The sequence below is a fragment of the Nelumbo lutea genome, chromosome 5, assembly GCF_056320005.1.
Source record: "Nelumbo lutea isolate HS-2025 chromosome 5, American lotus-T2T, whole genome shotgun sequence".
Classification (NCBI taxonomy): domain Eukaryota; kingdom Viridiplantae; phylum Streptophyta; class Magnoliopsida; order Proteales; family Nelumbonaceae; genus Nelumbo; species Nelumbo lutea.
Genome location: NC_142688.1, coordinates 48,794,079 through 48,866,167, shown reverse-complemented (window position 1 = coordinate 48,866,167; position 72,089 = coordinate 48,794,079). Strand labels below are relative to the sequence as shown.

General features: G+C 36.9%; 1 protein-coding gene and 2 pseudogenes across 1 annotated transcript; 2 read left to right on the top strand and 1 right to left on the bottom strand.

Annotated features, from left to right (window-relative positions):
- Positions 1–19,317: 19,317 nt before the first annotated feature.
- Positions 19,318–31,504, bottom strand: LOC148852255 (cyclic dof factor 2 pseudogene; annotated as a pseudogene).
- Positions 31,505–42,462: 10,958 nt separating this feature from the next.
- On the top strand, positions 42,463–57,743 carry LOC148852254 (uncharacterized). The gene is made up of 3 exons (XM_088947288.1): positions 42,463–42,769; positions 57,221–57,382; positions 57,635–57,743. The coding sequence occupies exons 1-3, from the start codon at positions 42,632–42,634 to the stop codon at positions 57,695–57,697; spliced, it is 363 nt and encodes a 120-aa protein (XP_088803414.1). The 5' UTR covers positions 42,463–42,631; the 3' UTR covers positions 57,698–57,743.
- Positions 57,744–59,304: 1,561 nt separating this feature from the next.
- LOC148852253 (putative wall-associated receptor kinase-like 16 pseudogene) lies at positions 59,305–62,839 on the top strand (annotated as a pseudogene).
- The last annotated feature ends 9,250 nt before the right edge of the window (positions 62,840–72,089 follow it).

The following is a 72,089-nucleotide window of genomic DNA, read 5'->3' as shown; positions in this document are numbered from 1 at the left end:
CCTACAGGCTTCTGAAGCCCTGTCTCCCGGATGATCCGGTGCAAGATTCTTTACCACTTTATCTAACTTTTCTAAAGTCAGGACTAGCATAAGGTTTCTATACCAGTCGGCATAGTTTGGGCCCTTAAGTTTATTGCCGTCAAGCAACTTAGTAAATTGTTCGTTTCCCATTTTCTGGTAAAACAACAAAACGTTAGTCCACAACCTTAGTTTGACTCATGTTACCTACATAGATATGGATTTTAATCTATGTTCCATTTCTATTTGTTCATCTCTGACATTTCCCTCCTATCTCAGTGATGGAGACGGCGAAATGTCTCTAGAAATGTGGGAAATCACATAGGGTGCGTGGAACCAACTGTTTCAACTGCATAACCCCACCACCTCTCTGTGACGGATCATATCCACTCATCATATGAGTTTCCCTTTAGCCTCTGCCATACAAGGTTCATAGCCATTTTAGGATAAACCTTTCTGTCTAGTGAGTGCTCACCCATCATATTTAGGTTACACCAAGGTACCGTGAGAGAGTTCCTATTTTCTGGTGAAGCCCCTCCCACATCGGTCTATGACGCCCCTATCATCTTATGAAACACTTTGACAAACCCAACAACAAATGGATAGCCCAATTTTATGGTGTGTTTCCTCATTACTGAAGGACCCATCATCGTGCTAATGACGGAAGGCCTTTAGAGAGTCCATCATATGGATCTCCCTATTACATGCACTCATATTACCGAAGGGAACAAGTGATTACGCCTTAGTTAATTTAGGTCAAAACAAAGTGCCTCCCATTGACTTTCATAAAGTCAGATTTCTGGTGGCCCAATTTGGATAGGGATTCCGCATGTGTCCCTTTTCAGGGTTATGGGGCCCACCATGAAAGGAAGGGGTCATCCAATGACCGTAAGGAACACCATGGCAATGATGTGCATTCAGCCATAGCATGCGCGAGAGCCACTAACGTATGTAATGGCCCAATTCGGCTAGGGTTTCCGCACGTGTCTCTTTTCAGGCTTATGGCCCATGGTCGTAGCACATCAAACATCCACACATCGCATGTAATAGAAGAATTGATCCAATCAATTACTTTCTGTAAAGCCCATTAATAAGCCCATTTATAATCCATAATATTAACAATTAACATTATCTAGGTATATGGGCTGAATAGCAGTTAGCAGTTCGGCCCATATAGCTTTTACACAAAATTGGCTTTTGCAGTTTTAACTCTTTAAAACTAGGCTTTACAGGTTGGGCCGAATTGGTTCTTCCAATTAAAGATTAGTTTCAGACCTAAAAGTGGGAGAAATCAGGGCTGAGAATAGCCCCGTTCGAACCCTAGATTCAGTCCAAACAGCTTTGGTCCAATCTGGTCTGAAAATGGTCCAAAACCATTTTTTAATTCAAGAAACAATTCAAGAAAGATCTGAAATTAATATTTATGATTTTAGACAATCACAAATCAGATATGGACTATTCGTACCACCTGCAAAACAAAGGTTAGTAATCAAGGGTTGCAATTTCATAAACTGCAAAACGCAGAATGCGATCGGCAAATCTCCAACGCCACCACCATCTTCAATCAAGAAAATAAAAAATTACAGAAACCTAATTTCTATTAATTAATTACATTCTTGATTGAATCCTATACATTCAAACTAGAAAAATAAAAAAAAAATATTTTACAAACCGAATAGAATAGAAACTACAAAAAGATTGCGTAGACTATCTGCGCAAAATCTGCACTTCGGTCTCCATGTACGAACAACCCATTTAAATCAAGAAATAAATTAAGAACAGTTCCAAATAAATTTCAGATTTAACAAAAATTAATTTCAGATCAATCGCCCATATCCAGAAACAATTCCTTGGAATAAAAACAACAATCTGCGCAAATCCAATCCAAGTAGAACAACTTCTACCCATTTGCGCAAGTTCAGATCTGATTTTCTTGGTTCAAGATTCGAACCTATGCTCTGATACCACTGAAAGGAAGGAGAGATCCATCGTATGGATGCCAAGAATGCAGCGGAACAGGGTGGGCGAATTTCAAAAATTTTCTCTCCTCCCTTCCAACTGGGAATGATATTCCCTGATTTTAGAATACAATATTCAAGGATCTAATCGCACCAAAGCCGAACCAGATCTGAACCAAAGAGAAAGGGAAGGGTTATACCTGATACGGAGAGTCGATATCTCCCAACATCGGTGTTCACGCCCAAAGAATACTACCAAGATCTGCTCCCACTGAAGATGGCGCAGTGATACTGGAACAGAACCAGTAGTGTTCGACCTACAAACCAAATTCTTCACAAGAATTCGATGGAAGCGAAGAGCACCATACACAATCAGCCTTTCAGCAAAGACTGATATCAAGAACACCTTCTTGATCTTTCCCTCTCAGAGAGATCGAACCAGGTAGTGAATGGCGACGACTGGAGGAGAACTCTAGAGATGAAGTTGGCAGGAGGATTTTTCTACTAAACCCTTGGTTCGAATTCTTGTAATTCAAGATTAGGGTTTCTATTCTTACTTAGCGATTAAGAAACCTCCTAATCATATTAGGAGTTATCCCAATCCAAATCTGTATTTGGATAGGGAATTATCTTAATCCTATCTGCAGATTAGGTCAGCCCACTCCTGATCTCATCAGAAGGTTACCAGATTCAAATCTTTATTTGAATTTGGCCTCCAAGAATGGATAGGGTCAAGACCCAATCCTTGGGCTTGCCCGAATCTCAAATCCGACCATTTAAGTGGGTAATTAAATCAGCCAGTTCGATATGGGCTTTAGGCCCAATATGTATTAAGTGCTCAACAGGCTTCCAAACTGCTGCCTAGTTGGGCTTCTTTGTATAGCGTGGGACCCAAGCATTGATCTACACATCAGCCACATGGGTTCGGCCCAGCCTTTGTTACAAGGCATAGGCCCAATATGTATTAAGTGCTCAACAGGCTTCCAAACTGCTGCCTAGTTGGGCTTCTTTGTATAGCGTGGGACCCAAGCATTGATCTACACATCAGCCACATGGGTTCGGCCCAGCCTTTGTTACAAGGCATAGCCGAATTCACTGGAGAACCCAGTGAACCCCCTAAGCCCATCACATGGACTCTATGTGCCCAACAATTACACTAAGTGGTCCCTGGGTCAAGACATCTTATAAAAACCCAGGGACTATGAGCAGATGCAAGATTAGCCCATCAGGTATAACCCTAAATGGCCTTACACTTAACCTCTCAGCCCATAATGATCAAACACTGTTCGACAAGAGAGAACCTCTCCCTCGGCTGCAAGGAACAGTGTTGCACTCTCTGGTCATATGGATCCCGGGAATTAAAACCATTTGAAAAAATTTTGAAACCATATATATCTACATATCTTATATATAAATTTTGCAAAACAAAATTCCAACGATTGAAATCAACTGCCGGTAGTTTGGTTTCCATCAGAGAGAGTGCATCCCCGATCATTACCTTTGTCCAACAAAGGGGTTGATCCTGTCACTATGATCACCCACTCAAATGAATTCTCAGACTGTCCCAACATACCCAGGTTTTGACCCCCACTAAGGATCTCATTGATTGCCATATCAAAGACAACCCAATCCGACACCTAATGCAGTATCATAATCGAGTCTAGGGGTCAGGTGTAACTTTCTAGTTTTGTCCATCAATCACTAGTGTCCAGGGCAATTCTGGAAATCTGGTCTGATTCAAAGATTTATGTAATCCTACATTACATGTGCTTTGGGTCTCACCCTGGCAGCTGAGACAGGCCACCCCAACACTTGGCAGCACACCAGTGTCAGCCTTAGCAGGATAAATCTCCCCAGACTTATCCAACGGCTGTGAACATTCTAAACTAACACAAGTCTCATTAAGTGTCCAGTTTAAGGGTCTTACACAGAAACATACCAGACAACATGAATAAAAAATGCACTTTATTAATTTACACTAAATGCCAAAAGTACATCAAAACTGATTGGAGCTAAGGGCATACAAAACTTTCGAACACTAAGTGGACTCATCCTTCTTGGTGGCAATTCTAGAGATAACTCTTCTTGTTTTTCTTCTATTGTGGCTGATGATGGAGTTGATGGTGATGTTGTAGATTGAGGACTTTTTTATCCTTCTTCTCATTCATTAATAAAAGGCCTTAGTTTTTGTACTTTTGGTACCATGATGTTATGTATCTCTACTTTTTCTCCTTTCCAATTCCATGTAGCTTTCTCATCAAACTCTACATCTCAAATCTCGACTAATAATTAGCTTCTTGCTCTTTAGGCTATAAATTCTATAGTCTTTTGATTGCATACTATATCCCAGGAATATTCCCTGTTTTGTCTTATCTTCTAGCTTGCTCCTTTTTCCCACTAGAATGTGAAAATAGCAAATGCATAAAAAAACTCTCAAGTGTTGTGCCGACGGCTTGCTTCTGCTTCAAGCTTATATAGGAGTCTTGTTTTCTATTGCTCTTTTTGGACATGTAGATGAACTGCAATATATATTGCTTCTGCCCAAAAAATCTTAGGCATGCCTTGTTCCAAGAGCATTGATCTTTCCATCTTCATTACTATTCTATTCTTCCTTTCTAAAACTCCACTATGCTTTGGAGCATAGGCGATGGTCAAGTAATGCTCCAAGACTTCATCTTTGCAAAACTTGTCAAATTCATAAGAAGTATATTCTTTTCCTCTATCACTTTTGATCACCTTTATGCTTTGGCCACTTTGTTTTTCAACAAAATTCTTGAACCTTTTAAAAATCTTAAAGACTCTTGACCTTTCATACATAAGATAAACCCACGTCATTCTTGTATAATCATTGTTAGCACCTGATTTTTACTCAGTTCATCATCTGAACCTTTAATTCACCCCAAACACCCTATCAAACCCTTTGGACCTCTCCAAAACACCTAAAACCAAAGAAACCCGAGTTCCACCCAAAAAACCCTTAAATCCTCCATCAAACTTGTTTGATACCTATCCGATGGCCCCGATTGACCCCCACTTATACCTCAACCATCAGATTAGACATAAGCATCAGACCTAAGACCTCCTAAAATACCTACCTATAAAATTTCAACTCAAGATTCCTCCATTTACCCCTTCATCAAGCGAAGATTCCATTTTAGCCAATCTCATTAACCTAAACACTCAGAACCCAAATCCCCTTGATCTTGATACATATGAACTGATCAAATCACACCATTAAACTTTGAACACATTAAAACACCTACCCATAAAGTTTCAAAGCTAGATTCCCCCATTTGTCTGCCCATTAAACAAAGATTTCGTTCTAAAATATCTCATTAACCTAAATTTCTACGATCTTGACCCCCAAGACTAATCAGACATCACCATCAGATTCCAAACACTCCAAAACATCACTTTGCCAATTTTCCCCAAAATACCCCTCATTTACCTTTTGCCATACCAAGATTCTGTTTCAAGGCTCTATTTCAGCCAAATCCCAAGTCCTTTTGATCGGAACGCATTTGACCGATCTGATTTTACCAATCATCTCAGACTACCCAAAAACCCTACCCTGAGAAATTTCATCCAAAGCAAACCTTGTTTTCCCATTGATCATACCTAGATTTTGTTTTGAATCCCTAGATTAGTTGAATCAAGCCTTTTTCCAAATTTGTCCGATCTGGGCCTATATGGCTCAATCCAACCCCACTAAATGGCTCAGGACCTCCAAAAACCTCACCTTACCAATTTTCACCAAAAACACCTCCAATTTACCCATCCATTGGAAAATATTCCATTTCCATCAGGCTTGCTAGTTTACTAGCACAAAAACCTCTTTTTGGTCGAACCAATCTCAATCCTCCACTTTTCTTTAAACCAGAGCCACCCATCATTGCACCAAACCCCGGTTTAACCCATTAATCCCTCTTTGACTCGCATACCCAAAACCACCAATTTCACCCTAGTTTTTCAAAAATTCATGAAGCTGTCCTTGGACACTCTTTAAAAAGAGGTGTTGGATGCTTCATTTTTGGCAGAAAAACAAGAAGGAGAATTGAGGGGAGGGCTCGGAAGGGGGAAGAAGCTGTCCATCCCCTACTTCACTCATCACAATGGCAGTGAATAAAAAACGGCAGTGTCTTCTCATGACTCTCTCTTCTCGGTGATTCAACATCATCTCTCAGGAGGTATCAAGTCTTCCTCATCAGTTTTTCATCGTTAGCACTAATTCCTCAAACATAGTGTGACACTGAAATAAGCTAGTCATTACCAGTAGCACCAGCCGATTTCAGGCCAAAATACTCGTTCATGTCGAAGTAATTTCCTCTGGTAATCCCTTACTCTTCTCTTAGTTTTAACCCACCCTCCCTTCATCAGATGCAATATTCGATCGCAGATCAGAGACGACAATGGACCGTGTTGAGTTGTCTCTGTAAAAAGCAAGATGGGAGTGTTTTTTCTATAGCACCTTTTTCATCATTTGCATTCAGTTTAATCTTGTTGTCGTGATCTGTTCTTGGTTTTATTTTATTTTACTTTTTATTTTTACTTCGAAGGTGTTCGTTTCTTCTTTCTTCTTATTACTATTTTCATTTTTCTGTTACTGAGACTTCCGATGTGAGTTGGTAATGTACTGAATCCTTCGTCTATATTGGTGATGGGTATAACCATCGAACCAACTTCTATATTAGATAAAACGCAACTAAAGCTTATGCCTTTAGGTTCATATTTTCTTCTCCCAATTGTTGATTTTTGATGTTTAGTCATTTCTTCACTCAGCAGATTGATTTACAATTCTCTAGCTGTAATTTCTGATTGTTCCTCAATGAGTTTCTCTTGTTTTATTCTACTTACGCAGAAGTTAATCATGTAAGGTAATTCGTAGAAGTCTGTTTCATATATCATTACCAGTGTTTAACTAATTGATTTTGTTTCACTTACTCCATTCTTATCATTATCGTAATGATATGCCCCTATGTTTCTTTTTTTATATGGCTCTCTTGTTTCCTTGTTTCATTCTACCTATGTTTTATGATGAATGACCAGAGTTTGGGAAGTCATCGGAACTGATGACGGAGCTTTGTTGAATTGATTCATCAGTCTGGAAGTCTACCCAGATCTGTTTTATTTTGTCTAACAATTGTCCCATCGTGTGTGTGTTTAATTTCCTCCCGATGAAAGATTTCAGGCACACTGGTGGTCGTGTTTGAGCTCAATTTCCTCCTGACAAAAGATTTCAGATACACCGACTATAACCACCCAGATCATTCATGTAAAAGAGTAAGAATAAAAAAAAAAGAAGAGGAACCGGGATGACAATGGGAGATAGGAAACAACGTAGAAATGATCTTTCCCTATATAGAATCAGCAGCATGAAAGGGATCGAGAGGATTAGGCAGCCAACTCGGACATACTTAGGTGGTAGGGGAGGATATGTTACTGAAAGAGGAATGAAGTAAAAAAAATGATAATACAAATTAAAAGATTAAAAAATTAGGTAATAGAAAAATAAAAAAATAAAGATAAAAATGGTTTTCATAAAAATATATACAAATGATAAAATTAAATAAAAAGGGGAGATAAATTAAAATAAAATAATTTAGTTAGTTTTTTTTTTCTTGTGGTGGTTTGCTCATGTTTTCGCTCAGCATTATTGATTATTAATTGCTCTTAATTAGTTATTGAATTACTTTCTTTAATTTGGCTTATTTCGAATCCCATGTGAGCCCCACCTATTGGGACCGGGAGAGGGGTGTCTAATCTCTTCCCTCTCCTATCTGAGTCTTACTCGGTTTGGTTAGCCGATGCCTCGGGCTTTGAAGTCACTAATAAATTAAAAGTGCTTTCCAATGTAAATCCTAGAGGTTGCATCACCTTTTTTTCATTTACTTGATTGGTGGTGATTCCGTCTCCAGCCCAAGTCACAAGTGAGTCCATTTTCTGATGCTTACAATCATCAATGAAGAGAATGAAGTACCTGATTTGTTCGAAGGATGTCATTATCATTAGTCCACAGACATTTGTATGTACAAGCTACAGGATTGCCTTGGCTCTCCATGCATTGCTTGATGGAAATAATTTTCAATTTTGCTTACCAAGCAAGCATCATTCACATATGTCGTTCATCAATTGAATGGATAGAAGATTCCCCATCATGTTTTTTTGATGAAGTACTTTTAGCAATCACCAAATTTTTATTTTTGTTGTTGTATATCTTGCATGAATCGCCTTTGAAGAGCAAAGACTATCCTCTTTCCACCATTTTCCTAACACTTAATAGATTTGTCTTCAATTTTGGGACTAACAACACACATTTTGTATGAATTGTATCCCATTCCTTGTCTTAACAATGATAGGTCCTTTACCTTTGACCTCCAATAATTCCCCATTGCTAGGCGTGACTTGTGACTTAACTGACTTTCCTATATCTTTAAAGATCTTCTCATTACCTGTCATGTGATTACTGTAGCCGCTATCCAAATACCAAGTATCATCCTTCACTTTTGAAGCAGCATGACAAGCATAGAATAGATAATTATTTTTATCGTTCTCTTCAGAGTAATTAACTTGTTGTCTTTCCTTAAGACAACAATCCTTTTCTACATACCAAATTTCTTTACAATTTTGACATTATGGTTTTCCCTGAAACCAATAATCTTTCTCAAGATGACTAGTTTTCTTGCAAATATGGCATGGCAAATATTTTCCTTTTTTTTATCTATCCTAATATCTCCTCCATTTTTCTCGTTTCTACAACTTTCATCTTTTTCGGAATTTTCTCTAAATTTTCTTTCACCTCTTTTGGATTTCTGAGACCTTATATTGAGCTTGGATTGATAGGTGTTCTCTATAGAGCTTTCATTACGCCTACTTACTCTTTTTTCATAAGCTTCTAAAGAGCCTACCAATTTTGTCACTAAGAGAGTGGTGATATCTTTTGTCACCTCAATAGTGGTTATTATTGGATTATATTTTTCTACACACTAATTGATTGACAATTTCTCTTAATCTAGAATAATAATTTTTAATGGTCTAAGAATCCTTCATTTTCATATTCTCCAAATCCCTTTTAAGAGTTTGAAATTTAACAATAGGTATCTTGGCATTGCCTTGAAACTCCTCTTAAGGTATCCCATGCACCTTTGGCACTTGTAGCACCACAGATTCTTGAAAAAATTGGTTACATTACAAGAAATTTCCCATAAGCTGGGGCTTGTATTCGGCGGTCAAATTTTAAGAGGCCATATAACGTAACCAAATGATGAGTCCCGGCAGTTATTATTTTGAAAAAAAAAAAAGAAAATAATAACCAATTGACCAGTGAAACAGGGGTCCCGCCAAAACAGCTATGTCGTGCCAAAGGAGGGATTCGTTAAACATAACGACGAATATCTCTCACTTTAAATCATCCTTTCCTTGAATCTCGATGCCATATCTTTGTTCCTCCATTTAACTTATCATTTGAGAACTGTGAGAATCCATGCATAGAATTCGATTTCAAGAGAACTGCAGATGTGAGAGTGGAGATTTCAAGATAACTGTGGATTGGTTGTGAATATATGCTCAGAGAGAAGGATTTGAAGCCACGAATTTGTGAATAAAGATTTGAAGATTTGAAACTAGAGGGTTTGAGTTGAAGCCAGAAGATTTGTTCCTGGTACTCCATTCCTGCTTGTGCGAATGATATTCATCTTCTCTCCTTTCTGATTTTATATTTTTTTCTTATGAGACATCTTTATTTATATATCTTCACCTCTCTTTCCCCTCATATGCAGGGATTCATCCATCGGCCTCTATTTGGTACCCCAATCTTTTGTGAAGCCCTAAATAGAAGAGACATATTGGATTGTTGAAGCATAAACACGGCAGTAGGTCAAGCCAAATTCAAATGTAGGTATGTCAAAGCATAAAGAAATCATTTGAGGAATAAAGAATATATATCTGTCTTCATGTTCAAATTTTTGGAGATGGAGAATTTAGGTTTCTTAAAGAGTTTTTTATTTAACATTTTATTGGGGTTTCTTCTTTACTAGTTATGTACTATTTTCTAGACTCATAGATTTCCCTTACTATCATCATCTTGTAAGAAAAGCCCTATTTGGTGGGGAAACTATAGGTGAAAACACAATAAAAATTGAAAGTGGCAATAATTTATCTCTACTTCACTACAAAAAACTAGATAATTCTCTACTTCACTAGTGGGTACTGTCACTACTATCAACTCATAGGAATTTCTTTTTCTGTAGAAAGTAGCCAAGGATTCATTAGGATTCAATTTATAGTGTTTTTGATCCCCACTCAAGTTGCACCCCTAATTTTATTTTTCTGATTGGTAAAAAATCTCAATTACAACTGATTGACTATATCTATCAACCTTCAGCCTCAATAAGATTTATAAAGTGTTTTTGATCCCCACTCAAGTTGCACCCCTAATTTTATTTTTCTGATTGGTAAAAAATCTCAATTACAACTAATTGACTATATCTATCAACCTTCAGCCTCAATAAGCAGGGCAATAGAGTTTTGTAGAGAGTCAGTCCAGATGAGGCAATCAGAGTAATAAGCACCTCACCCAAAAATAGAGCACACAACCTAACTTTCTCATCCTGACCCAATACAAGGTTTAAAAAATAGAAAAAAAAAACCAATCATAAACCAACAAGACCATTGACCTACACAAATAGACGGAATACCAAAGTATTCTTTAAGCATGTAGCAACATTGCCATGCTTGGAAACTCATTGATGGTATTTTAATCATAGAAGTTTTCTTCATTGATACCCTTATTAGCAATGAAGTTGGTACACTTGTTGCCTTGTTTTAATGTTTAAGAAAAGGAAAGGCTCATGCTAACATTTGTTTTCTTTATTTTTTGAAAGATACATTGCTAGATGCCTACTTGCCAAGGGTGTGGGTATTTTATCAATGAATATATCAAACAAACATTGGTTATCATTCTAAACCACTATTTCCAAAATGTTGTGAGATAAGAAAATCTGAAGGCCATCAAAGCATTAAATTTAGTACAAATAGAGGTTCCCTCACTATAAAAATTATGGAAAGTAAGCTTCTTATAAAGTAAAATAGTCACATGATTTTTGCACATTAATGCTTTGGTTGCACCCTAACCACAAGAATTGTTATTCTTTCAAATGATATGTATGCTGAATGGTATATAAAACTAGTGATATATCAAAAACTTAGATCTTTATTTTATAAAATTCTTATCATCTTGGCATTGCCTAGGAGCCCACCTGGGCAACTAGGTACCCCACTGTCACCTAGAATCACCTGATGTGTTGACAAGTATGATTAGCAGTTTACTTTAAAACAATTGAGCACATCAAGAGGGGGTTCATCTCTACAACCCTAGTTGTAGTGATCAAATCAAAAAGACCAGATGATTTGGTCTTTTGAATTTAAAACTATAGGAATTGTGTGTATATTTTATGGTCAGTCACAATAAAATGCTTCAACCAAGGCTGCAGAAAATGCATTTGGACCTGCTGGTTATTTATTAGTAGCAGACCATACTTACATGCTTGCTTGATGGATGTGCATTCAATTGCAGATCCAGCACTTGATCCCACTTATAGATAATCAGTAAATTAGGAGTAGTGGGCTAGGTGAGGTTTGTAAATGGATTGCATTTAACAATATCTGAGTCCAATCTGAATATTGAAAAATGACATCTGAATCCAATCCCAATTCTGATCAGATTTGAAGATCTTGGGTTCGAATTTGAATCCTAATGGACTTGGATCAGATTCAAATTTAATCTGACACTGCTTTAATTTTTAAAATATAGAAAAAATTTAAAAAGTTGATGACTTTTTAATAAATTCATATAAATAAGACATACTAAATATATTATATATATTTTCATATATAATATAATATACAATTATATATTTTATAATTTCAAATATGACTATCTAAATTTATATATTAAAATCAATGAATATTATAATATAATCGAATTTGGATTTTAACTAGATTGGATGGAGTTAAATCCACATCCAGTAATGCAGATTGCAAAATCCAAATCCTATCCGATTATGTAAACACATAATCCTAATCCAAGATAATTGGATTGGATGTCAGAACAGACATCAGACATCAGAGGCCATTGACAACCCTAGGCTAGGTGAGGTATATTTTATTTTTCTGTACCACCATGCCTAGCAGATCCAAATTTTGCCAATTGATCAGCTATAGAATTTAGTTCCCTAGGAACCCAATTAAGGTTGACATGCAAGGAACCCAATATGTCTCTGGCCTCTGTCAGATAGTGGACTAACCTCCAAGGACCTCCATCCTTTTCTCCAAACCATTTTATTGTGTTTGCAGAGTTTTGTCTTTTGCAATTCAGAGACTTGTGAGGATAGCTAGAATTTCAGCCTTTGTTGAGTGAGATGTCCTTATCAAACTAGGGGTGTAAACGGATCGAATTCGAATCGGATCAGGCAATATCCGAATTTGAATCCGATTAGAAAATCTGATATCCGAATTCGATTTGATATCTGATGGACATTGAAAATTAATATCCGAATTTGAATCTGATTAAATATTTGAATATTCGATTCGATTCAAATTTGATTAATTATTTATTTTAGATAATTAATAAATATATAAATTATTTATATAACTTAATTATTATATATATTATATAAAATATTTTATATAAGAATTAAATAATCGATCGAATTCGGATATTTATTGAATCGAATCAGGTCATATCCGAATTCGAATCCGATTAACTATTCTGTAAGAATAGGATATCCAAATTCCACCGATTAAATATTCGAATTATCCGAATTCGATTCGATTATGTCAAATATCGAATTCGAAATCGGATTTTTGAATACTGTTGACACCCCTATATCGGACCACTAAAACCCCACCAAATTTTGACATCCCTCTTCTTGAACAGACCACCAACCCCTGCTGAAACGGGGTTACCAATGCCACTACCATCAAAATTTACATTCAACTCCAACACTTCTGGTATAGGACAGCTTCTGGTAATAATACTTAATGGTCTAGGAGATGAACGCAGGATCTCTAACAAGTTCATTTGAAGATCACCCCTCAAGATGCCTTTGAACTCAGAGGTTGCTTAACTGAGACTTTATTATCCCTCACTCCCTCCTTAAAGTCTTACTCACTGGTTGTTTTGAACTGAAAGACTTTATTGTTCCTATTTATTATCCGTCACTCCCTCCTTAAAAACTTTATTATTCATATTCTGCCTTTGAACTCAGAGGTTGTTGAACTAAGTCTAGCAATTCCTATTTGTTTTGATTTAAGTCAAACTGATTTTAATTTTATTCCAGATTAAAGTCTTTCTAAATTTGAATAATTTTATTCCAGATTATCATGCCAAGCTGTGGCAAATTTGAATGAGTACCCTCCATGTTTTAATTTTCTAAATCCTTAACTAGATTTCTGGTCCTTGAGGTAATTTGTGGTCAGTGGTTTGAGTAGATTTTTAAGAAGGCACCAATCTGGTCCTTATCAAAATAAGAAAATGGCACCAATCCGGTGCTTATCAAAATGGGTAATCTGGTCCTTCAGGTAATGGGTAACTTCCAGGAAGGCAAGCTTGGCCGCCCTAGCTTCCACTTCAGCCCCTGCCCCATCTAACACCCATACAGTGTTGAATTATTCTTAGGACTGCATTCTGGAAACTCGGGGCCCCACAGGGCATGCCCCACAGCACATTCCAACCGTGTATTGAAAACATCAATCTTTCAACGACAAGTAGAAGAGATGTTCCCAATGCACACTGAGATGAGCCTGTGGGGCGCTGATGTGATTTCTGTGGTGTATTTGAGTATATCTTACTTTTTAACGAGAATTTGCAAGAGAAATCTTCTTCAGTGTTCCTTAAACATTTTTTTTCTTCCCTTCAAGATGGGTGAAGATCCCATTATGAAAATAAGAACTTGGGTCAGTTTATCATCTTTGAGTTTGCTTGTATCTACATAATCCCAGGGCAACATCAGTCTATCCCCCTTTGTGAGTTTGGTAAAATAGAGAGTATTTCTGGTTAGCATTAATTTAGTATTTTAGTTGAGTAGAACAGATGATTTCATGTTAGCATTAATCCCATGGCACCAATCTTGATTTGTTGCATGCTAGTTGAGTAGAACAGAGGTTTCACTATCACTTGACTTGAACTACTTTGATGAATTGGTCTACTACTGTCATCAATTTGAGACTGTAGCATGATAGGTTTTGGTTTGTTGCTTTACCCAGGTAGCTTTGCATTGTTAGCATTTAGAACTCGTTGGCAACAAGAATGAGGTTTTAACTCAAGTCGGACAGGTTGTAATAGGATATCTGATATGAACTGCCTTATTGTCTTCTACAACCAAATAATAAAACAGAATGTCAAAAAAACCAGGTTGTGACCTTTTGAAGTTATGTTGCAATGAGCTAAGTACTTGATTGGGGGTTGTAAAGGAGAGTCTAGAATGGGGATTACCTATGCTATGAGTAAATTTGTAATTTCCTCGATTTTGTCTTGCATCTTGTGTATTATCTAGCATGTCACTCATGAATTGGGCCATTGGGAGATTTTAAATTTTTTAATACAATCACTTCTGTTGCTTTTCAACAACAACAACAATTCATATGCAGACTTCAAATTGAGTACCATGTCTGTGTTGTAAACTGCTTACAGCACCAGTGAGTGATTTTTACAAGTTGGAGTGTCTAGAAAAAGCTGAAGAGCAGACCAAAAAGGACATGGGTTGAAGTAGAGAAATGATTTAATGGACCACAACTTAACAGTAAATATAGCACTGAACATAGTAGAATGACAGAACAGATCCAATGTAGTTGACCCCATATAATTGGGACAAAACTTAGTTGATTTGAGTACATGTCAGAGGTATAAAGGCATCCTCTCTAGGAGGAGGGGATGAGACAAAGGTCAAAAGTTTTGGGAAGGATTCAATCATCAAGGTGGTTGGAGATCAGGGTTACCTACAGAACTACCACCAAAATTTAGCTTTATTCTGTTGAGGAGGAGATCAGCTTACATGAATAGTGGGAATGAGGAAGAGGAGCCTGCTACTGTACTCCAATCTCAGTCATCTACTATAAAAGCCTTGAACAGATCCAATGTTTTCAGCCAATTTAAGAAATCGGTGGTTATGTTTTTCTACGAATTCATCCTTTGATTTTCCTTTTCCTTGGAAGATCCTAGTGTTCCTCTCTTCCCAGACTGCTGAAACAATAGCTGATCTCGTTGCTCTCCACCCTGCCCCTTTTATTTGGTTATCAGAAGCTCGAGTTGAGTAGCTATTGTTTGATAGTGTTTGTTTATGTTTCTCTACTTCGTTTTATCAAGTTCTATTCCCCTGGATTTTGGTTTTTGGTAAGTTTAGATTTGTGGGTAGTGAGGTTCAGATTTGCATACTGTACTGGTGTTAGATCAGGGTTAGAAATAATTACATATTTAGATTTTTTTTTGTTGAAGATCGTTTGGTGCCGTTCATTATTAGAAAGAAAAAATAGCATCAGATCAAATTAGTTTCTCCATACAAAATTACCAAAAGATTTTAATCTGATCGGCCCACTTCTTTTCTTTCTTTCTTTCTTTCTTTTCTTTTGAATCACCACATTATTAAGAATTAAATAAAGAATTCGGTTCTTATGCTGATATATTTCTTGAGGCAAAAATAATTATTGAGATGCTTTTCATACTTCATCAACAATGCTGTTAAGATATCATCAGCATTTCAAAATTAAATTAGGATGAATCAAGGGTTTGACGGGGGTAGATCAAGAAGGCTGAACAAAAAAATGATAATTGTATTTGGGTTAGAATCTCAAATTTGATGGGGTTTTAAATCACAGGTGATTCTTTTAAATCAAATAAAGATGCTGTTGTATTAATCATGCCACATTTTTTCTTTACTTTGTGATACTCTTATTCTTAGCTTCAAAAGAATGGAGGATTGTTAAAATGAAATGCTCTTAATTTCTTAGCTTCTCTGCTGAGTCAAGATATATGGAAGATGGCTACTTATTGAAAAGCTCTATACATATTGATGTATAAAATATAAACTGTCAGAAACTCTTGTAGTTACCGGGATTTCATTCAACTTTATTTCATGTACTGGAAGAAGAGGGGAAGAAGAATTCATCTCCCATTCCTTCTCGCCAATTCAATTGTATATATTAAGTCTTACTACTTTAGATGGAAAATGATGGTCTACATTTTTTGTTTTTTTGTTTTTTTTTTTTTTGAAATTTGAAGGCACCAGAATGCTACTTTGATTTAAGGTCTACATCTACATCCATGCCTAGGAGATTTCAGAATAGGTTGATCTTCTACCTATGAAGGTATAATTGGTAGGGCTCACTGGCTGACTTTGGGTCCCCAAGACCTTCCTTTCCAGCTTTCTATCCAGAAATTGTGGGTGCCATCAGTAGCTAATCAGTGTAACCAATACTCAAAGCTGGCTACACAATACAGGCTCACTAAAACACTTTATTTTCTTGCGGATGACGATTTGCCCACAATGAAAGTGATCTGGTTTTGATCCACAAGCTTACAGGGATATTCCCAGCTTCTCCACTGTCTTCTCCTGTTCAGCAGATACTTTGAATGATTGGTGACCCTATTGACCAATTTTTAACCCTAGTGACAGAAGAAAGACTAGTAGATTTCTACTATGATCTTCACATTCAATTAATGTGTTGGTAGGGTACAGTGCCATTTGTCTTTTTTAATGTGTTGTCCAAAATGCCAATCTTGTTCCAAGTAAATTGAGGTATGGGTTTGGGAACTTAGGCCTCATGGCTGAGAATGTGGCACAAAGGGCCCAAAATATTGAATCTCCATGATCTTCTAGGCGAGCCCACATCACGTTGCGGCTCACCATAATGGAACAGAGATGGGCTGATTGTCAGAGGCCATAACCTAAACAAGTAACCATTTAAGATGGTTTATTTTGATGTTTTCTTTACAATGTACCTACAACAGTCATTCTTCTACTACTTGTGGAAATTTACCAAAGAAGATATTGGTGGAAATGGCATGCTGTGGTTGTGTGTGATTGATGAATAATTTTACCATTTCTATAAGTGGGCACATGAGAAGTCTAAGTTTTCGATTCGGATGCCTTTCATTGCTTGGTTGAGATATATTGTAGCTTCACAGGCTTAAGCAGTGGCTTTCTGAAAGCATCACCATGATGGGTGTAGAAGTGTCAATTTTCTATAAAAGATAGGCACAGGCTTAAGCAGTGGCTTTCTGTGCATATGTGGCCTGCTTGTATGCCATTGTTCAACATTTTAGGATCTAGAAAGAAATAAAAGGAAATATCTATCTACAGATTTTAAATATTAATTTAAATTTGTTGGAGTTTACAATTGCATTTATTCACATCAGCTTATTTTTCTTATAGTCCTGAATCCATTTTCATATATATTCAATCATAATTGCACTATCATCAAACTCAACCCAGATATAAATTAACTTGGGTTCGATTTCCTACACTTTTTTCTCTTTTTTTTTTTTTTTCAATTCAACTACCTATTCTTAGGAGAATGTAAAAGGCACTTATTTATTGTGTTCTATGCATGTTATATTATCATATACCATTCAAACTTGTGTTATGACTTGTGTGTTTGTAATCTATGTACAGGTAGGGGAGTTTTAGGATTACCAATTCCTGGTTGCCCTGAAGCGTTCCAATTATTCTGGCAAGATGAACAATCCGAGGAAGAAGGTTGTAGAAGCCAAAGATCAGGGGAAGAAGGCAGTAGCAGTCAAAGATCGAAGGAACAATAAATTGTCATAGATCAATAAACTGTATTTGAACAATTTGTTTTCGATGCTATAATGATTAATCTTCATATTAATAGATTGAGTTTTACATTTTAATTTTTATTTAAGTTGTTTAAGTTTCCATATATCAATTTGCAAGAGTGTATTAAGTATGTATTATAGTGGTGGACCAATAAAGTGCAGATATAAAAAGATGTTGAAAATAACATATAAAAAAAAAATTAATAGTGACCAAAGCCGGCGGTCACCTAATGGCCTGGCGTAGCTATACATAAGGCCTAAATGGCGACTTAAGTATGATCTAAGCCAGCGGTTCAGGTCATCACTAAAACGAGCAGGACACTTTTTGCAAAATTTAGGTCGGCAGTCCAGACTGCCGCCTAAAGGAGCAGCCAGTTTTTGACAAAACTAAAGCCGGCGATTCAGACCGCCACCTAAGAGAGTAGGGCTTTTTTACCAAAACCTACGCTGGCAGTCCATGGCGTCTACGTCGGTGGTCTAAACCATCGGCACATATGTAAATTGAAAATCATGCCAGTGGTTTGCTTTTACTTGTACCGACGGTTTGTAATATCGGTATTTATATTATATTTTAAAAATTATTTATTTATTTACTTTACCTGCGGTTTAGAACTACCGGTATAATAAAGGATAAGCCAACTGTTTTGACAAAATGCCGGCAATACTTAATTTTATAGTCCAAATTGATGCCACCTAGGCCGGCGGGTTTGTACAAATTTGTTGGCGATCATGAGTTTCCCCGGTGGTGGCTATACCGGCAAAGAAAGACTGCCGGTAGATCGCCGGCATTGGTCATTTCCGATGGTCATGTAGTTTTTGTCGGCGGTCCCAAACCGTCGGCAAAAACCTATATTTTTGTAGTGTTCTACCATTGTCAATTGTATGTGATAGAGAGAAAAATTATCCTTCTCTGTATTCTTTTGTAATTGTCTTACTTTGTATGACTACAATGGCAAAGAATTCTACGTGGGTTGCACCTCAAAATGCTTGAACGATACCAAAGTGATAATGAGCTTACCATGCAGTGGATTTGGATGCTGCCAGACCACGATACCCAAGGGTATCGCTGATTTTCAAATACAGATTCATAGCGTTTACAACTTCACATACACATGGAATGTTAGTAGATGCGGGATTGTTGTTCTGTCCGATCAAGATGACTTAGAGTGGCAAGTGTCACAACTTTGGAATATCAGAAACAACGTGAACGACCTTGTAACTTCTGGCATTCGACGTCCAATAGTACTGGATTGGGCAATTCGAAACAACAATAAGTCTTGCGAGGAAGCACGAGGAATGAACAATTCTGCCTGCGGGAGAAACACATATTGCTCCAATTCCACTAATGGCCCTGGATATCTTTGTCATTGTTTGCAAGGTTACGATCAATTTCTAATTATTATCATGCTTTTCACTTAAGGCTCAGTTTGGAAGGAGTATAAATACAAATATGTTGAGTGCAAAACCTTGTATTTTCTTCATATTTGCATTTCTACTCCTTCCAAACTGAGCTTAATTGCGTTTCAATATTGTCATAGGAGAATTCCGCATCACTGGCTCTTGTAAACTCACTCTATTTCCTTCTTCTGTATGATTCGATGCAGTGATGGAATATCCACTTGAGCGATCATCCCCATTTTCTGCTCCAGAGGAAACTGGAATCCTCTGCTCTTCTGGTCTATGAAACCCGTTCCTAGTGGTGCAATTCCGCATTGTCTTCTCTGCGAGGTTCAGAACCGAAGCCATGGATTCACATAGAGGCGCATCAGAGCCAAAGGTGAGAGCGGTGCCATTGGGTTTCAACGTTGGGTGGTGAACTCCATCTAGGGCATCAGCTCGACTGGTTTGCAGGGCTTCGGAGGTAGTAATATGCCGGTAGTGTGAGGCAGAGTTCTTGTTCTTGCGACGGCCAGCTCCTACAGGCACATTTCTCATGGTTCCACCGGCCGTCCAGTATCTCTGACAATTCTTACAGAAATGCCGAGGTTGGTTGACATTATAATTGTTATAGTAACAGAACTTGGTATCCATACTATTACAGCGAGGACATGGAAGTATCTTGTCAGGCTTCTTCAGGGTCTTCTCTTGTGGGATACTTGTCTCGCTCTGTTCTTCTTCAGTCTTGCTAGCTTTTGGTGTTGCAGTTTCTTTGTCAACCGAGGGAGTTTTGGGGTTTTCATTTATCACTAGGGAAGTATCATGATCTGTCACCTCTTTCACACTTGCAGGTGGTAAACCATTACCATCCTCCCCTTCAGTCTTGGCAGGTTTTCCTCCTGATTGATCCTGAAATTCAGGACCCAATATCTTCAGTAAGAAAAAAGAATCAACCGTGCAAAAAAAAACAGCTAAATTTCAAATAAAACGTGAACATGACAAGCATAATTCGGGTAGCAAAGGGAAAAACGCAGGAAATGTTGATGCACAACTTGGGGACGGGGAGTCGAGAGGGTTAAGATGGATGCTGGATTTGATGCATAATTCTTTGATATTTCGTATACAAGGGATGAAGACGAAAAACTTCTATCAAATTTAGTGGAAACACAATTGAGAACTTTTAAAAGATCACAAGTAGTGCATCTACTTTTCTACGGCTTGGTACCTGGTATCAGCTTTTCAGTAGCAATTACAGAGAAAACCAAAGGTTTGGTACAATAATTCCCAAACAGTACAAAGTTGAAGTTGGGGAATAAGAAAAGGAAAGGTTTGTGAAAATCACGCTCGGGAATTTATAGGATATGTTTATCTCTGTACCAGGAGGACAAAGAAAATTAAGTAAATTCAAATAATACATCGTTCACAGAAAATAAAAATGGAAAGAAAGTTTAGCTCGGAAGAAGGAAAGAGTTAGAAGTGGAAGGAAAATTGTCTAGTAGTTGTTAAAGGCAAAGATTTGTCTGTTCAGAGACTCACTGAAAAGGGTGGGAGACGTTTAGACAAAAGTTAAAAAAAAAAAACAAAACAAAAAATTGTCCGGAGATACTATCGAAAAAACAAACCGGACTTCTCCACAAGAAAAAAAAAAAAAAAAAAAAAAAAAAAAAACTCCAATTATATTAAAGCACAAATTGTCATAGGTCTATCTAGGAACTGGTTCAGCACAGAAATGGTTCTCCGAGACAAAACAGTAATTGAACTGACAGTTGGTAGAACTCAAAAAAGGAGCTTGCTCGGGGAGCGAAAATCAAGCAGACTGGAACTGTAATAGGGCATTAGCTTACCTGAAAATAAGAATACCTTAGGATTTTGAGCAGACCCTCTAACTCAAAGCAGGTAAATGTTAATTAAACAAGAAGATCCAAATGAAGACATCATCAAAACCAAATATTTCCTGTTAAACCTGTTTTAATTCTCAAAAGTAGACCTAAGTTATCTAAATTTTTAATGAAATACGAGTTGTTGATTGATTCATTTACTGATCAAAATAAGCCTTCATTTTTTTTTCACCCAAAAATTACTAGAAAATCGATTGTGTCAACAAGAAAAGGAATGCTAAAAGCGAGCAGTAGCGAGGGCTAAGTATTTCCAGAAACAAACAAAAGAAACGCAATGTTCAAATCAAACCTCAGTAACAAATCGAACCCAGAATCCCACCAAAGCCAGAATTTCAAAAACAGAGAAAACACAGCCAAGATAACAAACCACGAAATCATTATAGTGTATTAATAGTTTTTAAGGTTTCCTAGCCCAGCCTAGCCCACACCCCCAAGCATAATAATGTTTGTTAAGGCTTGGGATAGGTAACGGATTGCCTATGTTAACTAAGCTATGATTCTTTTACAAATTAAAATTTCTATGTAGTTTTAGTTTATTATAAAAAATATATAAAATTTCTGATCTATATATTTATATGATACTTGTTATCTAAATATATATGTATATAACTAAGGTTCAAAATATTGATACATATCAGGCTACATTGACTGATACGTATCGTATCGAGGTTGGGTCGATAAGTGGTTCAGAAGATAGATTGCCCTTAAACCAGCCCCTATGAACCATATTTGAAAAAAAAAAAACAAAAAAAAGAGTACCGATACAGTGTATACACACTATCGACATATCACCCTATATCAATATTTTGAACCTCATATATAACTTCCAGGTTGAGCTTAGGGGTTGCTTAGCTTGGACCTACCTAGTAGGGCCATTAATAGACTCCAAAAGTATGATACCTGATTTGACTCTAAATCTGAAAATCCTGGATTTGGATGTTAGAACTAGTATGTAATTAATAATTGGATCAAATGTGGATTTAACATCATTCGGTCTGCCTAAAATCCAAGTTCAATAAAAATTATTATTTTATGTATATATGTAATATAATTATGTATACATAAGGATATTATGTACAATTATATAAATTTATAATTGATAAATTTAATATTTTATATTTATATACATTTATTATACATATACACTTTAAAATAATTAACATTTTAAAACATTTTTTTGTCATTTTAAACACAATAAAATGGTTGTAGATTAAATTTGCATTTGATCCCAAATCTAACATAATAATTAGATGTAGATGTGGAGATGGAGATTTCATAATTGAATGTGGATGTGGGTCCACTAGGATCCGATCTAAATTTGATCAATTTAAAGAACTACTACCTACAATATTTGTGGGCTAGGTAGAAATCTATGCTAGACCTAGCTCAGAAGAAAATAATTGCTTGAGCATAAAAATTTATAGGTCTAGCTAGGTTAGGCTAAATTATAAACTATTATCCCTAATTAGAAGGAGCCTTATGATATTTCTAATCGTGCCATTTTTAGATTTATTTTTTAATTAAATTTTAATTTTTTTATTTGGAATGGAAATGGTTTATTTTATTACTTTTAATAAATTTTATAGTTATTATTTTATTATTACTATTATTATTATTATTATTATTATTATTATTATTACTTATCCTATTATTTTTACTTTTCCCCTTTTCTTTTTTCATTTTAACAAAATTATACATTTAGCTTCAAAAAAATTATTTTTAATTTTCTTATTAATATTAATTATTTTAAATATAATTCAAAGCACTTGAATTTTTAATTTGTGAACTACTGATTTTTATTAATTTCTTAATTTTTAATAGTTCCTAGATAAAAGATTAGTAAAATTTAATATTTTAATAATTTTAGTATGTTTTATTAAATTTAGATTTTAGGCTTAAATTATAACTTTATGACAATTAACCAATTAAATAAAATTTGAATATAAAACAAATAAATGAGATTTGTATGAGAGTAGAATTTGTGGACGTGATGTGGAGCTGGCCTGAGTTGGATTGAAATAATCACCCCTGAGCAAATTTCTTTTGATTTATTAGATTAATGAGGATAGGTGAGAAAATAAAATATAAAAGGCGTATCGGCTTGTATCGATTTTTTTTTTGTTTTTTTTTTTCGAATCTAGTTCAAAGGGGCCGGTATAAGGCTAGTCTACCCCCTAAAAGACTCGTCGACCCGAAACACCGCCTATATGGGAGAATCCAAAAGGCCTCGTTACAATATGTATCGATGGTACGACCTGATACGTATCGATATTTTGAACCTTGCTCTTAACTACATCAAAAGTTTTGTTTTAATAATGGGTTTAGGTGTTTTTAGGAGCGAGCTGCAAGAGTTCAAGTATTCAATGATTGTCTCAAATTTTTCTATCTTAGAGGAGGGCACTTGGGAGTGCGAAGTTTTCCTCAAGTGTTGTTTGATCAATGTGGTTTGCAATTTAGTGCAAAAGTGGATGAGGTTAAATGTTGGTCTGCCCTCTGTTGGCATCTCAACTTGAAGCCAAAAGTCAAAAATACGTTATTTTCCCTATTTCAGATTTAACGTTAACGCGGAAGCAGACTCCAAATGCCCAAATTCCATTAAGTGGACATTTTGAGTTACCCCCCCCCCCCCCACATATCTCTTTCGCTCTCCATCTCTCTTTGTAGTTAACCAAACATAGGATCCCATACCTGATAATTAGTTCTAGAAGTTCGAATTTCTGGAAAACTTCTAGAAAGTGGATTATTTTTTTAACACTCCTCCTTAATACACTTTCTTGTAACTCCTAATTTCTCTTGTAACAACTCAAACTTTGAATAAAATAATGCCTTTGTGAAAATTTCTACTAATTATTCTTCAAAGTTGCAGTGCTTGAGCTCAATTTCTCCTTTGCTAGTTGTCTCTCGTAAAAAGTGGTACTTGATTGCAATGTGTTTCGTTCTGCTATGGTATACTGATTTTTTGCCATTGCTATAGCAAACTTGTTGTCACAATAGATTATTGTTGGTTCCTTTTGCCTTTCACCCATGTCTTCGAGTATTCTTCCTAGCCATATAGCTTGACTTGTAGCTACCGCTGCTATGTATTCAGCTTCTTCGGATGATTGTGCTAATGTGTCTTGCTTCTTTGATACCCATGAGATATTCCAGAACCTTGTGAGAAGGCATAGCCTGAGGTACTCTTCATTTGGATTTGTACCAAATGAAGTATTCTTTCATGCCCTCCACGTATCTTAGTATCCTTTTTGCTGCTTCATAGTGAGCTTGACTTGGTCTTTGCATAAACCTTGAGAGTAGACTTGTTGCATACATAATGCCTGGCCATTTAGTTGTGAGGAGTAATAAAGTGCAGATATAAAAAGATGTTGAAAATAACATATCAAAAAACAAAAATTAATAGTGATCAAAGCCGGCGGTCACCTAATCGCCTGGCGTAGCTATATATAAGGCCTAAATGGCGACTTAAGTATGATCTAAGCCAGCGGTTCAGGTCATTGCTAAAACGAGCAGGACAACTTTTGCAAAATCTAGGCCGGCAGTTCAGATCGCCACCTAAAAGAGTAGGGCTTTTTTACCAAAACCTACACTGGCGGTCCATGGTGTCTACGTCGGTGGTCTATACCATCGGCACATATGTAAATTGAAAATCATGCCAGCAGTCTGCTTTTACTTGTACGAACGGTTTGTAATGTCGGTATTTATATTATATTTTAAAAATTATTTATTTATTTATTTTTATTTTACCTGTGGTTTAGGACTGCCAGTATAATAAAGGATAAGCCGGCAGTTCTGACAAAATGCTGCCAATACTTAATTTAATAGTTCAAATTGATGCCACCTAGGCCGACAGGTTTGTACAGATTTGTTGGCAGTCATGAGTTTCCCCGACGGTGGCTACACCGGCAAAGATAGTCATAATTTTCTCAAGAGAAAATGGGGATTGGAATTTGGCTTTTAGCTAGAATGGCGGCCATGATAAGGTTTGGGATAATAGGGAATTTTAGCTAAAAAGGTAATAACACCCAAAAATAATCAATTGGGCTTTGATATCACTATTGTTAGGACTTGGGACTTAGGATGTGAGAGAGAATAAACTAAGTAAGATAGAGTGGTAGCAAATGGTAAAAGCTCAAGATGTTGGGAAAATGGGAATTTGTATTGGCTTGTCCTCAAATGTACAAACTTAGTCCTATTTACAGTGGAGAGAAGTCGGTGGAGCAAAAGCCTACCGATATTCTAGATAATTTCTTTACATTTTCTAGAGGCGTAGAGATTTAATTTCTAAGGAGTGCGTTTAGGATTGATGAACTGCCTCATTGTCTTCTACAACCAAATAATAAAACAGAATAATAAAGGTTTGTGTCAAAAAAACCAGGTTGTGACCTTTTGAAGTTATGTTGCAATGAGCTAAGTACTTGATTGGGGATTGTAAAGGAGAGTCTAGAATGGGGATTACCTATTCTATGAGTAAATTTGTAATTTCCTTGATTTTGTCTTGCATCTTTTGTATTATCTAGCATGTCACTCATGAATTGGGCCATCAGGAGATTTTAAATTTATTAATACAATCACTTCTGTTGCTTATCAACAACAATAATTCATATGCAGACTTCAAATTGAGTACCATGTCTGTGTTATAAACTGCTTACAGCACCAGTGAGTGATTTTTACAAGTTGGAGTGTCTAGAAAAAGCTGAAGAGCAGACCAAAACGGACATGGGTTGAAGTAGAGAAATGATTTAATAGACCACAACTTAACAGTAAATATAGCACTAAACATAGTAGAATGACAGAACAGATCCAATGTAGATGACCCCATATAATTGAGACAAAACTTAGTTGATTTGAGTACATGTCAGAGGTATAAAGGCGTCCTCTCTAGGAGGAGGGGATGAGACAAAGGTCAAAAGTTTTGGGAAGGATTCAATCATCAAGGTGGTTGGAGACCAGAGTTACCTACAGAACTACCACCAAAATTTAGCTTTATTCTGTTGAGGAGGAGATCAGCTTACATGAATAGTGGGAATGAGGAAGAGGAGCCTGCTACTGTACTCCAATCTCAGTCATCTACTGTAAAAGCCTTGAACAGATCCAATGTTTTCAGCCAATTTAAGAAATCGGTGGTTATGTTTTTCTACGAATTCATCCTTTGATTTTCCTTTTCCTTGGAAGATCCTAGTGTTCCTCTCTTCCCAAACTGCTGAAACAATAGCTGATCTCGTTGCTCTCCACCCTGCCCCTTTTATTTGGTTATCAGAAGCTCGAGTTGAGTAGCTATTGTTTGATAGTGTTTGTTTATGTTTCTCTACTTCGTTTTTTCAAGTTCTATTCCCCTCGATTTTGGTTTTTGGTAAGTTTAGATTGTGGGTAGTGAGGTTCAGATTTGCATACTGTACTGGTGTTGGATCAGGGTTAGAAATAATTACATATTTAGAGTTTTTCTTGTTGAAGATTGTTTGGTGCCGCTCATTATTAGAAAGAAAAAATAGCATCAGATCAAATTAGTTTCTCCATACAAAATTACCAAAAGATTTTAATCTGATCGGCCCACTTCTTTTCTTTCTTTCTTTCTTTCTTTCTTTTCTTTTGAATCACCACATTATTAAGAATTAAATAAAGAATTCGGTTCTTATGCTGATATATTTCTTGAGGCAAAAATAATTATTGAGATGCTTTTCATACTTCATCAACAATGTTGTTAAGACATCATCAGCATTTCAAAATTAAATTAGGATGAAGCAAGGGTTTGACGGGAGTAGATCAAGAAGGCTGAACAAAAAAATGATAATTGTATTTGGGTTAGAATCTCAAATTTGATGGGGTTTTAAATGACAGGTGATTCTTTTAAATCAAATAAAGATGCTGTTGTATTAATCATGCCACATTTTTTCTTTACTTTGTGATACTCTTATTCTTAGCTTCAAAAGAATGGAGGATTGTTAAAATGAAATGCTCTTAATTTCTTAGCTTCTCTGCTGAGTCAAGATATATGGAAGATGGCTACTTATTGAAAAGCTCTATACATATTGATGTATAAAATATAAACTGTCAGAAACTCTTGTAGTTACCGGGATTTCATTCAACTTTATTTCATGTACTGGAATAAGAGGGGAAGAAGAATTCATCTCCCATTCCTTCTCGCCAATTCAATTGTATATATTAAGTCTTACTACTTTAGATGGAAAACGATGGTCTACATTTTTTGTTATTTATTATTTTCTTTTTTGAAATTTGAAGGCACCAGAATGCTACTTTGATTTAGGGTCTACATCTACATCCATGCCTAGGAGATTTCAGAATAGGTTGATCTTCTACCTATGAAGGTATAATTGGTAGGGCTCACTGGCTGACTTTGGGTTCCCAAGACCTTCCTTTCCAGCTTTCTATCCAGAAATTGTGGGTGCCATCAGTAGCTAATCAGTGTAACCAATACTCAAAGTTGGGCTACACAATACAGGCTCACCAGAACACTTTATTTTCTTGCGGATGAAGATTTGCCCACAATGAAAGTGATCTGGTTTTGATCCACAAGCTTACAGGGATATTTCCAGCTTCTCCACTGTCTTCTCCTGTTCAGCAGATACTTTGAATGATTGGTGACCCTATTGACCAATTTTTAACCCTAGTGACAGAAGAAAGACTAGTAGATTTCTACTATGATCTTCAAAATCAATGCATGTGTTGGAAGGGTACAGTGCCATTTGTCTTTTTTAATGTGTTGTCCAAAATGCCAATCTTGTTCCAAGTAAATTGAGGTATGGGTTTGGGAACTTAGGCCTCATGGCTGAGAATGTGGCACAAAGGGCCCAAAATATTGTCAGAGGCCATAACCTAAACAAGTAACCATTTAAGATGGTTTATTTTGATGTTTTCTTTACAATGTACCTACAACAGTCATTCTTCTACTACTTGTGGAAATTTACCAAAGAAGATATTGGTGGAAATGGCATGCTGTGGTTGTGTGTGATTGATGAATAATTTTACCATTTCTATAAGTGGGCACATGAGAAGTCTAAGTTTTCGACTCGGATGCCTTTCATTGCTTGGTTGAGATATATTGTAGCTTCACAGGCTTAAGCAGTGGCTTTCTGAAAGCATCACCATGATGGGTGTAGAAGTATCAATTTTCTATAAAAGATAGGCACAGGATTAAGCAGTGGCTTTCTGTGCATATGTGGCCTGCTTGTATGCCATCGTTCAACATTTTAGGATATAGAAAGAAATAAAAGGAAATATCTACTTACAGATTTTAAATATTAATTTAAATTTGCAGGAGTTTACAATTGCATTTATTCACATCAGCTTATTTTTCTTATAGTCCTGAATCCATTTTCATATATATTCAATCATAATTGCACTATCATCAAACTCAACCCAGATATAAATTAACTTGGGTTCGATTTCCTACACTTTTTTCTCTTTTTTTTTTTTTTCAATTCAACTACCTATTCTTAGGAGAATGTATACACCTTTCATGGGGCACTTATTTATTGTGTTCTATGCATGTTATATTATCATATACCATTCAAACTTGTGTTATGACTTGCGTGTTTGTAATGTATGTACAGGTAGGGGAGTTTTAGGATTATCAATTCCTGGTTGCCCTGAAGCGTTCCAATTATTCTGGCAAGATGAACAATCCGAGGAAGAAGGTTGTAGAAGCCAAAGATCAGAGGAAGAAGGCAGTAGCAGTCAAAGATCGAAGGAACAATAAATTGTCATAGATCAATAAACTGTATTTGAACAATTTGTTTTCGATGTTATAATGATTAATCTTTATATTAATAGATTGAGTTTTACATTTTAACTTTTATTTAAGTTGTTTAAGTTTCCATATATCAATTTGCAAGAGAGTATTAAGTATGTATTATAGTGGTGGACCAATAAAGTGCAGATATAAAAAGATGTTGGAAATAACATATAAAAAAAAAAATTAATAGTGACCAAAGCCGGCGGTCACCTAATCGCCTGGCGTAGCTATACATAAGGCCTAAATGGCGACTTAAGTATGATCTAAGCCAGCAGTTCAGCTCATCACTAAAACGAGCAGGACAATTTTTGCAAAATTTAGGTCAGCAGTCCCGACTGCCGCCCAAAGGAGCAGCCAGTTTTTGACAAAACTAAAGCCGGCGATTCAGACCGCCACCTAAAGAGTAGGGCTTTTTTACCAAAACCTACGCTGGCAGTCCATGGCGTCTACGTCGGTGGTCTAAACCATCGGCACATATGTAAATTGAAAATCATGCCAGTGGTTTGCTTTTACTTGTACCGACGGTTTGTAATGTCGGTATTTATATTATATTTTAATAATTATTTATTTTTGTACTTTACCTGCGGTTTAGGACTGTCGGTATAGTAAAGGATAAGCCAACTGTTCTGACAAAATGCCGGCAATACTTAATTTAATAGTTCAAATTGATGCCACTTAGGCCGACAGGTTTGTACAGATTTGCTGGTAGTCATGAGTTTCCCCGATGGTGGCTACACCCGCAAAGATAGTCATAATTTTCTCAAGAAAAAATGGGGATTGGAATTTGGCTTTTAGCTAGAATGGTGGCCATTATAAGGTTTGGGATGATAGGGAATTTTAGCTAAAAAGGTAATAACACCCAAAAATAATCAAATGGGCTTTGATATCACTATTGTTAGGACTTGGGACTTAGGATGTGAGAGGGAATAAACTAGGTAAGATAGAGTGGTAGCAAATGGTAAAAGCTCAAGATGTTGGGAAAATGGGAATTTGTATTGGCTTGTCCTCAAATGTACAAACTTAGTCCTATTTACAGTGGAGAGAAATCGGTGGAGCAAAAGCCAACCGACATTCTAGATAATTTCTTTACATTTTCTAGAGGTGTAGAGATTTAATTTCTAAGGAGTGCGTTTAGGGTTGATGAACTCGAATTTGAATGTGGTTAGTTTTGGTTCGTTGGATTGAGCTCCTCTTATCAATCTTTTATCTTGTGTCCCTCCAATTTGGGTCTCGATTTTGACTATTGATCATTCGTTTCACCCAAAGCCTGCAACAACTTTGTTTCTTTCAGAAGCTATTCAAGGGCTTAGAAAGAGAGTGAGGTGATGCATATTTGTTGGATTCCTTGGATTTGGTGGGTTTTCCCATCTTGAGTGGTTAAGAAGCTCCACTTCATCAGCAGCATTGTTCTCCTTCTTCTTCACCAACTTTTAGCATCAGCAGCATTCTTCTAGTCTCCCATCTTGAGTCCTTTAGCAATTTCTCTCTCTTCCCCTTGCAATCGTTAGAGCAAGTTGAACAGGTTGAGTTTCGGGAGGTTGTGATTTGTCCAAAGGTGCAACTGGAGCGGGCCTAATTAGAGTCTGAACTAATCTAACCTACAAATTTACATGAACTAGGAATGGACTTTTGGTCCTCAGACTTGGACTGATCTTGGTCTCTGGCTGGGTTTAGTGTACAAACTGGGCTTGGGCCTCAAACCCAATTCTTAGAATTGGGCCACAAACCCAATTCGTATTTAGGGACAGACATTTCTCCCTCATTGGGGGAGCAGCGAAACATTGACGCTGCAATAATGTTAAATTTACACACATTAATTAAAGAAATATATATTTCTCAAACTCTCCACCGTATGAAAAGTAATCCAAAACTTGGTATTATGAATGCGATAATAAATGTAACAGATAGGACAACCAGCGACTCCTTTTTCTTTGTGGTTTCAATATATGCTTTGATCGTATTGCACAAGCTTTGTTTGGAGTTTGGACCCCTTTACACGCCTTTGTTTGGACTTTGGAGCTCATCCTATCCCTATGCCTACGGTTTGTGATTTGAATTTGTCCTTGTTTTTTGTGGTTTCAGCACATTTACACGCCTTTTGATGGTTCATCGTGATCTTCTCACCCTAGATGCTACTTTTCACTCTTTTTTTTTTTAAGACATAGAGAAGATTGAAAGAAAGGGAGTACCATTGACTTTACTCATGACTGATGAAAAAAATACCATCACAAAAAAAAAAAAAAAAACCTACTGATTGACCAAGAAAAAGCAAATAATAAGTCAATAGCAGACTCTTAAAAGAATGTTAAAGAATAGTTCAAGAGGGCAAGGTAGATGAGGCAAGAGAGGTCAGCGGAATTTGGTTCTTAAGCTTTCTAGGTTTTGGGTTTTATTGGTTTGCCTTCTATGCGGCTACCTTTTTAGTATACTTGTTGAATGATTATGTGTTTTGTAAAAGGAAAATACTGGTCTGCTAAAACATTTTTAGTATATATGATGTAAAGTGAACTGTGGCCACCAACCCTCCCCCTTGAATTGGCATGTATCTCATTTTATAATTTTAGATAACCTCCATTTCAGGAGGTTGAGATTTCTCCAATATCATTAGAGGTGCAACTGGAGTGGGCTTAATCAGAGTCTGAATTGATCTAGCCTGCAATTTTACTTGGCTAGGCATGGAATTTTAGTCCTCAGGCTGGGTTTGGGCCCAAAATTTTGGGTTTTCTTAACGTTTAGGCTGAGCTTGGTTATAGCACTTGGGGAACTCGAGCCCAGTTGAAATCAATTTGATTTTATTCGAAATTAAGGCTGGACCAAATATATATATATATATATATATACATACATACATATACATATAGATACATTATTTGCATATATACATACATGCATACACTATCCAGGCCCAACCCAAATGCATTAATTTCTGTTGACTGCTTGGATTGACTTGACTTATGAATAAATACCATCACCTAGAAAAAAAACCCTAAGAGAAGTAATTAATCAATGGCAAACTCTTATAAAATGTTAAATAATAGTTTCAGCAATTCCTTATCCCATAAAAGGGGCTTGAACTCTATATTTTCCATTCACAAAATATTTAATTAACGCTCAAATCTCCCACTTTCTTAGAATTGTTTTTTCAAATCTGTCCTCTTCTCGACCACTAATGTGACGTGACAGTGGAAAAAAATGAAAAAACATTATAAATTTCATGCATTCAATGAAATGAATTGATAAATCATTTTGGAATGCTGAAATATTAATTCCAGAGTGGACAATATTCTGAGGGATAGAGTCCTTAAAAAGAAAACAAAGGTTGGGACCCATTTTCTTTTAGGTTTGTGGATTTGCAGTTACATTTCATATATTTCATTCCATGAAATTAATTGTTACGCGAATCCTGTCAATTTGTTATTTCATTATTGGGATGAAATAGTTTTTTTATGCTTTGAAAGATACCAACATTTGTGTACAAGAGACTCCTGGGGCGGATTTTTTCAAATGAGGATATCTGGTGAAAAACCTATCTCCACAACCAAATTAATACCACACACGAAAGCCCAAGCTTCTACGGTTCGTTAAATATGTATGCAAACTTTTAGAGGCCATGATGTTTAGGTGATTTTTTTTTTTTTACTTTTATTTTGGGCAACATTTTGAGATCCATGCATCTCAAGGTTCCAATGGAGCATTGTGTTGCTATTTTTACAAATAAAAATTTTTAAATTAATTTAAAAAATATAAATTAAACATAAAGTAATATATATATTATATTCATAATATAATTATATATTATTTATTGATAAAATATATGTTTATAAACATTTATATATATATATCGCAACCCAGAGTCAAAAATGGTTTGGCCTCCAAGCCGGTTTTAAAATATTGGTTCCATCAGCATTAAAGCTCCTTTCATTTTTGGGATTTGGTAGGAGGAAAATTGGTTAATAGAATTATAATTGCTATGAAAGGTTTTGCAAAGCTTAGGTTTCAACTTTCAAAGGATTGATCTCATAGACAGTGCTTTTGAAATAGTAGCCTGTACTCTCACATTTGCAGCTACTGCAAATGTATATGCATAGGGTATTTTTGTCTTCAAGTCTGCACTGCCAAACAATGAAAGAAAAAATAAACATAAAACCAACCTCACTCTACACCGGCGAAGTAGAATTTGGATTACCATTGAGAGTTATCGTCAACTTCACTTTGTAAGATAGGTGAATTCACGTGTTGATTGTTCTATGCGCGGATACATGCAAACAAGACTTAGTTTAGAAGGAGTACAAATGTAAATATGTAGATATATTTTGTATTATTTTTTATATATTTGTATTTATATTCTTTCTAAATTGATCCTAACAAAAAATGTTTTTTTCATAAAACGTAATAATCAGAAAAACTTAATTTTGATGACCTACACGTACGCAAATATCTTTATATGGTATAGATATCCCATATAAAGATCTGCGACTAAAAAATTAAATCGTGGAATCTTCAACAGATCTGCGACTAAAATCAGCTACTTCGGTGTAATGTTCCACTGATATTTGTCAAGGCAACGACAGTCACTGATATTTGTCTGCGTGTGCCTGGATTGAAAGCTTTATTTTTGGCTTCTGTGTAATATTCCACGCCGTAAGCTTAACGTTAGGGACTTGGGAAAAATATCTGTAGTTCATTGACTTGATTGACTTGGGATTAAACGGCTCAGCGTAGTAAGCTTTGATCAATCGTACTTGTATTTATAGTGGCATGGGTCACGATGATTCCATTTCCAGGTACAACAGCGTTCTGTTCTTTCCTTTTACCGAGGACGCATTTATCATCCGATCATGATTTGGCCCATGTTGCTTCATTTCATCCTACTACGGTTGCTGACGATGAACGCAGCAGCAGCAGGGTCGTCGACATTAATGTCTCTGACAAAGCCGGACTGTCCGGAGAAATGTGGAAACCTCAGCATCCCTTACCCGTTTGGCATCGGCGATGATCCAAAGTGTTTCTTGAACAAAGATTTTCATTTGATATGCAACACCACCGGTGAAACTCAATTGTTGTTCCACGACAATTTGCCCGTTTTGAACATATCGCTGCAAGGCCAACTGACGACCTCTATTCTTGGAGCTGCCAAATGTTACATGGATGCCGACAAAAATTGGCACGGGAATGACGACTCTAAGGTTAACTTTTCAAATGCATATAGGGTCTCCGATACCAGAAACAGATTGACCATCGTCGGTTGCGACACATCTGGTACTTTGTATGACTACAATGGCAAAGAGTTCTACGTGGGTTGCACCTCAAAATGCTTGAACGATACCAAAGTGATAATGGGCTTACCATGCAGTGGATTTGGATGCTGCCAGACCACGATACCCAAGGGTATCGCTGATTTTCAAATACAGATTCATAGCGTTTACAACTTCACATACACATGGAATGTTAGTAGATGCGGGATTGTTGTTCTGTCCGATCAAGATGACTTAGAGTGGCAAGTGTCACAACTTTGGAATATCAGAAACAACGTGAACGACCTTGTAACTTCTGGCATTCGACGTCCAATAGTACTGGATTGGGCAATTCGAAACAACAATAAGTCTTGCGAGCAAGCACGAGGAATGAACAATTCTGCCTGCGGGAGAAACACATACTGCTCCAATTCCACAAATGGCCCTGGATATCTTTGTCATTGTTTGCAAGGTTACGATGGGAATCCTTACCTCCCCGATGGATGCCAAGGTATGAACTCAATTTCTAATTATTCTCTTGCTTTTCACTTAAGGCTCAGTTTGGAAGGAGAATAAATACAAATATGTTGAGTGCAAAACCTTGTATTTTCTTTCATATTTGCATTTCTACTCCTTCAGCTTAAACAAAAACATGTGTAATCGGGTCTTATAATAGTGCCTTAAACAAAAACTCTTGATGTCGTCAAGATCGTTGATCGGGCAAGTAGGATTTGTATGGATTGCCAATTTTCCCATCATTCAACGGTTTCGGTACCGTTTGAAATTTCTGTTTCTTGATATCCTTTGGATATCGTAAGTGTTAACCAATTAAATTAATCAGCTGGTATTCATAAAACTTCTCAGAGTAGTATTGATTAATTGGTCAAAGTTGGGCCATGTTTGGGAGTGCTTATCATAAGAATAAGTGTTTGAATAAGCACTTATTTACTTTTTTTATTCATTTTGAAGGGATACACAATAGGGAGTAGTAGCCCATCCCCCATTGGCAGTTCACACTTGAATAAGTATTTCTGACTATTTTGCTATTCGTTTTCTTTCAAATTTTCCAAATATACATATAAGAAAGTATTTTTATTAAATTATTTTTATAAAAACACTTTTATGATAAGTACTTTTACATTAAAACACTTTTATGAAATCACTTTTTCAAAAGCACTTTTATAAAAGTATTTTTACATTAAGTAATTTTGTGAGATCACTTTAATAAAAATACTTTTGTAAAAGTACTTTTATAAAAACATTTTTATAAAAATTCTTTTACAAAAGTACTTTTATAAAATTCAACTAAGAATAATTTTATGGTATTTTCATCCATTGTAGTATTTTTATAAAAACACTTTTATGATAAGTACGTTTACATTAAAACACTTTTATGAAATCACTTTTTCAAAAGCATTTTTTATAAAAGTACTTTTACTTAGGTAATTTTGTGAAACCACTTTAATAAAAACACTTTTATAAAAGTACTTCTATAAAAATGTTTTTATAAAAATATTTTTATAAAAGTACTTTTATAAAGTTCAACTAAGGATCATTTTATAAGTGGTATTCTAAAATTCAACATAGATAATTTTGGAAGAAAATAATTGAATAAATGCTTATTGTGCAAGCACTTAAAAAAAAACTAGAAATTTTGGCTTAAAAAACTAACCCCTCATATTGAAAATAAATACTTATTTTGAACTTATTTCCCATATACCAATAAGTACTTAATAATGTGGTCCAATCCCAAATAAGTATTTTTTTCAAATAAACACTTATTTTTAAACACTCCCAAACCTCTAAAACAGCAGAATTTAGTTTAAGAATTAGATCTTAATTTAATTTATATGCATGCATAGTATCGGGCGGGTCTAATCCAAACAAGACATGTGAGAAAGCAAACAGCAATTACGCATGTGGGAATAACACCAACTGCTACATCTCCAAAGACAGCCCAGGATATATATGCCAATGTACCGAAGGTTTTTATGGGAATCCTTATCTTCCTGATGGATGCCAAGGTATGTCTTCACAAATTTTAATTTTTCCAGTTTTCTTCAAATTTTACAATTATTTAAGTAGGAAATAAAGGCAGGCATCTTATATTACTGCATAGACGACACCACCTATTGCTACTTTCCATAAATATGTGATCAATCCGCACTATTGATTAGAGGGTGCCCATCGAATCTCCACCTGCTTTGCTTTCATCCCTCCAGTTTATTTGGAAAATCCTTTTTCTGTGGTTTTGGGGCATGTGATACAGTGATAGGGCGTTTTATTCTAATTTTTATCTCAGTGCCAATTTTGTACGTTTAGTTGATATTTGTGCTCAGTTTGGAAGGTACACTAAATGACCGGATCTAATTGGTACAGTAAATGAGCAGTTGATAAATATTTTGACAACTTTCAAAAGTGAGTATTAGTCTTTTTCAAGGGTGGGGTGAGGGTATTATAAGGGACAGGTGTCAAAAAAAGTTTCAAGTGCTCATTCAATGTGCTTACAACTTCTTTTCTATCTTATCCGACCCAGGTTAATATCCTTGTAGGTAACATTTGTTAGGGTAAATGCATTGAATCAATTACTGACCCATTGACCAGGGTGGTTGAACCATCGACCTGTCAACCCATTCAATGATTTTGGGCATTTTTTATTTTTAATTTTTGTTGTCAAAATGGGCCATCCGTTCAAATCGAATAGTTGGACCGTCAACCTAGAAACCAGTTGCCAGAATGGTTCCATTTTCGGCTCATTTTTTTAAATGTCAATAATTAGATGGAATAACTTTGTAGCCATAGTCATGAGAATGGTGGACATTGCTAGGGATTCCAAAACCTTGAAAGATAAATCCAAAGTGACCTTAAACACAAAAAAATATTTGTAGTAAATCCACCAAACTAGAAACCAATCAAAAAAATTAAAAAATCGAGTCCAAAGTTCCACTTTGGCTAAACATATATACAATTAAAGAAAGAGACAAAGTAGATCGTCTTGTAAGAAAAAAAAAATTGCACATGAAACCTTAAGAAAAAACAAAAGAGAAAAAATAAAATAGTGATAAACCCTAAACTGTTTTGGAGGATCTTGAAGAAGATGACCAAATATATAAAAAAAAGTAGAAAATGAAAAAGAGGAACATGTCGCACATGCTTGAATAAAGCCCATAGTAGAAGAAAACTTTGAATAGTGAAAATTCAAATGCATAAAAACCATGGTTTTCGAAATGCTGTTGACCCGGATGGACGAACATTTCAGTTCGGGAACTCTCTAGGCAACCGGTTCAGTTTTACCCTAATCTTGGTCCCTAGCCAAAAACCAATGAATCGGTCAATGACCCATCGATCGGGGTAGTCAAACTATTGACCCATTGACCTGTTCAATGGTTTTTTGTCTTTTCTTTTCTTTTTTTTTTAATTAGGAACCTCCAGGCAAACAGTTCCATTTTATCCCAATCCCGATCCTTGGCCAAAAACCATTGAATCGGTCAACGACCCATTGATCCAGGCAATAAAATTGTTGGCTCATTGACCCGTTCAATGGTTTTTGGTCTTTTTTTTTTATATTTGTTGTCAAAATGGGCTATCCATTCGAACCAAGCAATTGAACTATTGACCCAAAAACCGATGGCTAGAATGATTCCGTTTTCAAGCTATATGAGTCAAATGCTCGAATGACATAACACATATGATACTACTTAATGGACCTTACACACTCAATTTTTTTCTTGTAATTTTTGTTGCTAAAATGGGTCGTTCGTTCGAACCTGGTTGAGCTACCATTTTTTTATTTTTTAATTGGGGATTATCCAAGCAATTGGTTCGGTTCTACCCCAATCCCAGTCCCTAGTAAAAAACTATTGAATTGGTCATTAACTCCTTGTCTCGAGTTGTTGAACCGTTGACCCATTGATTCATTCAATGGTTTTTGGCCATTTTTTATCCTTTTTTAATTTTTGTTGTCAGGATAGCTCATATGTTAGAATCGAACAATTGAATCACCAACCTGAAAACCAGTGGTAAGAATGGTTCTGTTTTTGGGTCATATGAGTCATATGCTTTAATGACATAACATGTATGATACTGCTTAATGGATGTCACACATTCAATTTTTTGCCTATAATTTTTGTTGTTCAAATAGGTCATTCGTTTAAAATGGACGGTCAAACCGTATGAGTCTTGTTTTGGAATGACATAACATGTATAATACTACTTAATGGACCTCATGCATGCATTTTTTTGCCTTTAATTTTTGTTTTTAGAATGAGTCGTCCGTTTGAACCGGATGGTCGAACCGCCGACCTAAAAACCAGTGGCTAGATCGACTTTATAATTTTTTGCTTGTAATTTTTGTTGTCAAAACAAGCCATCCATTCGAACTGAACAGTCAAACTGTCATCCCGAAAAAGCACAATTTTGTTGTTAGAGAATATTGTCCATTTGAATCGAATAGTTGAATTGTCAACCCGAAAACTGGACTATTGAAAGGGGGAACCCGAAATTACCTTGAGTTGTAGGTCCCTTTTTATAACTAAAGGTCTATGCCCTGGTCGAATGAGGCTTTTGAGGATGTCGGGATGAGGTTAACCATTGAGGTCTTCGGGATAAGATCTAACCCCTAGCGGAATTGTCACCATCCTTTCCTATTTTGGTTGCACTTATCTAAAATTAAATAAATTCATATTGTAAGTATTAAGTATACTAAAATTAAAATATATTAAAAATTATAAATAAATTAATATTGTAAGTATTATAAATAAAAATATATTTTTGAATGTCAATTATAAATGTATTCATTTATATTATAAATAAATTAATATAAAAAGATTAATATTTCTTTATATTATAAATACAAATATATTAAAAAATATTATATTATTTTATTATGAACTCAATTAGGCTGATGAGCGACTCGAGCTGATTATTGTAAAGCTCGAACCTAACTCAACCATTTACTCGACTCGAGTTTGAGCTCAACTTGAACTTGATTATTGTAAGCCGAATTCAAGTATTTAGCAATCCGAGCCCGAAGAGCTTGTAAGTAGGCTCAACTTAACACATACTCAGATTAAGACTATATGCAACTGTTTCCTAAGTTGGATCAATCTAAAGCGTGGGCGTGAATAGTTTGCAGAAGATTTAGAGAGTGCATTCCACACATCTAGTGAGCATCGATATCCTACAATTAGTGCAAAACGGCTTTCAATAAGACAATGTTTGATTCAAAAAAGGTAGAGAAATAAAGAGAAAGACAAGGAAAATTATACAAAATTTATAAAGTTTTTTTTATTTTTTTCTCTCTTTTCCTACTTTTTCTTTCAAACCAAACACAGTCTGAGAGAAATAATAATCCAAGAGAGAATTAATTGATCTTTCTCAAACCATAGGTGCATGGGGAAGCATGGTGTCCGTGGTAAATGGTAAAGGGGGAAGACGAAGAAATTCAGAAGTTTGATAGTTTAAATTTTTCCTGAGCTGTCTTGGTTTTTGTTGTTCGGAATGAGAGTAAACGTCCATTGTTATTTGTTGAGTCAGTTCATAATTAGGGGTGTTTACAGTTTGGTTAACCAAACAAATAATGGGCACAAACTTGAAACTGAACTGGTATATTATAAAATATATTATAAATATATAATATATATTAGTGTAATAAAAAACTGAATGTAACATATAATTACACTGTACCTATAATATATAAATGTATATGCATTATTTAATGCGTAACCTATAATTTTATTTCAGTTTTTATTTTTTTATTTATACAAAATGCTAAAAATTGGGATATGAGATTGAAAACGGTCTTTTTCGGTAAAAATAGAAAGGCAATGCACCTTCTCATGGATCTTGAAAAGTTACCCATAATCAACATAAAGATAATTCTAAACAGATAAATGAGTGCAAATTTGTGCACTCTTGAAATAATACATGTGTGTAACTTGTGATTGGGTCTAATTTACATAATGATGATAGTAAATAATACGTTTCTATAATTATATAAAAACTATTCTTATTTGTCACACTTCATTTTGTTTAATATGATGAATATAGGATATTTGAGATGTTCTCAGTTGTTTTCTACAATTTTCTTTTGTACTTTTTATACTTTTGTGTATTTTCATTTTTAGTTTTTATTATTATTTAATTATGATATCGATAATTGACACATTTGACCTAAAAGGTTGAATTATTGACTTGTCTCTAAACGGAAAAAAGTTTCATTTTTAAATTGATTTATATTTTATTTCTATCACCAATAAAAACAATTATTGTTTGTCAAACTTTTTTTTAATATGATTAATTAATATAAAATATCAGAGATATACCCTAATGTTTTCTATATAATAAATATATAACTATATATATTATATTTTTATCTTTTTTTTAGAGTGTCAAAAGTGAGCTTCCGGGCCTTTTTTTTTTTTTTTTTCTGTGTCGTGTTTTTCCAAGTGGGGCTTTAGCTTGCCTCCCTATTTTTGTTTAGGTTTGTTTTGCTGGGCTCGACCCTGAGTCTGTGCCTTCTGGTTTGGGCCCATTTTGGGTCTCTATTTCTATGCTTCGGTAGTGGGATTTGCATGCTTATGCAATACTTTGCTCTCTGTTTTTACATTACTTGTTCGACTATGATATTGGAAACTGGAAAGACATGATCTTTGGAATAGTCCGTCGGTTGCAAAAGAGCCACAGGTGAAAGGAGGTCCCATTTTGCGTTACTGAGGTCGTTTTCTACTCTACAGAAATAGGCCATCGGTTGGTGGTAAGTCGTCTCCAGTGCCTGGGCTGGGACAGACCTTGTCGTTGGAGAAACGTTGTGCTGTGTTATGCTGGTTGAGACAGAGAGGTGGTGATAAGAAGAAACGGTGGCTGCGAAATTAATGGAAGGACATTGATATTATAAATTTACAGTAGAAATCAGAATTCTGTATTGAGCCTATCTGTATTTCTCCGATTCATCTTTGCATGTTGCGCCTATCTCACCATCCTTGAAGCGGTGTCGAATGGCGCTTTAATTGCGGTTTCTACTGAGACTATTGGAGACTCGGATTTGGGTTGAGGGGATATCTTTGGGTTCGGATCAGGTTGGAATGTGGGAGACAGAAGTGAAGTTGAGGGGCTGATCTTGATTTATAAAAGCTGGGGTGGCAAAGAAGGCTGATTTGGAAGTGTTATGTAAGAAGGCTGATATGGGAGATGATCCAACCTGTTTCAAAAATGATGACTTCAAGTTATTCTGCAACACTGCTGTCCTTCCTCCAAAATTGACGTTTTATGGCGATTATGTGGGAGATGACCATATATCACTTGATGCTCATCAACTAACGACTTCCATTCTGGGAAGCGTAAGATGTTACACGGGTGCACATTATAACCTGGTGGGCTATGACATTGGATATTCTTTTCCAAACACTTACAGGCTCTCCAATACCAGAAACAGATTCATGGCAGTCGGTTGCGACACGTATGGCGAATTGGATGATTACGAGGGCTCTATGTTCTATGTGGAATGTCGATCATCGTGCTTGAACGATACAAAAGTGACAGCTAGTTCATCTTGCGGTGGCTTTGGTTGCTGCCAGACAACCATACCAAACGATCTTAATGATTTTGAAGCAAGCACAAGGAGCCTTAACGACTTGGCATACACAAGGAATATTAGTAACCAATCATGTCTTATTTGATAAAAACTCTACTTAGACCATGTCCTTGCTGCATCATTGATTTTCCCTTTTTAATAACATAAAAAAACAATCACCTATCGCATTTGCTCAATGACTTTTCTCGGAATGAATTTGTTGTAATTAAAGTATGAAAGGCAGAAATTAAATTCGAAAATGTATTTATTGCAGCATTATTGATATCGTCGGATACAAGGCCTGGGTGCCAAAGCAAATGTGGGAATGTTAGCATCCCATACCCGTTTGGCCTAGTGGGAGATGATCCAACCTGTTTCAAAAATGATGACTTCAAGTTATTCTGCGACACTGCCATCCTTCCTCCAAAATTGACGTTTTATGGCGATTATAAGGGAGATGAGCATACCATTCTCCATATATCACTTGATGCTCATCAACTAACGACTTCCATTCTGGGAAGTGCCAAATGTTACGTGGGTGCAAATAAAGGCCTGGCGGGTTATAGCATTAGATATTCTTTTCCAAACACATACAGGCTCTCCAATACCAGAAACAGATTCATGGCAGTCGGTTGCGACACGTATGGCGAATTGGATGATTACGAGGGCTCTATGTTCTATGTGGAATGTCGATCATCGTGCTTGAACGATACCAAAGTGACAGCTAGTTCATCTTGCGGTGGCTTTGGTTGCTGCCAGACAACCATACCAAACGATCTTAATGATTTTGAAGCAAGCACAAGGAGCCTTAACGACTTGGCATACACAAGGAATATTAGTAGATGTGGGTTGGCTGTTCTTATGTCCGACGCCCAGGATTCATTATTTGACTCACAAGTTTCACATCTCTGGGACATAAGAAACGATGTGGAACACCTTGTAAATGTCGGGATCAACACTTCCATAATTCTGGACTGGGCAATTAGAATGCAGACATGCGATGAAGCACAAAGAGATGTGGTTGGTTATGCCTGCGGGAGCAACACCTATTGCACTAACTCCACAAATGGCGTTGGATATCTTTGCAATTGCCTGCCAGGTTATCAAGGGAATCCCTATCTCCACGATGGATGCCGAGGTATGGTATTAAGTTCAAAGAATTTATCTTCTTTTACTTTAAAATTCAAATACAAATATTAAAATTATGAAAGTAGCATGACAAATGCCTTGCTAATTCAAATACAAATATGAAAATTGAATGATAATAAATGCATTATTGTTATTGACGTACGGAAGTCGCTAATCAAAACCATTGATCTGGTAAGGGAATTCTTTGGATCGCCCATGTGCTCATGTCTTACAGTTTACTCTTGTAAGGATGCCAAATGATCGAGTTCTGTATGTATGGGTTTTGCAACCCAAACCCGATCTGAAGGCAATCCAACCCGACTTGACTACTTGGAATAGGTTTAACAAACCCGACCTGACCCATCCAAATAACAGTACCAGTGTTTTTAGCTAAGGTTATATCTGTTTTCTTGTTCATGCTCAGTTTGGGAAGAGTAGAAATGTATACATGTATTGCATGTTATAGTTTTAAATGATAACAATAAATAAAACAATAATTGTAATAATAATTTTAATGTTCTTATCAAAATCCGTATAATAAAGACAAATAATTAAAGCATAGTGTGTATTAGTAAAAACATTGGAAATTATAATAAAATACTAAAAATGCAAAAACAATACATGAAAATTGAAAGCTGAAAAGCACCCTTTTCCTCTAACTTGCCATTCAAGAGTGATTTGGTTATGAAAATTATTATTTATGTGGACACCTCTAAGAAAAGTTAACGGGTGCACTAAGGGAAGGTAAGTTTTGGAAAATAAAAAATTATTGACATGGTAAATTTCAGACATTTTGAAAAGTTGTGGTGAGTTTAATAGAAATACTAAAAACTCATGATGATTTTTAGACAAATTCCCTTAAAGTATTTAATAAATTTTATAATACTTCTTATAATTCTTATTTTTATTATTTAATTCATGGCATCAATGCATCACAAGCTGAAATTAAAATCTATATATACTACGGAGATTGAAGAAAACGCATTAGTATTTATTTGTAAATGTTACATCTCAGTTGCAGATAATTGAGTCCTGCATGATTTGTTATGGGTAGAAAATGGGCATATTTGGAAATTCAATCGACTATATGAATGAAGTATTTCATTGTGAGCTAGCGAGCCCATAAAGTTCATGGAGATATGGGCCTAGATCTGATGTGGTGGTACAATTGTGAGCCCATAGCGTTTTTGGGTAGCCTTCATAGGTACTATTGTTAAATTACTTGAGGATCTCTAATTATGGGGACTGGGGAGTGGTGGTTCAGGTAGATTCTACCCTTAAAAGAAATGTAAACCTTCATTGAAGTGCCAAGGGTCCACTACTATCCGAGTTTGACATAGATGTACTAATTGCCGTATACTGTTGGAGCTAGCAAATTCCTCTCTAATGGGTTGAACTTAATTGAGAACGGGCCCTAAAACAACAAACCCAATGTTTTCAACCCATCATTGACCCAGCTAGTCAAATCATTCGAATTGTCACCCAGTCAGGATTTTAGGTTCGGTTTAATCAAAGACCCATTAAACAGTCAAAAATTGTTGCTTTGGTCAAGAAATGTTTGATCTGGCCAATTTGACCGTTGATCAATTCGACCTGATCACTTGGTTACGGGTTGCACATTTAATGTATACAAAATTTCGGAGGCCATAACTTTGCACTCCAATGTCTGATTGTGGTGATTGTTTTTCTTTTTCTTTTTCTTTTTTATTTTAGGTAACTTTTTAAGATCTATGCATTCCAAGGAGCCATACACACCTTGCCCCACAATTTTTGCAAAAGAAATAACACTTTTTTTGGCCTCAAATTTCAATTTTTAACATTTTTTATAAATAAAAAATTAAAAACTAAATTAGAAAAACATAAATTAAATATAAAAATATATATAACATATCTAAAATATTTCTACATTATTTATTGATAAGATATATACATTTATAAACATATATGTACACACACACATATATATGACGTAACATGGCTTGAACCATTCGACCCCACTAGTTGAACCAGTGAACCATGACTTGGAGGCAAAACGGTTTGGCCTCTAGGTCAGTTTTTAAAACATTGAACAAACCAGCCCACTAAAGAACAAGAGGCATTTGGCAGAAGAGAACGTGCCTGTATAAGTTTAACATGGCTTGTAACACCTCGTGAATGTGATTGCGCTAGTCTTCTACGCATGTTGTTGCTGGACTCGCATCTTTATAGCTTGGAGTAGTGCCATGAATTGAAGCATCCTTTTTTGGAAAAAACAATGTAACTAGGACTTCCATTCAGCACTATAATAGGTTGTTGGTGGCTCTTCTTTTTCCTAGTTTTCTTTTGCTTCTCCTTGTAGATGTGGTGGTAAGGCTAAGTGTGGTTGTCTATGTGTTTCTATTGATACAGAGTCATGTCTTCATTAAGACATAAGGACATTGTTAAGGACATTGTTAACATAAGGATTTTACTCCTATTCGGAAAGGGGATCTTCGATTCGGTGTTGGCTAACATAAGGACATTGTTAAGGGTTTGCCACGTGTCTTATGAGATCTTCCTAAGGCAAAGTTTCCTTTCATCCGAGAATTCTCATACTACACGTGTGTTACTTCCCTTTATGGGTCTCCTGTAATGGCATAGTGTGGCTGGCATCAGAACTAATATGACATGTCCCTATTTGATCCTATTGGATGTCCTAGTACAGTTGAATTCAGTTGATGGTATTTTTGTCCATTGTAGGATTGTGATGGTTTCGAGCTAATCGTAGGTCTGTGACGAGTTATGGACCCATTGCGGTTCCACATTGGCTTGTTTATCACCTTAGATGTTTTTGTGATTCCAATTTGGTATCTTCATCATAGTTGTAGTGAGGATAGATTACATGTACTTACATTTAGGCCCTTGCTTATTAGTAAGAGTGTTCTTATCAATAAGCATTTCTGTGATTGCTGCATTTTAATATTGGCTAGAGTATTGTGATCGACACATGGGCAAAGGCTGTTTTTTGGTTCATTTTAAGTTGATCGCTGATTTTTTCTTAGGTTTTGTTGTCGTGTGTGTGCTCCCAACAACTTTGGCTATTGAAGGGAGGTTTTTGCAAAGTTTTGTCTACGTCTTGAGAAAAGGGTGTTACTGTTGGGGTGTATGATTTTGGAGTTTGTTGCTGTTAAGGTTGCTTGACTTTTCATACTATTAGCCCCCTTCTTTCTTGATGGGAAACATTTTGTCGAGAGGTTGTTTTGGTCATGTTTGGTTTTTCAGCCCCCCCATGTCTTGACAAAATGCTTTTTGTCAGGAAACACTTCGAGTGCATTCATATATTGGCATTATAGTTTACCCTATTGTATCTTGGTGAAGTGTGCAGCTTTTCTAATGTCTTGTGTGTATAATATTATTTTTGGATAAATCTATTTAAAGGATGGCTTCTGTCCTCTTCTTCTTCTTATGCAATATTTTTTGGGAAGGATCTCTTCTATCAATCATGTAAGTGGTACCATGCTATTGTGGTTGTGTATATAGTGGGTCACAGTTAGTCACATGGTTATGTATGTTGGATGTAGAACCATTGTCTCATATTCATTGCTAGTCAGTCACATGTTTTGGCGGGTGTGCCGGGCTTCATGTTTCTTCATTCGGATTGGCTATTATGTGTTGTGGTAGCAGTTTTAAATTTGATGTTTGTGTGTTGCCTTTTTCTATGAATAATAATTTAAATGTGTAATGGCCGGTATGTCAACTGTATGCTAGCGAGTAGCTAGTAATCATTTGTTTTGCCTCCTTACGCCCTGTTTGAGTTGTCAATGTGAATGGGACTACTATAAAGGGTACTATTCACTTCAAACTTTGTCTTCGCATTCGCTTTGCTACTGAAGTAGTTCTGTTTAGTTTTGATCTTCTTGTTTATTTTCTTTTCTTGCATGATTTTTCCATCTCTCGTATCAATGGCTCCTCACAAGCAGTAGAAGGTTGTGCAATCTGATTGCCCCTTCATTGATTTTGTAAGGGATGTGGACACTATGGAACTACTCCCCGAATACGAGTCAGTGAAGATTGTTGGTTGCTGGTCATGGGAAGGTTTTCTAACCTCCCATGCCTGAGTCTAGGGGGAAGGATGGCATGTTTGACATGGTGGAGGTGAATGAGGTTGCATGTTTTTATGGTCATTTGAAGCACACTATTTACTTCAGTTGTTCTAGACTAAGCACTAATGCTTCTAGGTCCTTAATAAATTTCACAGCATGGACTCTTTTCCTCCTAGAAAACCCCATGTACTATTGGTTGCTCCAGAGTGCCAGGTTATTAAGATTTGCAGACTATTTCTTGGACCTTCCAGATAGAGAAGGGGTGGATTATATGTTTCCACTCTTGTCCCATTGGTGTTGCCGGACACATACGTTCATAGGTGCATTCAGTCAGTTCAGTGTCATTGTTGACGACATGGCTGTTCTGCTTGCATTACCGTTGGGTGGTGCTATTTCAGCCGACCATCCTCAATACGCCAAGTTCATTCCCAATATCTTGACCTATCTATATACAGAGTTGGGGAAGAGCTCAACATTTACAAGGCACAGGTAGATGAATCGACTGCCTGGGGGAAATGACCCCTCAAAACCTAGATTGGTTTCTGGTTTGAAAGCACGGGACCAATAGATGTTATGGCCAGAAAGACAGATGGTCAATGTCATTTCGCAACATTTATTCTCTATGTTGTGTCATGGTTTTTTTTCTTGGGAACCCTAACTGTGGCCTTAATACCATCCTGGTTCCTCTTGCGGTTGTTCTAGTTTGTGGTCATCAGCTTTCATTGGCTTCGATGTTTCTTGGATATTTATATGTCCAGATGGTTGATATTATTCATTAAACCATGGACTCTAGCTATAAGTGTTGCTTATCATATGTGTTTTCCCCTTTTATGTTAATGTTCATTTGCAAGCACTTGTAGCTAAGCGTCACTCCTTAGTGATTGTCACAGTTATCTGTTATTATCGCTATGTTAGAGGGTGATGGTTATGAGGATGTGTCACTAGACATTTGTCGTGGGATGAGGTGTCTCAATGCTAAGAGAGAGAAGTGGTTTGGCATTGATGAGATAGAGTAGAAGTTTGCTTCTCTAGAGAATTTTGTTTCTCGTCCATATGCTCAGCATGCCTGCCATGCCTTTCTACATTGGAGTGAGTGTTCCTGAGGGTAGCAATCAATAGTGTGTAGTGGATGTCGATAACCCTATCATTTGGGCTGCTCGATTGTATCTTAGACCCCAGAGTGGCTAGAGAATCAACATATCTATTCTTGGCCCGATTCTGGTCTTCGTAGGTTATCTCCAAGTATTTGGTCAATTTTTGGATCAATGTTCTATATGACAAGATTGTCAATTCTTTTACTGTGGTGTGACCCCCCATTTGTCCAATTACTATCGTGGAATCTCCTATGAATTTTACTTTCTTTCCTTTGGAATCCCTTGCTATTGTTAGACCCATCACCGGTGCTTCATATTCTGTGATATTGTGGGAGTAGGGGAATTGCAATTTGGGGGAGTAGGCTGAAGTCTATCTGGTAGGTGAAGACAATATACCTCTGGTTCCTGTAGAGGAATTGGAACTACTACCATCGAATGTTATAACCCATCCTGCCTTCTCTACTGCCGCGATGAGGGGGAGGTCTTTGGGTATCTCTTCAGAGATGGGGAAATCATCACTAGTAGGAAAAGCAAATAGGAGGTTTGCGACTGCTTGACACTTTATCACTCTAGTTTGGATGTATTCGATACTATACTCAATCAGCTTCATCATTCATTCGACCAATCTTCTAGAGAGTAGGGATCTATCAATGAAGTACCTGATTGGATCACACTTTTATGTAGTAAAGACTAATGCTAGACACTATTATTCCATGTGTAAGTAGATGTTCTCTATTGGTTTCAAAGTTCTACTCGCATAATAGATGGGCCACTCGACTTTTTCATCATTCTCTTAGGCTACCAAACAGCCTATGGCTTCTAAGTTAGATGTTATGTATATCCTGAATTCTCGACCACCATTTGGATGGGAAATGGTTAGGACTTTGGGTAGAGATCACGATTACGAAATCATGATTCAGCCACTAGTGATAGCTACACCATCTTCTTCCATGCTTTCCCTTCTCAGGGTTGACTCCTGCTAGTGGTGGTTGTAGGTTGATTACAAGATCTTCCATGAGCTTGCCCATGATCGTCACTTCATTATTGGTGTAGGGGAATGGAGGGGGTGTTGGTAATGGGCCATTTCATCATATTTAGTTGTCGTTAAGATAGTAATGCCCTTGGCTGGTTTCTCTAGTATTTCGGGGTCTATGATCGATGACATATGTCTCATTGTTAGTGTACTATAGCTCTGATGAAGCTAGCCATGATTTCGGGTTGGTGATAGTCTGTGCTATTCTCTCAATGCATTTCCAGAGTTGGTTGAATGTTTCAATCTCGATGTTCTCGATCCCAATCCTACATTTTGGGTCTGCGATCAACGACATATGTCTTGTTCTTAGCATACTGTAGCCCTAATGAAGCTAGCCGTGATTCCGGGGTGGTGACAGTCTATGTTGTTCTCTCAACACATTTCTAGAGCTGATTGAATGTTTCAATCTTGATGTTTTCGATCCCAATCCTACATGTTGGGTGCATCCTCTGGATGCATTGTTCCACGAAGCCCTTTTCTGTTGTGTGCCCTTCAAAGACCGAGTGTGTCAGTTTTTGAAATCGTATGACATATGCCAATAGGTCTTCCCCAACACGTTGTTCCGTGTTGTGTAAGTCCACCATCGTCAACCTCTACTTGAGGGTAAACCACTTGGATAAGAATTTCTTGGCTAACTCATCCCAAGAGTCGATGCTCCCTGCCGTCAGGTTGACAAACCACGAGTATGTTGGCCTAGTCAAGGATTTAGAGAATTCTCGGACCTATTGGTCTTCATCGAAAGAGAACACTCCTAGTGCATCTTCAAACTTGTTGGTGTGTTCCTGTGGGCTCCCCTTCTGCCCATCGTATTGTGGCCACTATTGCTAAGGAACATAACCAGAGGGATATGTTCCGACTCTCTTCCACCAAGCCTTGGACGTACTCCCTTATCTCCATTCGACTGATGGGTGCCTCCACCGTCGCACTACCTGGTTGGACTACACAAGGTTGTTCAACAGCAAAGAAGCAGGTCCTCTACGCCGCGTATGGTGCGGCTACAAGATTGGTTTCAGATGGATGTTCTGTTGCTCTAGGTTTTAGACTCCCAAGATAGCCTACGAGGACGGGTGTAGAAGGGCTAATAGGAGTGAATGGGGAGTGTTCAATCATTATCATTTTTTGTTGGATGCCTCTCATTTTGGCTTGCATCTATTCTAGATGGTCAAAACTCGTACACCTTGTTGGCCAAACAAATTTGCCTTCTCTTTAGTGCCTAACTTGGTTGACACAAACAATAGCCTCCTTTCCATTCCTTCGGTGGCCATGTTAACTTCTTCCAAGGGTTCCTCCACTATGCCATTCGAATCTTGCATGTGCTTAGGAGGTGTGTGTATTTCATCCAGTATTCCCTTGTTTTCTTAGAATTGTCCTCTTATTAATACTATCTCAGTATTTCTCCTATCATTATCATATGTTTTAAGGATATTAGTTTGTGTATTCTCGATGCTATTTTGTTTTGTTGTGTATGTTCAGGTTCTTCTTGCGATGAAAGCATCATGATATCTTTGTATAGTGGTTTCACAGTTGGTCTTTTAACACAATAGTTTTGAATGAAACAATGTTTAGAGTGCATATGTGTACTTATTTTCCTCTTTTATTTTAAAAAGCAAACCAATTACTCTGATTAAAAGACAAGACAGGGTAATACGAATCATACCTGTGAGACAACTTTCCTTGTAACTAAGATGTCGACTTCTTCATATTCTTTCACAATGGTGTAGTAACTCTTTCTACTTTCGCCTGTCACCCATACACACCTAGATCGCTTTTTTCTCTCTGAGGTTGTCAGAGGCTCATTCATTGGGTTCGACAATCGCATGATTTCCACTTTGGCCACTTGAGTTTCCCTTTTTTCAGCAAGCTCTGTGTAGTACATGGCATCTTGCAGGTGTGCTTCCAATCTATCAAATGGGACATGGGTGATTGGAATCCTGATGGTGCAGCCCTTATGCTTGACCCAGCAAGTTGTGGTACGCCATTTTCTTATATATCATCTAGAAATCATGGTTGATGAAGAAAGGCCCAATAGCTACTGGCAATTCAATCGACCCTTCCGTGATAGATGCATTCCCATTAAAATCCATGGCCTCCTTAGGTAGCCCTCTGATAGTTTCCTTCAATATATTCATGAGTTTCAAGGTGTGGAGGAAGATTTGGTTTACTGAACTTCCTTGGTTAAGTAAGGAGCACCGCATCTCATACCCCCTATTTTGGCTATGATATACAGGGGCTGGTTGTTGTTGGGGTTTGTGGCCAACACGTCATCTGGGATGAATTCTACATAGGACTTTCTTATGCAGTGTGGTTCAAATAGTCTCCTAATAGCTTTCACCAATGCCATGATGGCGAGTTGTTGCACCGTGGCATTGGCCCCTTATTTGTTGAGGAACTATTACAAGTTCAGGTTCTGCTCAAACCGTTGTGTTAACACATCTACATGATCGCCTCCTAAAGATCCGACCATGTTTATGCTACCTCCTTGCTAGTGCAAGGGGTGGGGGTTTGTCTCTACCTATGTTGGCTTCTTTTTAGCAAAATCATCCAATTTCACTTTTCTATGCGAAGAGCCGCCAGAGGGTGAAGCAATCTACTAGATCATGATTCAGCCACTGGTGATAACTACACCATCTTCTCCCATGCTTTCCCTTCTCGGGATCGACTCTACCTACTGGTGGTGGTAGGTTGATTACAAAATCTTCCATGAGCTTGCTCATGATCGTGATCACTTCACTATTGGTGTAGGGGAATGGAGGGGGTGTTGGCAGTGGGCCATTTCATCATATTTGGTTGTCGTCAAGATAGTAATGCCCTTGGCTGGTTTCTCTAGTATTTTGGGGTCTATGATCGATGACATATGTCTCATTGTTAGTGTACTATAGCCCTGATGAAGCTAGCCATGATTTCGGGGTGGTGATAGTCTGTGCTATTCTCTCAATGCATTTCCAGAGTTGGTTGAATGTTTCAATCTCGATGTTCTCGATCCCAATCCTACATTTTGGGTCTGCGATCAACGACATATGTCTTGTTCTTAGCATACTGTAGCCCTAATGAAGCTAGCCATGATTCCGGGGTGGTGACAGTCTATGTTGTTCTCTCAACACATTTCTAGAGCTGATTGAATGTTTCAATCTTGATGTTTTTGATCCCAATCCTACATGTTGGGTGCATCCCCTGGATGCATTGTTCCACGAAGCCCTTTTCTGTTGTGTGCTCTTCAAAGACCGAGTGTGTCAGTTTTTGAAATTGTATGACATATGCCAATAGGTCTTCCCCAACACATTGTTCCTTGTTGTGTAAGTCCACCATCGTCAACCTCTACTTGAGGGTAAACCACTTGGATAAGAATTTCTTGGCTAACTCATCCCAAGAGTCGATGCCCCCTGCCGTCAGGTTGACAAACCACGAGTATGTTGGCCTAGTCAAGGATTTAGAAAATTCTCAAACCTATAGGTCTTCATCGAAAGAGAACACTCCTAGTGCATCTTCAAACTTGTTGGTGTGTTCCTGTGGGCTCCCCTTCTGCCCATCGTATTGTGGCCACTATTGCAAAGGAACATAACCAGAGGGATATGTTCCGGCTCTCTTCCACCAAGCCTTGGACGTACTCCCTTATCTCCATTCGACTGATGGGTGCCTCCACCGTCGCACTACCTGGTTGGACTACACAAGGTTGTTCAACAGCAAATTAGCAGGTCCTCTACGTCGCGTATGGTGAGGCTACATGATTGGTTTCGGATGGATGTTCTGTTGCTCCAGGTTTTAGACTCCCAAAATAGCCTGCGGGGACGGGTGTAGAAGGGCTAATAGGAGTGAATGGGGAGTGTTCAATCACTATCATTTTTTGTTTGATGCCTCTCATTTTGGCTTGCATCTGTTCTAGATGGTCAAAACTCGTACACCTTGTTGGCCAAACAACTTTGCCTTCTCTTTAGTGCCTAACTTGGTTGACACAAACAATAGCCTCCTTTCCATTCCTTCGGTGGCCATGTTAACTTCTTCCAAGGGTTCCTCTACTATGCCATTCGAATCTTGCATGTGCTTAGGATGTGTGTGTATTTCATCCAGTATTCCCTTGTTTTCTTAGAATGGTCCTCTTATTAATACTATCTCAGTATTTCTCCTATCATTATCACATGTTTTAAGGATATTAGTTAGTGTACTCTCGATGCTGTTTTGTTTTGTTGTGTATGTTCAGGTTCTTCTTGCGATGAAAGCATCATGATATCTTTGTATAGTGGTTTCACAGTTGGTCTTTTAACACAATAGTTTTGAATGAAACAATGTTTAGAGTGCATATGTGTACTTATTTTCTTCTTTTATTTTAAAAAGCAAACCAATTACTCTGATTAAAAGACAAGACAGGGTAATACGATTCATACCTCTAAGACAACTTTCCTTGTAACTAAGATGTCCACTTCTTCATATTCTTCCACAATGGTGTAGTAACTCTTTCTACATTCGTCTGTCACCCATACACACCTAGATCGCTTTTTTCTCTCTGAGGTTGTCAGAGGCTCATTCATTGGGTTCGACAATCGCATGATTTCCACTTTGGCCACTTGAGTATCCCTTTTTTCAGCAAGCTCTGTGTAGTACATGGCATCTTGCAGGTGTGCTTCCAATCTATCAAATGGGACATGGGTGATTGGAATCCTGATGGTGCAGCCCTTATGCTTGACCCAGCAAGTTGTGGTATGCCATTTTCTTATATATCATCTAGAAATCATGGTTGATGAAGAAAGGCCCAATAGCTACTGGCAATTCAATCGACCCTTCCGTGATAGATGCATTCCCATTAAAATCCATGGCCTCCTTAGGTAGCCCTCTGATAGTTTCCTTCAATATATTCATGAGTTTCAAGGTGTGGAGGAAGATCTGGTTTACGGAACTTCCTTGGTTAAGTAAGGAGCACTGAATCTCATACCCCCTATTTTGGCTATGATATATAGGGGCTGGTTGTTGTGGGGTTTTGTGGCCAACACGTCATCTGGGGTGAATTCTACATAGGACTTTCTTATGCAGTGTGGTTCAAATAGTCTCCTAAAAGCTTTCACCAATGCCATGATGGCGAGTTGTTGCACCGTGGCATTGACCCCTTATTTGTTGAGGAACTATTACAAGTTCGGGTTCTGCTCAAACCATTGTATTAACACATCTACATGATCGCCTCCTAAAGATCCGACCATATTTATGCTACCTCCTTGCGAGTGCAAGGGGTGGGGGTTTGTCTCTACCTATGTTGGCTTCTTTTTAGCAAAATCATCGAATTTCACTTTTCTATGCGAAGAGCCGCTAGAGGGTGAAGCAATCTACCAGATCATGATTCAGCCACTGGTGATAACTACACCATCTTCTCCCATGCTTTCCCTTCTCGGGATCGACTCTAGCTACTAGTGGTGGTAGGTTGATTACAAGATCTTCCATGAGCTTGCTGATGATCGTGATCACTTCACTATTGGTGTAGGGGAATGGAGGGGGTGTTGGCAGTGGGCCATTTCATCATATTTGGTAGTCGTCAAGATAGTAATGCCCTTGGCTGGTTTTTCTAGTATTTAGGGGTCTATGATCGATGACATATGTCTCATTGTTAGTGTACTATAGCTCTGATGAAGCTAGCCATGATTTCGGGGTGGTGATAGTCTGTGCTATTCTCTCAATGCATTTCCAGAGTTGGTTGAATGTTTAAATCTCGATGTTCTCGATCCCAATCCTACATTTTGGGTCTGCGATCAACGACATATGTCTTGTTCTTAGCATACTGTAGCCCTAATGAAGCTAGCCGTGATTCCGGGGTGGTGACAGTCTATGTTGTTCTCTCAACACATTTCTAGAGCTGATTGAATGTTTCAATCTTGATGTTTTCGATCCCAATCCTACATGTTGGGTGCATCCCCTGGATGCATTGTTCCACGAAGCCCTTTTCTGTTGTGTGCTCTTCAAAGACCGAGTGTGTCAGTTTTTGAAATCGTATGACATATGCCAATAGGTCTTCCCCAACACGTTGTTCCGTGTTGTGTAAGTCAACCATCGTCAACCTCTACTTGGGGGTGAACCACTTGGATAAGAATTTCTTGGCTAACTCATCCCAAGAGTCGATGCTCCATGCCGTCAGGTTGACAAACCACGAGTATGTTGGCCTAGTCAAGGATTTAGAGAATTCTCGAACCTATAGGTCTTCATCGAAAGAGAACACTCCTAGTGCATCTTCAAACTTGTTGGTGTGTTCCTGTGGGCTCCCCTTCTGCCCATCGTATTGTGGCCACTATTGCAAAGGAACATAACCAGAGGGATATGTTTCGGCTCTCTTCCACCAAGCCTTGGACATACTCCCTTATCTCCATTCGACTGATGGGTGCCTCCACCGTCGCACTACCTGGTTGGACTACACATGGTTGTTCAATAGCAAAGAAGCAGGTCCTCTACGCCACGTATGGTGTGGCTACATGATTGGTTTCGGATGGATGTTCTGTTGCTCCAGGGTTTAGACTCCCAAGATAGCCTGCGGGGACGGGTGTAGAAGGGCTAGTAGGAGTGAATGGCGAGTGTTCAATCACTATCATTTTTTGTTGGATGCCTCTCATTTTGGCTTGCATCTGTTCTAGACGGTCAAAACTCGTACTCCTTGTTGGTCAAGATCTCAATATCAACCTGGTCGACAGTTTCCAGGCTAATATGTTCCTCAACTCCTGTGTTAGTGTTGTCAAGGTTGTTGGACTGTTCCTATGGGATTGGGGAAAGGTTAATTCTGTGAGCAGTCATCTCCACGATCAAGAACATAACTAGAGATTCTAATATGGATGTAGTCGTAAGGGCAAGTATGGTGGTCTCCTTGAAAGGAAAAGGGGGGCTAGGAACATGGGTAGGCTATGAGCTTCTATTGACAGAGAGTCATGTCTTCATTATGATCTGAACCCCCTCCGATAAAGGGAGATCCCGTGTTCCTGAAAGGAATGAGCCAATAAGGATTTGACTCCTATTTGGAAAGGGAATATTCAATTCGGTGTCGACTGACAAGGGAACACTGCTAGGGGTTTGCCATCTGTCTTATGAGATCTTTCTAAGACGAAGTTTCCTTTTGTCAGAGGATTCTCATACTACATGTGTGTTACTTCCCTTAACAAGTTTGCTGTAGTGACATGGCACGGGTGGCATCAGAACTAATTTGACATGTTCCTGTTTGATCCTAATGGATGTCCTACTATTAGCGAATTTAGTTGATAGTGTTTTCATCCATTGCATTACTGTGATAGTTTTGAGCTCATCGTTGTTCTATGGTGAGCTATAGATCCGTTGTGGGTCCGCATCAGCTTGTGTGTCATCTTGGATGTTTTTGTGATTCCAATTTGGTATCTTCATTAAAATCACAGTGAGGATAGACAATATGTACTTATACTACTCATTAGGGTTGTTATTGGATCCATAAAATCAATTTGGACATATTGGACGAACCAACAATGGATGGACCAGCAAGACATATTGAATTGGATCACTCTAGAGTCCAGATTTAATCGTTCAAAGTATCTATTTAATCGAATTGAACCTAGTCCAATTGTAATAAGTTTATATTGGATTGGGTTGGATTGAGCTAATATATGGTTCATTGATAGAAGTTAAAAGTATGGGTGTCAATGGACTAGGTTTGAGTTACAATTAATCTTAATTAAAACAAATTTGAACAGATTGGATGGTCTAAACATTGAATTAAACCGATCCAAAATTGTCTAAAATAATCATTGGATTGGATTGAACCTGCTCCATTTATAATGAATTCACATTGGACTAGATTGGATTGGACCAAATCTAGTCCAATTGATACCCCTACTCTTGATCAGTATGCTTTTATTTAGAATAACTTCTTACAACAATGGCTTGGTTCTACTCAAATTATATTTGATGCTACCACAAAATGGGAGTAAGGTCAGTACTGGATTTCCAGTAGGGATGAGGCAGAAGGTCTCACTTGCAAGCACTGAAAAGGAATCGGAGGCCTCGCGGTGTGATCCAAGGGTGAGTACTCCAACTGTTAAATCGACTGAGGGTGTGATCCAAGGATTGAATCTGCCTTGTGTCACGTGCTGTCAGCTGGTGTTGAGGGAGATTTTAAATCCGAATTCGTGGAGTGCAATCTAAAAATCCCATAAATGAAATGATAACATACTCGGATCTCATTAATTTACCTTCGTATGGTCACATTAGCCATCTGAATTTTTAATTTTCTCTTAATCTGAAAAATAAACAGCTTGTAATTTAAAAACATTAATTTGTATGCATAGAATTGGACGGATCAAATGCGAACAGGACATGTGAAAAAGAAAGCAGAAATTACGCATGCGGGGAGAACACCAACTGCTCTATCACCAACAGCAGCCTTGGATATAGTTGCCAATGCATGCAAGGCTATCATGGGAATCCTTACCTCCCCCATGGATGCCAAGGTATGGCTTCTTTCACTCTTTTATGAATTTTGCTTAAAATATCACTATTTAAGTTGGATATACAAAGGTAATTATAAGCATCTTTTACTTCTCTACACTAAACCACCTATTGCTATGGCTTGGATATACAAATTTCACCCCTGCAGTTTTTGAAGAAATCCTTTTCTTTGTTCAACTTGTTCAACTTGAATGAAAAAAGGAAATTAAAATGAGAAAATGATGAGTCGATAACAGCAACTTTGACAATGCCAGATACAAGGCCTGGGTGCCAAAGCAAATGTGGGAATGTTAGCATCCCATACCCGTTTGGCCTAGTGGGAGATGATCCAACCTGTTTCAAAAATGATGACTTCAAGTTATTCTGCGACACTGCCATCCTTCCTCCAAAATTGACGTTTTATGGCGATTATAAGGGAGATGAGCATACCATTCTCCATATATCACTTGATGCTCCTATAGAGGATAACATTGCAGCCATGGACATGCCTGAGGAGAATGAAGAGGTCGATTGCCCTACCAAGGATTGAAATGCCTGTTGGTTGCTGCTGCTGATACTAGTCTGAGTTCATGTCTTGTTCTACTCCACTTTTGTTGCTGTAGTGTTGACCATTCTTTTTCTTCTTTTCTTGTAGAAACAACTCAATATCCTAAGCCTAGAATTATGTACAAATCTTTGCTAATTAATGGAAGTATGTGATGTAATCGGTTCTGGTCACGTACCATTTTTTTATTTTTTGTTAAGTACCTCATCATTTGACCTGCTCCCAGGAGAGGATGGTAGAGCTCCCTAGTGGCGAACTGCCTGGGGGAGAGCTATGTCGAGCTCCCTGATGGCGAAATACCTGGGGGAGAGCTATGCCGAGCTGGAGATCTTCCTACGATATGCCGAACTACTCTTCTGTACCGAGCTACCCTGCAAGTGGCAAGCTGTGGGGGAGAGCTATGCCGAGCTCCCCGAGCTATGGCAAGCTCTGCCGAGCTGCCTGTGGTGAGCTATGCCGAGCTGCCTGTAAGTGGCAAGCTTTGTCTAGCTTCCCAAGCTGCCCAGTTGTCAAGAGGCTGCACTTGGTTGGCATGAGGTGCCAGGTGTCACAATTTCATTAGAGGGCCAAATCCGCCCTCATCAATTTGCTTTTTGGTCCTGAGCTTGTGTGCTACCCTTTTTCTCTTTCTTTTTAAGGTGCAGGCCTTGGTCTTACCATGGTCGAGGTCAAGAGTGGTTGAGATCTTTTGTCTTCAGCTTGCTTATCTGAAGTGTCTTCCGATGTCTCATCTCAGGGATGCTTAGTTACTAATCCCAGGAGCTTTCGACTCTTTGTGGACTGGCCATTCCTCAACTATCTCAGGGATGCTTAGCGATGTGACTTAATGTAAAGGATTGGGAGGGATAATGAAGAGAGAGAGAGAGAGAGTTAAGGAGGAGGCGGGAAAGGGGAATGAGAAAGGAAGGCTCCTTGTGGGGGGTTGATTTGAACTCACATAAGATCAGTATTAAATCCTTTTCAAAATTACATAAAAAATCCTTTTTAAACTGGAAAGAAAACAGAAATATGCTTTAACTATGATTTTCAATACCGGACCAGATTGAACGGTTGGAACGAAAAAACCGGGAACTGGTCACCTGACCTGACTGGCTCTGTTTTCCCCCAAGACCGCTTTTTTCTCTAAAACCGTTGATTTTAGTCAGCAAACCATTGAACCGGCCAGTTAATTGTTTGAACCATTCAAACGATTTTGACCATTTTCCAATTTCTTTAATTTTTAAAATTATTTTTGTCAAAAGGAACCGGCCTCAGACTATTCAAACCGGTAACCGGACCCCTAACCGGTTCGGTTTTAAAAACCAAGGCTTTAACCGTGTTCCTTTACCTTGTCTTGTAACAACTGACAATTGCAACAGTCATTCCAACATCTCCAGAGACAGAGCTAGGTTGTCAAAGTAAATGCGGAAATGTCAGCATCCCGTACCCGTTTGGCCTCGTTGGAGATGATCCAAGCTGTTATAGAGATGAATTCAAGTTGTTGTGCAATACAGCCTCTGACCATCCGCAACTGATGATGTATGGCCCTGATTATGATGAATATGGTGACAAAATTGTGTTGAACATATCACTGCAAGGTGAATTAACTTTCTCCTATTGGGCTGCTGTCGAATGTGATATGGGGGAGAAAACAGACAACTCCCGAACCAAAATTCCAAAGGCATACAGATTATCCAACTCCCGGAACAAACTTACGGCAATTGGTTGTAACACACATGGCGTCATGGCTGATTATTACGACCTAGAGTCGTACGCCGAATGCGTTTCATTTTGTGGCTATGACACAGAGGTGACAAATGTACATTGTAATGGCACCGGATGCTGCCAGAAGGAGATACCTGAGGATCTTGGTTCATTTGATATATCAGTTGACATTTACAAGAATGAATCTACAACAGCCTACACTTGGAATATGAGCAAATGCAGCATGGCCTTTCTGTCTGACAAAGACTGGTTTAACTCAAGTGCTTCTAATATATGGAATTCAAGAAATGAAGTGGACTACCTTGTAAACGTTGGGTTCAGAACTCCAATAGTACTTGACTGGGCAATTCGAAGCAATACTTCTTGCGAGGAAGCACTACAAGTGACCAGCACCGACTATGCTTGCGGGGACAACACCAATTGCATAAACTCCAAAAATGGTCCGGGTTATCTTTGCCAGTGTAAGCAAGGTTTTCAAGGGAATCCTTATCTCCCCAACGGCTGCCAAGGTACGGATTCATTATATTCTTTTTTTATTCGTCAGTATTTATATTTAGATACAGAGACAAGTTACAACCTTAGGATCAATTGTCGGGTGCATAAACTACCACTGGCCTAGCCCAAAAGGAAATCCTTTGCCCTTTGATATAGAGACAAGTTACAACCTTCGCCCTTTGATAAAATTATGTCACACGTCCCACAAATGTACCAAAATTTGATGTAACGTTTAGATTGGCCAAAGCCTAAACCAAGCCAAATTATGTCACACGTCCCAAGACCTAATTTGGTTTTCCCCTAGTTCTTGCTAGCATAAATTTCATTATTACTCCATTTCTTCTAACTTCTGTTAATCTTTAAAGCGTTACTAATAAATCCAAGAATCAATATTAATCTGTGGTTTGAGAAAGCCATTGCAATAATGACTCATTTCTTCTAACTTCTGATATTTTCAGATTTGTTGTAAAATTTACAACACTTAAATATTTGAGCTAATGCTTTGTTTATTATCGTTCTTTTGCCAGATGTAAACGAATGTCATGATCCAAAAGGAAATCCTTGCATAGGAACTTGCATTAATACAATTGGATCATACAATTGCCCATGTCCAAAGGGTACGCATGGTGATGGTAAGAAAGATGGGCAAGGTTGCAAGAAAGCTTTCCCTGTAATTAAGGTCATCCTAGGTAATGCTCTTGTCCTTATGCAATTTTCTGCAGGCATGCAATAGCAAATTTCTCGCTTCTGTAGTTACATTTTGATCTTTGAACACACAACACCACCTCAAGTGCAACTTTTCACATGAAAGAAAACGAGTTCTTATGTTTTACAAGCTGACTACAAACGATAATAAATTTCTGTTTTCTAGATTAGAGGTTTGGGAGTGAATTAGAAATGTTATTACTTCAAAATCTATCTCACATTTAAACAATATTTTAGCTAGCAAAATAGCACCGGTTCTCAGTATTGATCCCACTAATAAATTTTAATTTTCTTATCAAAAAAAATATTGATCCCATTACTTTTTTCAAAATGAATACAATGCTGAACAACGCCTAGCAGAGGAGTGCTTCAGTTAACATGAACAATGGATTTCTCTAATTCATCATATGGGATCTATTATATACTTGGTAATAAAACAAAATTGGTATCCAGCTAATCCCTACTATATACAGACCATAAAACATATGGGTCTGCCTTGCCTGCCTCTTCCCTGAGCTCGGTATTCTTGGAACCTCTTGCAATAATATTTCAGATCCACCCTTTTGTATAAATGTCTGCCAGCCATTTTAATTAGCTTCATAGCTACTTCCAGGAAGTCCCTCAATCATGTATATGTCCGGGATGTTGTAAGGGTTAAACCAAAAATCAGAAAAAATAAATATTACATAGATTCTGTCAGCTCTATGATTAGTTTTTCTTTTCATAAAAAAGGTCATTTTATTAGTCAACTTATGAGATGTTGTTCCTTGAGAAAATTACAACATATATAACAGTGGTTATTCTGTCATTAACTAATGATTGATATATATTCTATGCAGGTATAAGCTTTGGCATCTTCTTGTTACTCATCTGTATTTCTTGGCTGTACTTGATCATAAGGAAAAGAAAGCTCATGAGATTGAAAGAGAAATACTTTGAGCAAAATGGTGGCTTCCTTTTACAACAACAATTATCTAATGGAGGTTCAAATCTCTTAAAAATCTTCTCAACCGAAGAGTTAAAGTTGGCAACCAATAATTATAATGAAGAGTGCGTCATAGGCCAAGGTGGACAAGGTACGGTTTACAAAGGCATTTTACCTAATCATCAAGCTGTTGCCATTAAAATGTCTAGAATAATGGATGCTAGTCAAATGGAGCAATTCATAAATGAGGTTGTCATTTTAACTCAAATTAATCACCGCAACGTGGTAAAACTCTTGGGGTGTTGTTTAGAGACTGAAGTACCTTTGTTGGTTTATGAATATATCTCCAATGGAACCCTTTTTCACCATATTCATCAAAACAATGGCATTTTGCTTTCGTGGGAAGATCGATTGAGGATTGCAACAGAAACAGCTAGCGCATTTGCCTATCTTCACTCCAAAGTCTCTATACCAATTATTCATAGGGACATCAAATCCACAAATATATTATTAGATGAAAAATATATTGCAAAAATTTCTGATTTTGGAGTTTCCAAGTTACTTCCTACGGATCAATCTCAAATAACCACATTGGTTCAAGGGACATTGGGATATTTGGACCCAGAATATTTCCACACAAGTCAATTGACAGAGAAAAGTGATGTTTATAGCTTTGGAGTGGTTCTTGTAGAGCTCTTAACAGGTAAAAAACCTCTTTCTTTTGAAAGACCACAAGAACAAAGAAACTTGGCTACATATTTCATTTCATCAATGAATGAAAATCGTCTTTTTGAACTAATTGAAGATCGATTTGTGGATGAGAAAAATGTTGACGAACTTTGTGTGGTTGCTAAGGTTGCAAAAAGATGCCTCAGTCTAAAAGGTGAAGAAAGGCCCACAATGGAAGAAGTTGCAATGGAGCTACAAAACTTGAAAAGGATGAGAAAACAACCATGGGTTCAACCGAAAGAAGAAGAGAGTGTGAGCTTATTATCTGAACCTTCACAATTCTATCATGTTGGTGATACATCTGAGCAGTCTTCTTTGCAAAGAGATACGATATTGTTCATGAATTTCCCTCGTTGAGCAATAATGTAGGACATCCCTTAGGTCTAATGTTCTTTTCCTATCATTATAGCAATATTGAAATAAGGATTTGATCATCTCCATTAAACTATTTATATATTTTATTAGTAGATTTCCATCATCTTAGGTATGAGATCCAGTGAATGTAAAAAAGCACATTGAAAATAATGCTTTACTTTCTTCTATGAAAAATAAGATTTCATTTCATGTTGTACCAACTATAAAATCTTAGGAAGCTGATTACAAGAGAATTCTTTCATGTTTGAGTATCTAGAAGCAAACACTTTTTGCAAGAAAATGCAGTAAAGCTTACTTTTGTATCTAATCCACTCTCTAATGAAAAAATGATCCATTGTTTGGTACAATATGGTTAAATTATAAGTTGACAAGTATGAGAACATGGATTCAACCAGCCATACTTTGCATGACACAAAATAAGATGTTTCCCTTTCCTTCTATTATTGGTTTTCGTTTTCTCTTTCATTTGTTTCTCATCAATGTTGGATGTGAGGGGATAATGTTAGAGAACAAAAACATATTGGGGACCATGTCTAACTGCGAAGTTGTTAAAAATGAGTTGGTTTTAGCTTTTAAGCTATTTTCTTAAAACTAAAGTTATTATATGGTTAACGGTTTGGGCCGGTAGACGGATTTAGGTGAATCCATTTAACTTTATTTAAATAGGCCATTAATGAATTGACGAATTAGATAGGTTATATTGAAACTCAACCCAAACCCTAACCCACCCAATTGCCACCCCTACGTTAATCACCATAGGAGAGGAGGATTAGGTAATGGTGCTGAGCTACCAGAATTAGAGGCGGTTGATCAAGTGTCAAAAACTGGGGGTTTATTTTTAACAAAGTCGAGCAGGAAGCCATGCATTCGTCAAGCACAACCCAAAAGCAAAAGGGTTCAAGTTGCTAGGCGTGTTAGTTTTTGTTAGCTAGCTAGGGTGATGGTAAGGTGTCGATGAATGGTTGTATGGATGGAGTTGTTGTTGTTGAGGGGCGGGATCTGTTATTTGGGTAGTTCGCTTGTGTTTTGAGTGCTTTTTGGACCCGGTGAGATCAGTACTTCTGTACCTTGGGCTGATGTATCTTGTATACTGTACATCTATTCTTTTTTGTTTTGGTAAAATTTTATTTTACCTTAAAAAATATAATAAATATTATTTACATTATAGTTCAATTAAACTCTTAATTTGGATCTAAATTTATAAAGAGGTATGTTAAACTTTGAGATTTGAGATCTATTTTTAGAATTCAAAAATGTGTTCAGATGTTCAAATGGAGAACCAAAGTAACCTTCGAAAACCAAAAACACCAAGTTCAAATGTGATCAACTCAGTGAACTGAACCCAATCTTAATTATCACTGTTTTACGAAAAGAATGTAAAAACACCATGTAGCCAACTTATGCCGAAACCTATACCATTGTTTTCTCTTTAAAACTTTCCACTTAAAATAATATAATTCTAGCAAGGACCTGTGGGTTTCATGGGATTTGTCAAGGGAAAGTGTAACAACAAGCATCAATAACCATTACAAGGAAGGAATGCAATATTGTTTAAAATAATTCATCTTTATTTTACTAATTTGTTACAAAAATAGTTTAGTAATTTGTGTTAATTATATTAATAATTTTTAACAAAAATAGTTAGCTACTACTAATTATTTAATAAAATAATTAATTTTTCATATTATCTGTTCATGTTTTATTTTATTTACTATACTATATTAATGATTAAATTTTACAATTTTTTGTAAATGTTAGTTAAATATTAGTAAATATATAAAATTTGGTTGTAGTCATAATTAAATTAATCTATATATTACCATTTTTAGTCATAATTAAATTAATCCAAACCTGAGCTCAAGTTTTAAGACTTTGGGTTGGGCTTTGGTTGATCCTCGACTTGACCCTTCCCCTAACTTGCACTCCTAAGAGCAATGTGACATTTGTAATTAGACTGAACCAAACCAAGTACAATCCAAGCATGCATTATTTTTGGGTTTTCTTACTACTTAGATAAAAATTATTAAGATTGAAGCTGAATGGCTATGGGGATGGGCTACCCACATTGTATAGCCTAATGAACCAAAAAAACATAAAAGATCTCAGGCCAAATCATTATAGTGTATTAATAGTTTTTAAGGTTTCCTAGCCCAGCCTAGCCCACACCCCCAAGCATAATAATGTTTGTTTAGGCTTGGGATAGGTACTAGATTGCCTATGTTAACTAAGCTATGATTCTTTTACAAATTAAAATTTCTACGTAATTTTAATTTATTATAAAAAATATATAAAATTTCTGATCTACATATTTATATGAAACTTGTTATCTAAATATATATGTATATAACTAAGGTTCAAAATATTGATACATATCAGGCTACATCGACTGATACGTATCGTATCGAGGTTGGGTCGATAAGTGGTTCAGAAGATAGATTGCCCTTAAACCAGCCCCTATGAACCATATTTGAAAAAAAAATAACAAAAAAAAGAGTACCGATACAGTGTATACACACAATCGACATATCACCCTGTATCAATATTTTGAACCTCATATATAACTTCCAGGTTGAGCTTAGGGGTTGCTTAGCTTGGACCTACCTAGTAGGACCATTAATAGACTCTAAATCTGAAAATCCTGGATTTGGATGTTAGAACTAGTATGTAATTAATAATTGGATCAAATGTGGATTTAACATCATTCAGTCTGCCTAAAATCCAAGTTCAATAAAAATTATTATTTTATGTATATATGTAGTATAATTATGTATACATAAAGATATTATGTACAATTATATAAATTTATAATTGATAAATTTAATATTTTATATTTATATACATTTATTATACATATACACTTTAAAATAATTAACATTTTAAAACTTTTTTTTGTCATTTTAAACACAATAAAATGGTTGTAGATTAAATTTGCATTTGATCCCAAATGTAACATAATAATTAGATGTAGATGTGGAGATGGAGATTTCATAATTGAATGTGGATGTGGGTCCACTAGGATCCGATCTAAATTTGATCAATTTAAAGCACTACTACCTACAATATTTGTGGGCTAGGTAGAAATATATGCTAGACCTAGCTCAGAAGAAAATAATTGCTTGAGCATAAAAATTTATAGGTCTAGCTAGGTTAGGCTAATTTATATTTCTAATCGTGCCATTATTAGATTTATTTTTTAATTAAATTTTAAAATTTTTATTTGGAATGCAAATGGTATGTTTTATTTCTTTTAATAAATTTTATAGTTATTATTTTATTATTACTATTATTATTATTATTATTATTATTATTATTATTATTATTATTATTATTATTATTATTATTGTTATTATTACTTATCCTATTATTTTTACTTTTCCCCTTTTCTTTTTTCATTTTAACAAAATTATACATTTAGCTTCAAAAAATTATTTTTAATTGTCTTATTAATATTAATTATTTTAAATATAATTCAGTGCACTTGAATTCTTAATTTGTGAACTACTGATTTTTATTAATTTCTTAATTTTTAATAGTTCCTAGATAAAAGCTTAGTAAAATTTAATATTTTAATAATTTTAGTATGTTTTATTAAATTTAGTTTTTAGGCTTAAATTATAATTTTATGACAATTAACCAATTAAATGAAATTTGAATATAAAACAAATAAATGAGATTTGTATGAGAGTAGAATTTGTGGACGTGATGTGGACCTGACCTGAGTTGGATTGAAATAATCACCCCTGAGCAAATTTCTTTTGATTTATTAGATTAATGAGGATAGGTGAGAAAATAAAATATAAAAGGCGTATCGGCTTGTATCGATTTTTTTTTTGTTTTTTTTTTCGAATCTATTTCAAAGGGGCCGGTATAAGGCTAGTCTACCCCCTAAAAGACTCGTCGACCCGAAACACCCCCTATATGGGAGAATCCAAAAGGCCTCGTTACAATATGTATCGGTGGTACGACCTGATACGTATCGATATTTTGAACCTTGCTCTTAACTACATCAAAAGTTTTGTTTTAATAATGGGTTTAGGTGTTTTTAGGAGCGAGCTGCAAGAGTTCAAGTATTCAATGATTGTCTCAAATATTTCAATCTTAGAGGAGGGCACTTGGGAGTGCGAAGTTTTCCTTAAGTGTTGTTTGATCAATGTGGTTTGCAATTCAGTGCAAAAGTGGATGAGGTTAAATGTTGGTCTGCCCTCTGTTGGCATCTCAACTTGAAGCCAAAAGTCAAAAATATGTTATTTTCCCTATTTCAGATTTAACGTTAACGTGGAAGCAGACTCCAAATGCCCAAATTCCATTAAGTGGACATTTTGAGTTACCCCCCCCCCCATATCTCTTTCGCTCTCCATCTCTCTTTGTAGTTAACCAAACATAGGATCCCATTCTCAGCTCTCCCTTTCTCTAAGTCTCAACTACATCCCCCTCCATCATATTCGGAAGGTGGTTTTTAAATGTTGAATCTCAACTAGCCATCTACCACTAGACTCAATATATTGAATTTATACATGGGAGAAGAGGCTCAATTGAAATATATCTTTGATTAAATCAGTATAAGTTGGGCACGAGTTTTAGTACAAAACCTACACAGATATAGTATTGACATTTTTTCCACTGTTTCACCTAAGTTGAGAATTTGATATGTTTGAACTTAAAAACTCTAGGGCTTGTAATGGTGGGGAACGAATATAATTCCACCCTCAGGGCATGGGTTTCCAACAACACCACAACAGCAGCAACAGTAGCAACAACAATGTCATCTCTCAAAGAATGGGACCCATGACTCGATCTCACTCCACCAAGCCAAAAACCCATCACATGATTGACTTCTAACTCAACTTCCCAAGACCGGAGAGCCCAAACAGCCCTATTTTGATTTATTGACCTCCTATTTGGGAATTCCAATACTATATATCAAATTATTGGGATATGGAGGAGAGTGGAGTTGTTAGAACTTGGGATGTGAGAGAGAGTAAACTAGGTAAGATAGAGTTGTAGCAAATGGCAAAGGCTCAAGATGTTGAAAAAATGGGAACTTGTAATGGTTTGTCCTCAAATGTAGAAGCTTAAGTCCTATTTAAATTGGAGCCAAGTCAATGGAGCGGAAGCCAACTGACATTCTATATAGTTTCTTTACATTTTCTAGAGGCTTAGAGATTTAATTTCTAGTCATACCTGATAATTAGTTCTAGAAGTTTGAATTTCTGGAAAACTTCTAGAAAGTGGATTATTTTTTTAATACTCCTCCTTAATACACTTTCTTGTAACTCCTAATTTCTCTTGTAACAACTCAAACTTTGAACAAAGTAATGCCTTTGTGAAAATTTCTACTAATTATTCTTCAAAGTTGCAGTGCTTGAGCTCAATTTCTCCTTTGCTAGTTGTCTCTCGTAAAAAGTGGTACTTGATTGCAATGTGTTTCGTTCTGCTATGGTATACTGATTTTTTGCCATTGCTATAGCAAACTTGTTGTCACAATAGATCATTGTCGATTCCTTTTGCCTTTCACCTATGTCTTCGAGTATTCTTCCTAGCCATATAGCTTGACTTGTTGCTACCGATGCTATGTATTCAGCTTCTTCGGATGATTGTGCTAATGTGTCTTGCTTCTTTGATACCCAAGAGAATATTCTAGAACCTTGTGAGAAGGCATAGCCTGAGGTACTCTTCATTTGGATTTGTACCAAATGAAGTATTCTTTTATGCCCTCCAAGTATCTTAGTATCCTTTTTGCTGCTTCATAGTGAGCTTGACTTGGGCTTTGCATAAACCTTGAGAGTAGACTTGTTGCATACATAATGCCTGGCCATGTAGTTGTGAGGAGTAAACTCCCAATAAGACTTCTGTAGATTGAGGCATCAACCTTCTTTGAACTATCTTCTTTCTTGAACCTCTCGTTTGTAATGAGTGGTGTAGCGACCATCTTGCATCCTTGCATCTTGAACTTCTTCAGTAGGTTTTTGATATATTTCTTTTGTGATATAAAGATACCTTCTTGATTGATCTCAATGCCAAGAAAGTAGTGCATTATTCCGAGATCACTCATCTCAAATGTCTTCATCATATCTTTTTTGAACACCTTGATCATTGTCTTATCGTTTCATGTATAGATGAGATCATCTATGTATAGAGAAATAATGAGAGTGTTATATTTACCTTGGGTCTTGATGTATAGAGTAGGCTTACTTTGACTCCTAATCCTTGATTGATGAAGTAACTATCAATTTAATTGTTCTATGCTCGTTGTGCTTGCTTTAGGCCATAGAGAGCTTTCTTCAATCTTAGTACCTTGTCTTCTCGTCCGTTTACTATAAGCCCTTGAGGTTGCTCTACATATATTTCTTCCTAGAGCACTTCATTAAGAAACACTGACTTAACATCAATTTGATAGATCTTCCACTTCTTCTGTGATGCTAATGCTACTAGTGTTCTTATAGTGTCTAAGTGTGCCATCGAGCAAAGGTTTCATTGTAATCTGTCCCAAGCAATTGTACGTAGCTTTTAGTGACTAGTCTCGCTTTGTGTTTTTGTATTAAGCCATTAGGGTTTAGCTAAGACCCACTTAACTTCAATCACTTCTTTGTCTTGAGGACGACCCACTAATTCCCATGTCTTATTTTTCTCAATCATATTGATTTCTTCCTTTATCGCCTTTACCCATACTTCTTGTTTTGTTGCTGCTTCAAAACTTTCAAGCTCCATAGTTACAAAGTTGCATGTCAAATATATCTCACTAAGTGAAAGGAGGGAGAGATCCATCGTATGGACGCCAAGAATGCAGCGGAACAGGGTGGGCAAATTTCAAATATTTTCTCTCCTCCCTTCCAACTGGGAATCATATTCCCTGATTTTATAATACAATATTCAAGGATCTAATCGAACCAAAGCCGAACCAGATCTAAACCAAAGAGAAAGGGAAGGGTTATACCTGATATGGAGAGTTGGTATCTCCCAACGTCGGTGTTCACGCCCAAAGAATACTCCCAAAATCTGCTCCCACTGAAGATGATGCAGTGATACTGGAATAGAACCAGTAGTGTTCGTCCTATGAACCAAATTCTTCAAAAGAATTCGATGGAAGCGAAGAGCACCGTACACAATCAGCCTTTCAGCAAAGAATGATATCAAGAACACCTTCTTGATCTTTCTCTCACAAAGAGATCGAACCAGGCAGTGAATGGCGACAGCTGGAGGAGAACTCTAGAGATGAAGTTGGCGTATTTGCTTTTCTTCTCTCTAGGATTTCTAAGATCCTATCTCAAATTGCAGGAGGATTTTTCCGCTAAACCCTTGGTTCGAATTCTTGTAATTCAATAATAGGGTTTCTCCTCTTTCTTAGTGATTAAGAAACCTCCTAATCCTATTAGGAGTTATCCCAATCCAAATCTGTATTTGGATAGGTAATTATCTTAATCCTATCTACAGATTAGGTCAACCCACTCTTGATCTCATCAGGAGGTTACCAGATTCAAATCTTTATTTGAATTTGGTCTCCAAGAATGGATAGGGTCAAGACCCAATCCTTTGGCTTGCCCTAATCTCAAATCCGCCCCTTTAAGTGGGTAATTAAATCAGCCAGTTTGATATGGGCTTTAGGCCCAATATGTATTAAGTGCTCAAAAGGCTTCCAAACTGCTGCCCAGTTGGGCTTCTTTGTATGGCATGGGACCCAAGCATTGATCTATACATCAACCACATGGGTTCGGCCCAACATTTGTTACAAGGCCTAACGAATTCACTAAAGAGCCCAGTGAACCCCCTGAGCCCATCACATGGACTCTATGGGCCCAACACTTACACTAAGTGGTCCCTAGGTTAAGCCATCTTATAAAAACCCAGGGACTGTGGGCAGATGCAAGATTAACCCATCAGGTATAACCATAAATGGCCTTACGCTTAACCTCTCAACCCATAATGATCAAACACTGCCCGACAAGAGAGGACCTCTCCCTTGGCTGCAAGGAAGAGTGTTACACTCTCTGCTCATATGGATCCCGGGAATTAAAACCATTTGCAAACATTTTGAAACCGTATATATCTATATATCTTATATATAAATTTTGCAAAATAAAATCCAACGATTGAAATCAACTACCGGCAGTTTGGCTTCCATCAGAGAGAGTGCATCCCTGATCATTACCATTGTCCGGCAAATGGGTTGATCATGTCACTATGATCACCCACTCAAATGAATTCTTAGACTGTCCCAACATACCCAGGTTTTGACCCCCGCTAAGGATCTCACTGATTGACATATTAAAGACAACCCAATCCGATACCTAGTGCAGTATCATAATCGAGTCTAGGGGTCAGGTGTAACTTTTCAGTTTTGCCAATCAATCACCAAGGTCCAGGGCAATACTGGAAATCTGGTCTGGTTCAAAAATTCAAATAATCCTACACTGCATGTGCTTTGGGTCTCACCTTGGCAGTTGAGACAGGCCACCCCAACACTTGGTAGCACACCAGTGTCAACCTTGGTAGGATAAATCTCCCCAGACTTATCCAACGGCTGTGAACATTCTAAACTAACATGAGTCTCATTAAGTGTCCAGTTTAAGGGTCTTACACAGAAACATACCATACAACATGAATCAAACATGTAGTTTATTCATTTACACTAAATGTCAAAAGTACATCAAAACTGATAGGAGCTAAGGGCATACAAAACTGTCTAACACTAAGTGGCCTCATCCTTCTTGGTGGCAATTCTAGAGATAACTCTTCTTGTTCTTCTTCTATTGTGGCTGGTGATGGAGTTGATAGTGATATTGTAGATTCAGGACTTTTTTATCCTTCTTCTCATTCATTAATAAAAGGCCTTACTTTTTGTACTTTTGGTACCATGATGTTATGTATCTCTACTTTTTCTTCTTTCCAGTTCCATGTAGCATTCTCATCAAACTCTACATCTCGAATCTCGACTAAAAATTAGCTTCTTGCTCTTTAGGCTATAAATTCTATAGTCTTTTGATTGCATATTATATCCCAGGAGTATTCCCTTTTTTGTCTTATCTTCTAGCTTGTTTCTTTTTCCTACTGGAATGTGAACATAGCAAATGCATAAAAAAACTCTCAAGTGTTGTGTCGACGGCTTGCTTCTGCTCCAAGCTTATATAGGAGTCTTGTTTTCTATTGCTCTTTTCGGACATTTATTAAGTAGATAAACTGCAATATATATTGCTTTTGCCCAAAAAATCTTATGTTTTGGAGCGTAGGCGATGGT

Excerpts from the sequence above, each read along its gene's own strand:
- LOC148852254 (XM_088947288.1), top strand. The coding sequence starts at position 42,632 with ATGAAGCACAAAGAGATGTGGTTGGTTATGCCTGCGGGAGCAACACCT. Across the intron at positions 42,770-57,220 it reads TCTCCACGATGGATGCCGAG|AATTGGACGGATCAAATGCG; the intron begins GTATGGTATTAA and ends TTGTATGCATAG. Across the intron at positions 57,383-57,634 it reads CCTCCCCCATGGATGCCAAG|ATACAAGGCCTGGGTGCCAA; the intron begins GTATGGCTTCTT and ends TGACAATGCCAG.